The 72,089-nt window shown below is 33.4% G+C and overlaps 3 protein-coding genes, 1 long non-coding RNA gene and 1 pseudogene across 4 annotated transcripts in view; 3 read left to right on the forward strand and 2 right to left on the reverse strand.

Annotated features, from left to right (window-relative positions):
• LOC124455405 (PE-PGRS family protein PE_PGRS16-like) overlaps window positions 1-1,064 on the reverse strand; it is a 15,103-nt gene extending 14,039 nt beyond the window's left edge. Inside the window, 1 exon segment of the mRNA XM_047006052.1 lies at window positions 1,002-1,064. The gene's annotated coding sequence lies outside the window, so the exon portion shown is untranslated.
• An 11,448-nt stretch (window positions 1,065-12,512) lies between these two features.
• On the forward strand, window positions 12,513-19,578 carry LOC124455805 (myotubularin-related protein 5-like). Its single transcript, XM_047006424.1, has 10 exons — window positions 12,513-12,692; window positions 13,351-13,616; window positions 14,397-14,560; window positions 14,871-15,033; window positions 15,419-15,499; window positions 16,739-16,868; window positions 17,409-17,545; window positions 17,764-17,877; window positions 18,908-18,933; window positions 19,337-19,578. Exons 2-8 carry the CDS (start codon window positions 13,425-13,427, stop codon window positions 17,809-17,811), a joined length of 915 nt encoding a protein of 304 aa, XP_046862380.1. The 5' UTR covers window positions 12,513-12,692; window positions 13,351-13,424; the 3' UTR covers window positions 17,812-17,877; window positions 18,908-18,933; window positions 19,337-19,578.
• A 1,635-nt stretch (window positions 19,579-21,213) lies between these two features.
• On the forward strand, window positions 21,214-40,371 carry LOC124455806 (tetratricopeptide repeat protein 28-like). Its single transcript, XM_047006425.1, has 7 exons — window positions 21,214-21,327; window positions 31,686-34,874; window positions 35,124-35,423; window positions 36,631-36,702; window positions 39,252-39,472; window positions 39,566-39,697; window positions 39,838-40,371. The coding sequence occupies exons 2-7, from the start codon at window positions 31,694-31,696 to the stop codon at window positions 40,369-40,371; spliced, it is 4,440 nt and encodes a 1,479-aa protein (XP_046862381.1). The 5' UTR covers window positions 21,214-21,327; window positions 31,686-31,693.
• Window positions 25,584-26,460, reverse strand: LOC124455407 (annotated as a pseudogene).
• Window positions 40,372-47,142: 6,771 nt separating the features above from the next.
• LOC124455749 lies at window positions 47,143-48,076 on the forward strand. The gene is made up of 2 exons (XR_006952014.1): window positions 47,143-47,285; window positions 47,895-48,076. It is a non-coding gene; the product is annotated as an uncharacterized LOC124455749 (long non-coding RNA).
• The last annotated feature ends 24,013 nt before the right edge of the window (window positions 48,077-72,089 follow it).

Here is a 72,089-nt window from a genome sequence, read left to right on the forward strand (position 1 = left end):
TTAAAGAATCGTAGAAAGAAATTAATTTTATGTTATTATATGAGAAAATGACAGCGTTTATAAAATTACCAGGATATAAGTGAATAGAGATTAAAATCACTTAACTATATTAAAGTACAATTTTAAAATTCTTCTTATAAAACCTGCTATACTGATCTCTTAGATTTTCTCCTGATTGTTTCAATAGTCAATGCGTAATAAAAAATGTAAAAGGACAAAAACAAAAAAGAGTAATTTTGTGTCTTTGTTTTACGAATAGGTACCGATGACATTTACGTTCTGCTCTCCATTTATACTTGGATACGTAATGCCACATTATATACATATCAATGGTTTTCTTGACTATATTATGATAAGATGTAGTCGTCATTCGAAGGTAATCATTTAGCCTAATTGTTTTCTTAGTTTGAGAAAATGGACAGATGAGAGCAGTTGCATGGGCAGCAAAAGCTTATAAATTTTCTTCTTTATGTTTTTTCTTCGTTTTCTGTTTGCTTTACGTTTGTTTATACTTGAGTGTAAAGTTATGCATTTCGGATCGTGGTCGATTGCGGGAGAATAATGGACCGGATTCAATCAAAGCGCGCCATTTGAAGTTTTGCAAAAAATGCGCATAAATAAAGAAATAATCTGCATCTTTCTTTCATATCATGAATCTTAAGTTTTCTCTTTTATAGTTGATGTAATTGTGTCAAAACTACTGTCGTAAATATTTTGTGTAAATATTTTGTAGCGATACTATGATGGATCAGTACGATCCACTTCCGTATTTTGTCTTTTACGCTTTACATCATCTCATGCTTTTAAAAGTAATGTGTATCTGTAATATATTGCATATAAGCACCTGCATTGCATAAGAGTTCATACTGCAACAAAGAACAAGCTTACCAAACTAAAGCGCCAATTTTAAATAGCAAAATATTTACATACGAGCACATTTCAATAAAAAATGTAATATAAATTTACTACAAATATACAAAACAATTGATAATTACACATACTTTTTTAATTTATCCGCAGTTTTCTGAAGGAAATTTTTCCAGGGAGCTCTGTTCTTATTCGAGTTCTGCAAGAAGTGCAAGCGTCTCAAACAAGAAATGAATTTATAAATTTAAAATGCAGGAAATTGTAAGCTTCAATATTTGTGTTTTAAGCCTATTGCTTAAACGGCTTCCTGTATATTTGTATAGGGTTTGTTAATTCAATTGCACGAGTTCCTTTTTTATTTCTTGAAGTGCGAAAATTTGTTCCACAGTGACTTAGCTACTTTATCTTGGCAAAATACAGAGTTTGTGACTCTCTAAGAATTGTTAAAAAATCATGAATCAGTCTTTAAATGCATGTACATGCTAATTAATATTGAAATATTCAGAAAATATTTGATGAAACAGTTAAAAATAGTTAATTGTCATTGTTTCAGGAGCTTCACATTTTATTAGCTATACACGATGAATTAATTATGTCAAAAAGAAATTATTGTTTTAAGTATCGCATTGTTTTTTGTAAGAATTATTAACTTTTTAAAATTTGAAGTTGGTAATTGTTGACATATTGATATATTATAATATATTCAAGAATAAACATTGTTATTGTTAATCATAAAAGAACATTGGTTAAATATCACGTGATCGAAAACGTATATCGAACGATTATATCATCATAGTTATTTTTGAATCTTTTACCTCCAAGTTATATACATTGTCACTTATCTAAACGAACTTTCTTTCTTCAATAAACGCAACTATTCCATTAAAAGTTAACAGTAATAAGAAATCATCAAAGCCAAACATAGACATCAGTTTTTTATCTTTTGCGAGTATTTGTTTTTCTCGTTGTATGAAAGTCGGCACGAATTACTTTTGGTTGATTAGAATTACTTGACGTGGCAGTTAAGTTCAAATAAAGATCAACATTTTAAATCTTTAGGTGTTTCCTACAAACGCTGACATATTTACTAATACATCGATAAAGAATAGATGTTATTTCGACATTCATACACATTAACACATTTCCAAAAGAAACTCATTTTAAAATGCATAAATTTTTGTGACATGCATGCAAACCAAACTTCATACATTCGTTAGCTTTAATGAAGAGATTCGTCGGTATTAGAATTTATTTAGCTTGAAATTTGACAAATTTTTTTCTCTTACTATCTTTTATTTGATTATCTGCTATAAAGCTTTCGTTTACAGTCGTGCAATAGTTTACAGACAACTGCTTGGTTTGCACAACATTATATATATTGTTGTGGAGTCATAGCCATGTTGTCATCGCATGTTGTCATAGTCATTTTGTGGTGTCAAAGACATACATTGTTGTGGTGTCATAGACATACATTACTGTCAAAGCCATATATTTTGCATACCGTGAGTTTGATTGGGATCAAAGTAAGCTTCTTTTCTTCAGTATCGCCTTCCAGTGAGTTCTATTTCTATTGAAACTTTACAATAAGTGCGTGCGTGTCACACAAGACATGCATTCGAAATTTAGAATTACCTGAAAATGTAATCTCTTCTGTTTATTTTCTTGGGCATAATGCTTAGAGGGAACCTTCGTATTTATAAAAAAGTTTTTAAAATTAAGTAGGGTCATACACACAATGTTTATTTTAGCCACTTTAGACATTCTAGTCTTTACCAATGCAAAATATGTGACTTTTTAAGAACAATTAATGTCCAACTGTATGTATCCATGCAATTTAATTTTCATATAAGTGTGAAAATTATACACGAAAATTTAACAATAATTGTAAAACTGAGAAATATAACCTTGTTCAAGCAGCTGCACGTTTCATATATGATGAATTAATTAACTAAAAAAAGAATATTTTTGTTCTTAAGTATCTCATTGTAGTTAGTAAGATTTGTCAACTTTTGATCAAGAGAAAACATCAAAATCATTCACAAACATTAATCTCCCTTTCGTATGACTTTTTTCCTTTTTTGTGTCGAGGTCAGTAGCTACAGATTGCTTTAGGTCGAATAAAATTTGCTTGACGTGGCATTTAATTTTCAACGTTAAAAATAAATATGCATTAACATTTTACATCTTTAAGTGTGCCTAACAAACCTTGAAATATTTACTATTACAACGATGAAGAATCGATAATATTACTTAAAATCTTTGCACATTTCAGAACGAGAGGCAACTTATGGCGTGTACAAGTATATTACACAGATTTAACGACCTCCAACGACTATCTTGAAGAAAATTAATAATTTATTTTCATTTGATCAACGTAACTAGCTGCCTTGAATTAGGGCCTGTTCATATGAGCCCGGTTAGCGAGACATCTCATCTATATATGATCTTGCTTTGCAATACATTTACTATTGATATTCACGTCGTGTTCATATCGAAGAAGTGGCTGCCACAAGCGAGGTCTCGCTTGTGAGACGAAATCATAGGTAGGCGGGATGAAAATCGATATCAGGAATGGCCGTCAAGCGTTCACTCTTAACTGACGCAATACGTAAACCGAGCTAGTTACCTTTGACAACAAGTGTAATATTTATATTATTGTAATCTCCAATAAATTCCTTTACACATTATATATCGCAACCATTTTCAATATTACATCTGAATACCACAAAAAGATGCAAATGTTTGAAAGGAGAAAATATTTTTGATACCAGAAAGCAGCGAAGTAAAAGAAAAGACGGCCAGTTTATTTTTAGTTTATTACGCTCAGGAAATAAATTAATGATGAAAGACGTTTTTGTGGATGCAAGAAGGCACTATTTGTTCTGGAGAAAAACTATTGATATGTGGAAAGATGATGGGTTGTGGCTAGAAAATTTTCTTGTATGTCTAAGGGAACATTCGTTTTAATTTGCGACAAGATCAATGACTCTCTTTAGAAGATACAAATTTCAGAAAGGCTATACCTTTCCAAAAAGAGTAGGAATTTGTCTTGCATTTGGCTACCAATGAAGATTTGCGTTCTTAGCTTGGCGTTTTGTATAGGAAAAAGTAAGTCTGTGGAATCGTGTACGAGGTTCTGCATTAAGTTGGGATCGTTACCCAGGCTGGAAAGTATGCTTTTCGTTTTTCGACGAGATCTCCGGCGCGCACTTGGAAATTACTTCTGTGCTGGTAAAAATAAATTTTATGGTGCACTGTGCGCGGCGACGATCAATCATAGCAATATTAAATTATACGAAGTATCGCTAATCGCGGTGTAAACAGGCTGTTTCAGTGTTTTATTGTGTCAAACATGTTGTACGTCGCAACTTTGGAAGGAAAAATAGTAATTTGGGAATATTGATGATAATGATATTGCAATAGACTGAATCTTGCTTTGTAAGCCTTTGTTATTATTAAAATATCGGAAGTTACTGTTTATAAAAATGTCATTTCTCAACGCATAACTCTGTTTGAATTGATGTGAATATCTCATTTCGCTAACGGCTGCACAGAACGTCAATTAAATTATCAGTCTGCGGATCGTGGTTGGCGCCACTTTGAAAAAATCCTCTTTCAAAATATAAGTAAAGCAAATGCATCAGGCGTCAAGAGCTGCCTCCCATGCTGATGCCCTGTGTTATTCGTCAAGAATAATATGAATGAACTTTAAATGAACAAACTGATTTAACAGATTTCAATATTCTACAGAGCAGTATTTATATATGATCACTCATCCAGCGCCATGAAATGAAAGAATGCGTTGTTAGAATGTAGGTTAGGTCTGTTTCAAACGAAACTTTATAAGTGCCGAATGCATTAAAAAACAAAAGATAATGAGGAATTTGTCCATTTTTCTTGCCTGAAATGCGTAAGTTTAACATGACTGTGAAATAGGTTTTTGAATTAGACATTTCATGTGTTTCAACTAGTTGAGTAAGAAGTGCATAACAAAGTGAATCAAATTACTCACACTTAAAATAAAAATATTAATTTTAAAAATTTTGAAGATTCACTGACATTTGCATAAAGGTGGTTGGTCGAGTCTTAAGATGCAGAGCGAATCAAACTCTGGAGGTTTGCAAGCTGAAGCTTAGGAAAACTTTTCCCAGATGTAAATTCTGTTCTTATAATGCTTATCTTAGGTCAGATAGGAATATTTACTGCATTTTGATAATACCAAAAATCTAATCTTGATATAATTCTAGAGGAAAAAGAGATATGTGGCTGCAATGTACCATCTGCTTATTGGTGATCCAGCATATCCACTGTTACCATGGTTGATGAGGGAGGCATCCTAATGATGGCAATCTCAGTCCTGCTCTAAAGAATTTGATTGCTACTAAAGCAGGATAATTTGTGGATGTACTACGTTTAAAACAGATTTATTTCATCAACAAGAACTGTACAAATTTAGATCATTTGCTCATGAAATTGCATATGTGTTGTACAGTTTGTCATATAGAGTAGAGCTGACAACCTTTTTTGCAGATTATGTTGAACTTATCCTGATGATGAAATTTCAGAATTTGTTTACAGAATTATCGCGTACGCAATTAGAAATTTTAACTGAGTTTTTGATAACCACTGTGATATAGCTAAATTACCATGTTCTAAATTAAATCAAAGTTTATAATAGGTTTGTTGACTTACTGTCATGGATGAACATTAGAATGGTTGTTGCCAGGCTGAGACTCATTGTTATTGCACTTGCAAAGTACATAATCTTTATAAACATTGTTTCCTTCTTTTGCAACTCTCGCTCTTTTCTGCTTTTTTCATTTCTGATAAAACATTTCATCGACTCCTTTTTGATATTTGTTAGCTCTTTTCATTGCATTGTCAAATGCCACTTGCATGCTGGAGAGTTTGCCTTCCCCTGTATTCTTTTTTTGGCACTGATTTGTTTTCACTTTGAGATGTTGTTCTTCATTTGCTTCACTAGGTAACTTCTCATCTATGTTACATTGACATCTACATATATCTCATAAATGTTAAGATTTAATAAACAAATAGTACACATGCAATGCCTACTATTTACCTCTTGCTTTAATGTAATCTAATATGGAAAATCTTCATCATCAGCGTATACTGCAGTGTTGTTTCAAACATGGGCTCCGCTGTCGTAATCTCAACAAACTCATCGCACTGTGACATTTTTTTCAATGATCCCTAGTGTCCATTTTTGTAAGCTCTCCCAAGTAAAACCAATATTTTCGTAAAACCACTGGATCTCAACTCATCCACGATAACTAATTACCATCATCATACTAATAAAGCTTTTATTTCATGCACAGCTGATGAACACGTTGAATACGTTCTTCACCCAAGAAACTGTCCATAACGTTAATTTTAGGTTCTTACCTCCTGTCTCTGATCGTGATACGTGTCTTTGAACTTTGTATCTGGGATTCTTATGCTTAAATTTAGTTGTACATTGCGTCCAATCACAATCTGTTCTTATTTTTTTCATTATAATGCTGATTTCTTTTATAAATATCAGCTTTTTAGTGGGTACATTTCAATTTTTGTTAAATTTCTTCTGTGCCGTACGCTGAGAGAAGGGCTAAACAGTCTTTCTGGATAGACCACCTTTCGAAGCGAGCTGACTGAGATCGATCTGAGATCGATCTCAAATTTTAGAGAAGGTTTACACTTAGCTCGCTTTACGTTAGATCTATCTGAGATCGATGTAAACGACCAGTGTGATATCTTTTCCTTTGATTTTCATATGTTAACAAAAATATGTACAAAATTTGTCTTATTTTAACCAACCTCCTTTTAGTGAAGGAAAACTGAGTTTAAAATGCAAAACATGTATTATATACTATTTTTGCAATGTTTTTGCGATTAAAAACAGAATTGTTTGAACGTTTGTATAGCAATCACATGCTGAAAAAACATCCTTTTTACGGGCCATTATAAATAAATTTCTAGCAAATCAGGGCCATAGAAATAGATATCCTTGTAAATGATACCAACATTATTTTATAGATGACGTATTGTTTTACGTTTTGCTAAGAGGCAGGTTTAATTGAGTGCTTTTAGACAACACTGGAAACAATGGTTAACCTCCCTTGGGATAAATCCGTCTGTCAGTAAACTGTAAACAAGCTTAGTCTGAGTATTAAAGTCATCTATAAGCTCAGCTCAGTAAGCTAACTAGTCACCCGGCTCACCACCACACCACCCCGCACCCCAACTGCTTGCTTTTTCTTTGTCTTCTATACAAGAATATCTGCCTTTTCCATGCTTCAATTTTAATAAAGTGTTTTGAAATCATATTGCACTTCAAACTGTAGGACAATTTCTTTTTTGTGTGTGTTTTACCATAGTTTTCTCTGGGAGTATTGTTACATGTTAGTAATTGTAGATCGTCCAGGTTGGTTTAGTCCTGAGAATGACATGTTTGCATTTTTTGACTCTGAAGATGACTATCGCTCAGTCAACAACAACAAAAACAGTCCTTCTCAGTGCTATACCAACCTGGACAATCTACATTTACAAACATAGTTTTCCCTGTTGGATAAGATTTGTTGTGTGAACCACAGCCTTGCCAGATCTAGCTGCTTAGTCCCCACGCCTTGGTTTTTCATTGGCCGTGCAAATTTTTGTCTGAATCGTATCTGAATAGTTTATTGTTCCAGTAATATTGCGCAATTCTATATCTTTGACACCGTGAAAGGGTGTCCAGTTTCAAGACAATCACAGCAAGCATTTGTGAGAGGACACCATGAGACCTGATCGACACCTAGCCATAATTTTGTTATGCAAATGACTGTGACATCGTTGCAGATGGGAAATAGTAGTAAATCAGCTTCCAAAATCCAATGATATTGATAACAGTGATTAATACATATTATATCTACCATGGTCTCATATCAACTGGAAAATGATATTCTGCCCTATACCAAGTCGAAGTTTCAGTTGTTGTTTGAATAATCTATTAGATGTATTTCCATCGAGTTTTTAATCTGAAGAAGCTTGTGAACGCTTTGCAAGATAGAGCTTGAACAAGCAAAATTGGAATAGTTAGACGTAGAGTATGATCTTGTGATTTTCAGAATTGCTCTTTCCGCAGAGTCAGAATGACATATAATGCTTTGTGCATCAGTAAGGTAAGATTCTTGACGTAGTTACTTGCTTTAGATAATAAAATCACCTCAATTTTTTATGGCCCTTAATGATGTATGTATCAAAATGGAATTAATATGGTGGTCATTTAATTAAAGTTCATTAAATGACTCCTGTATTTTCATTTAATATGCATCATCTCCTTAATTATTAAAGCTTCTATAACATTACAGCTGTGTCCTTGAAGCTGTTTGCTTGTACACTATTGATATATATGTATATAAATAATGCTATTTCCTTTTTAATTTTGCCATAACACTGGAACTGCATTCTGAAATTGGGTTGCTGACCATAAAGATATAGAAATAAGCTACCTCTCAGATCCAGCACTTTCTATAACACTGCAACTTTGTTCTCTAAGATACTTTGTACCCTATTGTTATATTAATAATTATCCTTCAATTTTTAAAGTTTGCTGTAAAATTGCAACTAATTCTCCAAGCTGGCTGCTTTGTATTCTATAGATAAATAAATAATGAGCCTCTATACATAACATTGCTTGCAATTTGTTGTAGCTGAAGCTCATTGCTTTGGACATGATCATTTCAACATTAAAAAATAATTTATGTACCTCAACTATATAACTATATATAATATTTTCTACTCAACTTGTTTTAGTACATTGGCTGATGGAAAATGTCTTTACAATGTTTGTTCTATTGTCTTGATTGCAAATGAAAAATCTTTCCACCATATACTGAGGTGCCTCATTTCAACATTGAGTTATATGAAAAATGTTTCATACTATGCTACACCCCTTTTATTTCTCAGTAAAGACCAAAGTTGGTTATTAAAGGACTATTATATGTCATTATTTGACCTGAAACGAAGCTTGTTTTCTTTTCTCGTCTTTGATGTTTTATTGGTTGATTTCACTTTTCTAGATTTCGTCCATAAAAAATAAATCGTTTAAATTGTATTGTCTGCATAGTTTAACTGTTTTCCAAGTGTTTTTCCTTTGAATCACCTTCGTAAATGGTTTTTTGTTTCGTTTATTTTGCGTTTTGCTGTTTGCATTATTGGAAGTTTCGTTACTTCAACTCACAAGGTAATAAGACTTAGGAACATTTAACCTTTTTCATTATTACCATAAAGTGTTTTAAACTCATATTTACTATCGTATAATACATCTTTTTGTTTTATGAAAGGGTAAGCTTTACAAGTCTTTGAAAAATTAACATGTTTCAAAAAAATAGTCATCATATTGTGGATTTTTCTTTCAGTTACCCGGCTGTTTTAGTGGTGCCACAACTTGTGACCGATGACTCTTTGTTGCGCGTGTCTAAAAAATCATTGCCAAATGCGTTTTCCTGTTGAGACGTGGAGACATAAAGTCAATAAATTCGCCGTTTTATTGCGATCTTCTGCTATTGAACGAAGCTCTGTGGCATCCATCATTCGCTGTGGTGAAGCTGCAAGTGGTGGAAGTACTGACGCAATACGTTCATCCAACGTGGAGCAAGATAAATATTTATCTACCGTAGGTTAGTTGTTTATATTTATCGTGTCAACGCTCGTCCCCTACCCTCACATGTTAGTGCCCCCCCAAGAGCAATGCCCCCCTCTCCCACATACACACAGATCTATTGCCACCCTTGGTATCACAGCAACATATTTTACTTTACTATAATTATGGGTGCGGTTTTGTGGATTCTCGTTTTTTTGAAAATCACATTTTGAATTAAAGTATCCTCGAAAAATAAACGAGAACTAATGAAAATGAATTGTATAATTGTTTTTCTAAAACTAAGTGATTTAGAAATAGCTTGATTTTCTAAGCTATTAATTTATGGATACTATTGATTTTTGTAAAATATTTATCTATGAAATAAGTATTTAGGGACTGTTTCCATTCTTTAAATTTTATTAACATTAGCAAATGTACCTCCATTTCAGAGGCGTAGCCAGGGTATTTTGCGCCTGGGGGAAAACTATAGAATTGGCGCCCCCTCCTGCTTGTATAATCGCATTTTCTTTTACAATAACATTGTATACTCCATTGTATACGGAAAAAACAGCTACATTTCAATGGACTATTATTTTAAGGAAGAAGCAATATTATACAATTCTATTGCATATGACTCACCTAAATATTAATAAAGATAATTCACATAGTCTACAATAGATTTATTTTTCGATTTTACTGTCGCAAACTGGTCAATCACGTTATCGAAATCTGTTGTTTCAATGTTTCTTCAACGCTAAGAAGAGCAAGATCACTGAGACAACCTGTCCCATTGATGCACGCAGATACAACAAAATCAGTTTCAATTTGTTGAACGACCGCTTCACAACTTGCAATTGAAACTGCTATTGTTAACAAAATTTGTAGAAATCTTTTGTAAATTCGAAATACATCATCTCCATAAACACAATAAAACCAAGAAGATCCAAAGGAGTTTCTAGTAGAGCTTCAGTTCGGTTACGGAGCAGCATTCTGCATCACCATTTGATGAAAAGTCGTAGCCATTGATGTCCGTGTTGTAGAATTTGCAAATCTGCACAATTTCGACGAGTTGCATCCTCATCTGTGCCAGATAGAAAGTCTTAACGTCCAGCAAACCAAATTTATTGTTCACGTCTTTTAGTCGTAAAACGTGCTATATCTCATGTTGAAGCCGATCAAATACATTCTTCATCAGCGCACAATTTCTTCTTCTTTCTGATTGACGGCAAATATTTTTCGGCTTCAATTTTTGGCTTCTGGTTATCATTCCAGTTACTAATAACTAGCTCATGCGTCTGGCTGCTGTTGCCAAGGCAATCTTGTTTGTGACTGTTTTTACCCTTGTCGTAGAAATTTTCATTTTATGCCCTTTTTATTCCTGGTGCACGGGACATATGTACCCTGGCGCCCTCTAGCTTCATAGCTTTTGCATTTATTTTTCGTATCAATCCTAAAGTTTGGCTTTAAGCATTATTATGCTTATGTAACGGTGATTCTCTATGCTTTAATTTAAGTGTCTTCAACCTGTATCGGAATAAAGTGGAGGCGAAACATCGTTCACTGGCAGCCAACGTAGCATGTCTAGCAATGATGAATTCACGATCAAATGACAATGCATCTAAACGTGTTTCTGTTGTGGACTCCGTTGACAAAGCAATAACTGAGCAAGGATGGGAGCCTGCTGCACTGTACGTTTTTGGAGACAAAAGCAATTTAAAGGTGAGATTTTTTCCTGAACCTCTGCATCTAATTAGGACTTAACATTTTTTTACCGCATCATTTTTTACTCTTTAAAACACATATAAACACTTTGTGTAGAGTTCGGAAATAAATTCTCCCCCCCCCCCGTTACTCATTTTCACAAAGCTTTCACGAGTCAGCGGTTTCCTTCATAATTCGTGTTTTCACTTTATAATGTAATTGGTTGAAGCATGTATCAGCTGGTTTACGCTGTTTTATATAATATATGTATATTGATGGTTTCAATTGTATTATGATAATCTAACTCATATTTAACAACAGGTTCTCTACTGTGACGTTTCTCAACATGCTGTTGTGTGATTTACAATCGCAATTTCTTTTCCTTAATTGTTATGTATAGTTAGTATATGGTAAGGAAATCGGCACCCATCCTGCATTCCATTTGGCCAAGGCTAGAAGGGATGCACAACCCTCGGAACATCTCGATCCTAAATTCGTTCTTGTTCTACTGTGAACCATTGGATTGTTTAAAAAATATATTAAATCTCAACTAGCTACGATCCAAAGTCAACAGTCAATAAAAAAGAACGTTTTTTCCATAAAGATAAAACAGCAACCTTTGGATAACTGTATCCAACGAAGTATATTTTTTTGCCACGAGAACGTTCTTGAAAGATATGCAGAAGAAAGTATTGAAACATTGACTTTTGCGGGGTTTTTGGTGTATCTCATGCCTATTTTCATTTGTAGTTATCGCTTGTACTTCGGATATCCGGTGCTGTCGTGGATCTTTTGGACATTCAGGGAACATCTGTTCTTGTCTCGTTTGAAGATGGATGGGACATTACTACACAAGTAAGCTTCATTTAAGCACCTACCTTATGTTATTTACAAAAGTTACTTGTTACGTATGCTCCTATAAACCATTGAGGTCTGGCAAAACATCTTTTATATTGGGTCATACTTCATGTAAGATCTCCTTTTAGTAGTGTGGAGTTTGGACTTTGATTATACATAAGTGGTAGAAATTGACACATCAGATTATTATAGTGTAATCTTTCTTGGTGTGTTTGTTATCTGTATTATTATTTTTACGATAGTCAATGGCGATAGTTGTGTAAGCCCTCAATACTCAAGGCAATATCTTACGTTTTGTCATATCCAGTTCCTTTGAAATCGAATGTGTTTTTTTCAGTTCCATTTTAATATGCATATATAAATATTCTCCACTCCCCCCTCCTCCAAATGATCGAACTGACAATGTCTCTGCTTCACGTAAGAACAACTACAGTTAATACTTCATGTTGTTTTTTTGTAGGTGACGTAATTTGCTCAAGTAATGTTAGATCCATACTACCGAATGATTAATGGTTTTAAAGTTTTAGTTGAAAAAGAATGGTTGTCCTTTGAACATCGTTTCTCACATGGCTGTAATCATACACATTCAACGCAATCAAGTGGATTCACGCCTGTTTTCTTGCGATTTCTTGATGGCGTCCATCAGGTTATCATTATTTCTTAAAGTTATCTTAAAAAATTGGAGTTGAGATGGTCCTGTGTCAGTCGTCTGAGTATTGTGCGAAATGTTTTTTTTTATATTACTAAAAAAAACGTTTGACAAAAGCTTTGAGTTAAGCATTAAATTTTTTTTGAAAACTTTATTCGATCAAAAATTTTAGTCATGAAGTTAAGGCGCTTTTCTCGCGATAAATTTGAAATATACATTTAACTCTTAGAAGCAACTCTTTCGTGGTCATTATCTTTAAAGTTTTCTTGCATTATAAGACTCAATAAACCCCTCAATGACTATTTCAATATCTTGTTAAATATCAAACTTTTTAAAGTGCATAGATCAGGTTCAAAAAATAACTTCTCTAGATAGTTGAATTCATTTTAAGAACATGTGCACAATATTTTTTAATGCTCTTTTCGGGCCTAGAAATAAGTTACTCATCGCCATCAGTGACGCACTTAGGAGAACACGCTCGTTTCGTAAAGTAAAAACACCGTATATTATTAAAGAATTTTGGTGGGAAATGTTTAGATATCAATTGTCTCCCATCTTTTTTATTTGCTATAATTCAAAATTAAAGATAAAGTGACTTAGTTATTTGTTCATATTGTTTGTGTTCTTAATTACTTTTTTTATTTTTGCATTTAAGTTTAGAAAAATTACTCACTATCCTTCGAATTCAACGAGTATTATTTACATTTCCTCGCCTATCATCATGTCTCCATGCGTTTTCGTACGTTTTTACTGGATTCAGAGCACGAACGTGTGCAAATGGGTTGGCTATCAGATGCTGAAAAGAAAGATGCAAAGACTTCTAAATCTCACATAAAAAGTCCTTGGGATTACATCGACATGCTACACAAAAAATCATCATTATTTTATAATTTCAAGTTTTCGAAAGAACATTCTGAAAAGGTGAGTTGTTGATTTGCAGCCATATTTTAGCAAATCTTTGCTGCAACAATTCGCATGCAATACAATGAAATTACCTGCATGCTTTTCGGTCATGTAGTTGTGTAATCACTGTCAAATTGATTTAAAACAAGATCAAAGAAGAACAGGCATTTAACTCAGTTTATTTTTCAACAGACGCTTTGTATATCTTTTATCTAACACGTTTATTGGTTAAACTTGTAAACTTCATTTAGTAAATCCTAGAATATCCTTGATTTGTTGTGTTGCTCTTAACGTGACTTTATTAGATTGTAAAACCCATTGAACTAAATAGAACTGTAATGTTACTTTCCGCCAAAAATTTAAAGCCAGCAATTCAACTAGTCCCAATCCTTCCACGCACGGTCCATTTACAGTGATAAGCTATCTGGATTTCACCAACAGAAACGCCTGTCCGAGAGTAAAATTTGGTAGTGTCAATGGTTAAACCTGAATATTTTTCTTTTCTAGACAAATACGAGGACAAATACGTATGTCTGTGTATAATTATATTGTGCGATGTTTTTAATGAGATAGAACAAAATTTGAACAAAATTTGTTAGTGTAAATAGAAAGGTTTGATTATAAATTGGAACGAAAAAAATATTTTTGTTGTTAGAATTTCGCTCACAAACACAAAAATTATAATTTATTGAGCACCTAAAATATGTTTACTAATTCACAAGGACTCGTTTACTTTATTTTTTCTAGAAGATTTTCTTCTCGTAAACCAGATTTAATTCATTATTTCTAAATTCCCAGGTGCTTCGTCCTCATTGCAACGTTTGCAATCTAAAATTATGGAGTTACTTTGTTTCGGAGAATGTCTCCACTTGTCCAGAGTTTGATCAAGAAGTCATAAATGAGACAGAAACTGCTGCCGAGGAAGGACAACAGAAGTTAGAAGACAAGTACGATGCCAACAGGTATAAATAAGATATTGCGTTAAGAAGTAAGCGCGTTTCCGTTTATAATTTAGCAAAGTACCTCTACGATTTGCGTGTTTCCATTTGAAAATTATTGAGTACTTTAGTAGTCAGGATGTTTCCATTTAAACATTATGTAGTGCTTCCATTGTTAGCATGTTTCTATTAAAAAATAAGTTTAATGCCATTCGTAGCTTGCATGCTTAATTTTTTGTTGCAAACTTTACTATAAGTTTGAAAAAGTGATTACAATATTCAACCATGCAAAAATTTTAGAATAAAATAACTAATGCTTCATATTGTTTACTAGACGCTGTCGAAGTGGTATGTTTGCTGGATCGGTTCATTGTGACAGTAGTAGCTGTGCATATCATTTGTACGAATATAATCGCATCGAAGAAGATACTGGCAAACACGCAACTCGTTGGAAAAAAATATGGGAGCGTTTGGAACAGCCTAAAATAACGAAAACGGTATTTATAGCAAATATACTTTCATTGTGACGTGTTGTTTTACTTTTTACTTTGTAGACATTAAGTAAACGTCATTCACTGGATTTTTTGTAAATGGCTTTTGAATATCATATTTTAGGTCTCATTTAGGAAGCATAACTAATTTTTGCTTACTGACGTGTGTGCATTGTGCGTATAAATACCATCACAGACTGGAGTGTATGCATTGTTTGAATACCAGGCTGAAGTGTGTGCATGGTATGAATACCATTGCAGACTGAAGTATGCGAATGGTATGAATACCATCACAGACTGGAGTATGTGCATGGTATGAATACCATCACAGACTGTGGTGTTTGTCTGGTACAAATGAACACCATAACTGACTGGCATTTTTTCTTTACAGTTTTTAACATACAATGAAGAACTTTCCAGAGTCCGTAGTGGTGTACTACACAAACGAGATACGATGGACATAATACTTGAGGTAGTATTTTTGATTCTTTTTCTTTATGATTAATTTATATTGATTGTAGATAATTTATAACTTCAATGACCATTTTATGATTACGTGATCTTGAATCAATATTCTCGTTCATGCAATATACTCGTTCTATTTTGTGATTTTTGATAAAATAATTTCTATATACAAAAAGACTTATGTATTAGTTTGGTAACTTATAAAAATGCACTTTTTTAACATTTAGTTTTGCATTGCTGGTAGCACTTATGCATGAAATTCATTGTATTCATGTTTTTTGGAGTATGTTGTACTCTTTAAGAACTAGAAAACACTTTCTGAGTTTCTAGAGAGTTTTAGAAACACGTGATTGGGAGAAACAATAAATTACATGGCAAAGAGGAACACGAAGTGCGTGTGTAAAAATTTCACGAGTGTTTGTATATAAATCGATAGGAATAGGCAAATATTTTTTTGTATTTTCTTTATGAAATAACGTTTTAAGAAGAATATAAAGTCAATGAATTCTTGAATTTTAATAACATGTTGTTTATATTTTTGCCTTGAAACTTTCCACCCTAACCACGCAGGTTTTTCAATAATTTTGAGAAACTGAAGCTCTCGTGCAATAAAGGGTTTTAGAGACACGGTTTTTTCGAGCATTGCACTTATCAGCACCCGAGTTTTTAAAAGTTTTTTTTTACACAATATGAGATTGGTGTCATGCCGCCATTTTGAAAGATTCTCGAACACAGTTTGTATAAACTTTTAATGTCTCTGAATTCTGATTTTTTGATAAAATCTTGAAAAGTAGTCAGTTAATGCATTACTTTAATCTTCATTTAATTTCTTTTTACTGAAATGGAGGTAAAATTAAGATCTTAATGCTGGAACTTTTGTAAGTGACTTACCTTGTGGCGGCTCACTTCACATGACAACACACCATTTGTACTGGTTTCAGTAAATAATTTGTTTTGTTTAAATTTTCATAATACGTTGATTCCTTTTTTGCGTTAGTTAGGCTTTCCATGCGTGTTAAGATCTTAGCTTTAAAAAAATGTCAACATTGTTGTGTGTTGCGAAGAACAGACAGTAATTGCTAAAATTTGTAATTCAAAATTATTTTTACAACTTTTGCTGCGTATTTATACCTTTGAAGTAGAGATTAACTTTGATACTTTTATAAGATGACATTGTAGAAACTGATTTCACTTAGTTTCTTTTAAAGCTACATACTATGTGACAGATGTTACTTTTATATTTCAGGGGAAACTTCAAATCGAAGATTACAGTAACCAAGGTTTTTCACGACCTCATTCATTTGAACCTCACAGTTTCTTTACGCCAACCAACTGCGATTTCTGTCTACAAGTGATATGGAATATTGGAAAAGGAGGTATGGTTTGCTGTGTATCTATCTATCTATGATGGCCTTGCAGTTGACTTTCCGTTGCATCTATAAACACGCTTCTTTATCTTGTCTACTGTGCAAAGTTTCTATGGAAATTCTGCTAATAAAATTTTACAACTAGCAAAGCTTTATAGCAGAATGCACGTGCGTTCATGTTAGTTAAATATACCCCTAGTATAAATTTAATTTTGAAATGAAAGTGAAACAATCGCAGCCAGACAATATTTTTGTGCTAGATTTATGATAATTATTATGTCATAGGACTGATAATTTATTTCATGATGATTGTGACGCCGCTTTTGTCTATCATGAATTCCAATGAGTGTGTACCGTTGATAATTTAATAATTTAAGAAATTTATTCAAGAAGTCCATCCAAAATAGATTAAAATGGCTTGGCTCGGTTCTGGCATCTTGATACCCAAAAACTGTTCACCACGCGTCGTAGTTATGCTAACGTTTTGTGGAGAGATTTTGGCTCCTGCCACCAAAAATTTTTTTGTATTTTAAAATGTGTTTTTTGTAGGATTCAGATGCACAGAATGTGGATACAACTGCCACGAGAAATGCTTATCACGTGTTCCTAAAACGTGTCCTAATTACAAGAATCTAAAAGACCAGAATGATAGCATGCCATCTACTAGTAACAAAAGCTTACACGAGGTACAATATAGTACACTTGTGAACTTCTATTATTGATGTTTGTTAATTGCAAGCATTTTCCTTCCCTTTTAAAGTTATAATTATATATTATGTAAAGAAAGAAGATATTGATAAGTTTCGCTTTATATTACTCAGTTATACCGCATTAAGCTTTAGTTACACTAGCCAAAGTGATTTATCATGAATTAGTCATTTGAATAATCTTTATCATTCCATAGTCTCCAAGTATGAACAAATCTTCGAAATTTGTTTGTGGTTATCTATGAAAACGAGGTGCTTTATTCAAACAATGGAAGCAACGGTATTTTGTATTGGATACGGAAAGACATCAGGTAATGTTCTTTATTGGCTATTTTAGCGAACGATATTTTGATGGAATGTGATAATGAAAGGTGGAAAACGGTGTAAAATAAAGCTTCAGATTGTCAATGTGTACTGGTTTGTGTTAAAAATTACTATAGAAAGGTTAACTTTGTTGTTTCTTACCATAAATTTGTGCCTATTTGATTTAGTCCAAATAATACTTTGCGATACCTTATTTTTGTGATTTAACGTTAAATTTTTATTGTTCTATTTGTGACATCACGTTAAAAGCAAGAGTAACAAAAAGTGCATTTTAAAAATCGTTACATTACTGACAGAGCATGGAATTGTTAACAAGAAGTTCTAAGAACGGGAGGTCCATGATTTAAAGCTTTCGACTTTTTTGATGGTGAAAATCGCAAAGTTTAAGCTGTGCAAATTATTCGATGCACTTATTTCTAGTTCATTGCAATTTGCTGTCCTTAGCTGTAACATTTTACGATGTCTATGTTTTCACAAATTAATTGGTTTTGTAGCTTCCTTACTATGATGAAGTAAGCGATGTTCATTGTCAAGGTGTTGTCAACTTATCTGAAATTATTTCATGTGAAATGTCACCTTGAATTGTAAGTTTTATTTCCATATTTTGCTCTATAGTCTTATTTCTTCCATGGTTTTGACGAGCTTTTAAAACAATGCTCTATTGACTTTGGTTGCATGACTGAGAAAAACGACTTTTCTGTTAACTTTGGGTTTTTTGGAGTGGGTGTTGTGTGTTCCAAATTAAAACTTCTACTGGGATATTACCTTAAGAGCAAATGTCTTTGTGCACCAGCTTGAATGAATTGAAATGTTTTAAGCTTTTTTGGTATCTGTAGAAAGGATATTTATTTCAGTATATAAAAATTAATAATATAAATTAAGTATGGAACACGTTGCAATTACGTATTTAATTCTACGATAAAACTGTAAACATGATTACATGATTGTAAAAGTGCTGTTATTGTATCGTCGTGTTGTTTTTTTTGTAAAAATTGTGAATTACATTGATATTTTTAGCAAACGAGAAGCAAGTTTTATTCGACGTAAGTAAATATATTTGTGTATCTTTCATCGCTGTGTTGTTTGTTTCAAGCTTCAAGGTGCACTAAATCATCACGAATTTTGATTGGTTTAAATTATTGTATGAAAAACCATTTGGTTAATCGTGCTTGTTATTTTCTGTGAACTATGTAAGCGTGGCTAGCATTAAATAATGGTAATAAGCTATTATATGGACTTTTAAATTTTCCCTGAAGCTTAAAGATGATCCTTTCTTTCCACTTTTAGTTGATTTAGCTTGACATTGAAAAAGCAATCTAACATTTTACGCTGATAACATTGAACCCTGTTTCTAAAACTTTGAAATAAAACCGATGTAAACAATCATGCATGTAAAATACTTATTCTTCTTAAAGACTACTCTCACTGTCTTATATGCTTCTATAGCTTCGTACAGAGAAACGATTGTATAATTTGTATGATGCGACGAAGGAAGAAGCCAAGAAATGGATATCTAAATTACAAAGCTTGGATACGTAGAGCTTCCACGTTCCAATCAGGGATTTCATTATAATCAAAAGAAATGTTGTGCATATGTGAAATATTTTAACATTTTAGAACGCATATTTAAGGTAATTTATGTATGTATTTTAATTTTTTTAAATAATAGTATCATTTTAAGACACGCACACGTTTCAAATTATCATGACTGAAATAACCAATACGAATTTTCGTAGTATTTCCACATGTTACAAAAATAGTGTGACACCAGTTATAATCACTGAAGCAATTTATTTCTCATCGATCGCGTAATATAACAATAAGAGTCTCAATACTATCAAATGGTAGGCTAACAAGCTTAACTTATCTGCTCTGTCTGAACACTACCCCAGTCTAGAGTACGTGATTCCAACAATGATTCACAATAGTTTTTCCAAACAGATTAAAGGTACAGAAGCCAAAAAGGCTTAGTTGATGTCTCCAAGACTTGTAGGGTGTTGTTTTGGCAAAGTACACCACCGTATAAGTCATCTTCAATTTGCTGTGCCTCGTAAATTGTCCTCAATATCTTGTACCCTGTAAGTTGTTCTCATGCAATATAGTTAAACTACTTATATATATATAATAAAGATGCCACAATAAAAACCAGAATAAAACCTTCAGTGCAGTTCTATAAAATATGCTCACGCATGCAAGAAAGCTTCTAGATTATCTTCTAATAATGACTATAGATTTCTATTGAATTACCTGGATGAGGAAAATGTCTTGGATGCAGCTGGTCAAAATATAATGGAGGACGTGAAGACTCTCGTTTGCATTGTGGTTGTAGAACATACTTCGTATTAGGGAAGCTAAATAATATGAAAAGTCGCTGGGGGAGGTAGCGTTCTGTCCTTTTAGCAAAATTTTAGGAAAATTGCATATTGCTCATACATAGTCGGTATATCCAATGTTTGCCACTAAGGGGGTGTTTACATGAATCCGGAATGAGTTTCGATCCGGAATGAACTCATTCCACTTTAAAAGAAATCCTATTGCATGTTTACATGAATCCGGAATGAGTCACAACTCGATCCGGATCGAGTTCATTCCTAGTTTCATTCCGGATCGAAATTTCATTCCGGATCGAAATTTACTTGTTATCTCATGTAAACGCGAATTGAGTTTCATTCTGGAATGATATTGTGATTAATGACGAAGCACGCATGTGGCATGGGTATTGTCTTCCGGCAAATTGAAGCTCGTAAGCAAATAAAGAGGCTAAATGGGTTAAAATGAGTGCGAAGAAAAACAACAATTAGTTTCATGTAAACACGGATTGACATCACGTTTCGATCGGGATTGAAAGTCATTCCGGATTCATGTAAACACCCCCTAATTGAAGAACATTTGTATTTTAGGTTGTTTAATTAAAACCGTCAGTGAGTGTTTTGCTTGCTATTTTCATGTTCATATATAATAAAATGAAGACATATTATTTTTGTTTTGTTTATGTTTCTTTCAAATTTCTTGAATAATTAAACAAGTTTGTGTGTTGCAATTTTCAGCCGGTAATTCAATATTATGCTAAAAATATATCAGCATTTACACTCTTTCTGTGCAATTTAATTTTTAAAGAACATTTAATTATAAGTACCAGAGAAATGATCAAAGTATTAAAGCGAGCATATGCACTACGATAAAAACATCGCAAAGTTATAATTCAAATATACATCTAATGTTTTGCTCAATCAATGTTCACTATATTATATAAATAATAATATGATTAACAACAATAAAAATCATAAGGCGTAATACCCTTGTTTTACATAACAATATATTCCTACGATGGTTCAAATTCCTTTGCATAAAAACATTTATTATACACGGAAGTAACGGATGCGTATAATGTTTTTATGAGATTATTTCAAGAAAGTTGAAGTCGTTATCAGTTCAAGGTATGATACACAAAAAATAAATAAAGTTGTAATTACTATACGTCATAGATGATCAGTTATTTTATCTGTAATATTAATGATTTCGTACTTTAAATATATTCTTGGCTTGCTTTAATTCTCAAGTGTTAAAATTTTTACAAAACCAATCGTACTCAATAAACATTTAACAATTATTTGTCGTGCGTTCCTTTAAAGCAGTGAGTTATGATTAAATTGAAACATGATTGGACGATTTTAAGTTTAAATGCAGACCGGTAGTCGGACAATTCGACGATTTAAAAATCAATAAAAATTATTGGCCCGATTTATACTAGAGACGAATCATCCGTCTGGACGAACTTGGGCAAGAAAAACATAGTTCGTCTTTAAGTTCGTCTGTGTTTAAATACGGGCAAACAGACGGATCATCCGTCAAGACGAATTATCAGAATAGTTCGTCTGTGTAGTGAATTTGCATGGGTAGTTCGTCTTGACGCATCATCCGTCTGTGAGTATAAATGCGTATGGACGAACTACCAAACAAATGATACTTCGTTACTCGCTGTTAGCGGATTTCACCCATAATAGTCAATATGGCGGATAGAAGCAATGATCGTGTTCATGAAATGGTTCATGATTCGAACAAGAAAAATAGGGCTAAGAAGGAGCGAGTTTGGACCGAAACTGAATTAAAATACTTTGCAATTGTACTAGCAGATGAAAAGAAACAGTATGCTGTTCAATTAGAAACGCTAGCATTAAAGAAGTCTGCAACTTGTGTGTTTATGAAGAAATTGCAAAAGATCTTGAAACATACCTAAAATCTGACGAATTCAAAGAAGAAAGCAAACGAAAGAGAAAATTCGAAAATTGAAAGATACCCCCTGGAAATTACCCAGCTAGGCCTGAGTTAAGTATAAGTTTCTAGAAGTCAGTGGCGAAAATTTACAGATCGTGTTAAAAGGGAAGCGGAAAGGCAACGATTGTTGAGCCAGAGTGGTTCACCATCATTAATCCAATATTTTCTGATACCATGGGAGATGGTATGCCTGTAGTGGTGATGTACTATCTTACGAATCAGACAGACAATTCATTGTCAGATTCAGACAAGGAGGATGAGACAGTTGATAGACCAGATACACTTTTAGTAATACCAGCGGCCTTAGCATCAAGAAGCAACTGATAATAGTGGCGATGATGATGTACTAGAAGCCAGTACAAACAGTAGCTCCACACCAAAGGAAACATAAAGCTAAACTTGAAATCAGACCTTTTTCTCAAAAAGAGTAAAAAAAGCAAGCACAAGCAATTCAGAATATGGCCAAGTCTTTTTCTGATATTGGAGAGATGCAACGAAAGCGTTCAGAGTTATTTTCTGAAGCTGAAAAGAAAAGGCAACATGAATATATAGTAATAATAAAATGAGGCCAAATTAAGCCTTGTATTTATTAGTCTTCTAATATAAATTTGAATCCTTCACAGAATGACTAGTATATAGCGTAGGCACACTATAGATGAATTTTGAGTGAATTTTATGTATTTTAAAAATAAAATATTTTGTTTGAGCTTTTACACTAGCCTTTTCAATGTTTTATTTGCGTCTAAGCCATCTATGCGACGACATGTGAATTATATATAATTTAAATAAACTACTTCATGGTAGGTGAGTGCGTACGATTTAAAACTCAACGTGGACAATTCCTTTCTTACGAAGGAACTTAATTGTTTTGTATTTTCCCTTGTTCCTTTTCTTTCGGACTGAAATGTAATGTTTTCCTGAGATATTCACGAAGTTGCTTGACGGAAATGTCGTCGATGCTGTGGGATTTATATTTATTTCGGCAATAAAAATTTATAAAGAAGTCTATGCCCGTATTCTAAAACGTGAATGAAAAAATTGAATGTTTGATCGTTTCATAGTAATTTTCTAAATCATGATAGAAACTAAACTACAATCAAATGGAATTTATGGAAATCTTTCACAAATTGATTTATTGACATGAATGCTGCTGTCCAAACTGTGAATATTTTCAAGAGGGTGAAAAATTTATGGATGAATACACCACTTTGGCGGTTTTCAAAAATGTGGAAACACGTCTTTGCTAAAAAGAAAAACTCGGACAAACATGGCGGAGTAATTTTATAACAATGGTTACGACGAAGAGGTGCGCTTGGGAAACCTGCAAAAGCGATTCGCGGTATCCTGATCGTTTAAAACGAGACGGAAGTAGAAGCAAAGTATTTTTTTTACATTTTCCTGGGAGAAATACCATAGCGACAAAGAGAGCGTTGATTCGCAATAGATTTAGATAGCGTATCTTCATTTTGTGGGAGAAAATGGTCCTACTGTAGATAACCCAGACCCTATTTCAGCGATACAAAGTATTGAGAATGTAAGTGTTGACTGCTCATAAATGTGTGAATTATACGAAAGCTTGCTGAACGTTTTATAAGCTTATACATCATTTTAAATTCATAGAGAAGAAAACTAACGGAAAACGAAAAATCCAATGACGAGGGTATATAATCCGCCACCAAAACGAGCGTCAATCTCCAAAAAGTTGCAGCAGAGGCTTTTTGCTTGAGCGAAAGGGAACACGATAAAAGAGACGCAGCTGACGGCCTCCTATCCTTATGTGAAAATAGTACAACATCCCGTGATATCCAAAGGATCAAGACGAACTTCTTGTTTTAAAGAAAAAAGATGCTGCTGCTCAAACCAACCTAACTCATGAACATCTTAAAACTTATGCGACTGAGTCATTTGTTAACACCAGCAGTATACAGAAATGCATGTTTTTAGAAAATGTGGTTAACGATTCAGCCCATTATACAGGTATAAAATTTCATTTTTTACTATGTTGATTATAACTTGATATAATTGCTTATGTTGGAAGCTATTGGAAATAATAAAGGACTTTGTGAGCTACTCTGAATTAATTTATCTGTAGGCCTACCAGGTGAAATGTTGAAAATACTTTTTGAGTTCGTGAAAGCAAAGGCTTCCAGGCTTATCAAATGGAAAGTGAAGAAAACAGCAAAATATAAACAAGAAAAAAAGAGCAGTGCTAGGGTACAGTAATATATAATCTTACATATTGCTCAAGTAAATACTCAAGTTAATAGATGTGTAATGCAGTTAATAGCTCCCTATGTATAATGAATGATAAGCACTTAATCATTTTTATAGATCCACAAAACTTCTACATGGGCTAAACTTTCAGTTTATGAGCAATATATATTCACATTGGTCAGGATCAAAAGATTCCCTAGTCTCAAGATGTTATGTGATTTATTTGGAGTGTCAGAAACTGTTGGTAGCAGCATATTCTTGACATGGGTGAAGTTTCTTGAGAAGGAATTAAAGTTATTTATTCCATTTACCACTTTAAAAGACATGGAAGGAATAACCCGGCCTAAAGTTTACGAATCTAATCCATGTCTTCGTGCAATAATTGATTGCACAGAAATCTATAAACAAAAACCTTCTCTTTCTTCAAGTCAACGTCGGACACATAGTAACTACATAGGCAGAAACACCTTCAAACTATTTATTTCCATGTCACCGCTTCTACATATCAACTATATCTCTACATTGTTCAGTGGTTGCATAAGCGACAAGGAAATCATCAAGAGATGTGGATTGTTGGAAGAGTTAGCTGCAGGGGATGGCTGACAAAGGATTTAATATCCAGGATTTACTTGCCCTTCGACATGTCCGTTTAATTTCACCTCCAATTAAGCATAAAGGTAATGTTGGCACTGGTGCAACAACAATGACAAGGAGAGTAGCTACAAAGAGGATTCACATTGAAAGAATTATACAACTGAAGTCATTTAGTATATTACAAGGTGTAATCCCATTAAGAATGAAACCATATATTGATTCTGTTGCGTCTATCTGTGCAGCATTGGTTAATTTGCAACCACAGATTATTGCATCACCTTAAAAACATTGTATATAGAAGTTTTAAAAATATATACAATAAAATATTCCTTTGTGTTGATAAACTTAGATCAATGCAGAGTAAACAATGTGTGCAAAGTTCTGTGCCATTTATTTCCTTCCATTGTGGCATCCTTGTTACTGAACCATTTATGCTCCATGACAATGAAATCATTGGGACATTTCTCATATTTTTCAATATTCTAAAAAATGTTGCGAGATTGAAAAAGTAAGCACTCTTCCCTATGTAATTGCATTGAGTATATCTTTCCTATTATTAAGCTCTAACTTGAAGAAACATGTAGTTTCCATAAATACCTTCAAGAAGTATTTAATAAAAATTGATACAAAAACAGCACAGAGGTTTGAAGAGATTTCCTGCTGTGGGACCTACCAAATAATGCATATAGCAAGATTTATTTGCACAATATATTTTATTGGTGGCATGATAAGAACTCACTTTTAACAGATGAATGAGAATCTTGATCTTCGAGCCATTTACACTCCTTACTTGTAACACTATCCTCTCCTCTAGAATTAAGCAGATCATCAAGAGAATACAAAGCAGATGATACATGCTTACATCCACCATCTCTACCACCAAGACAACAGCAATACGTATCAAGCACACTGCCGCGATTAGACCCGTTTCCTTCCAATATAAACCATAAATCGTAAACGTCTTTACCATCTTTAGTCATTTCTTTCATTGTAGGCTTAACCTTGCCTATATAAACATGGACCCCAGCATCTTGCCTGTATGCTGTTAGCAAAGACTCAACATATCCATCGTAAAACAAACGATAGTTCTCGAACGACTTATAGGCTGCAAGACCCTGCTTGTCGTATTCTGATGAATGATATATAAGATGATTAAATATATCAAACAAGCCGAACGGGGGTGAATTTTTAAAATCATTTCAAACATTAATCGTAGATGGATCCGGCAGCTCAACGTCATGGATGGTCAAACGACAACTTAAATTTACTTGCTGCTCGGCTATACTGACTTGCGGGATCAATGGAATGTTCATTTTTTCCACTGCACATGCAATGGCTACTAGTCCCGGCTTCAGATAACTACTTACGGTTATACCTCTACTCTGCAGTTAACTTTTTAATTCTGGCAGTTTCATAGCTTTGAATTTCTCTTCACGTAACCTTTCTTCCATTTAAGCGCTTATATTTTGAAATAAAGAAATGTTAAAATTTATTTTGCAAGAGAGCGAAACATATTTCTATTTCATATTAGCAAATTAGTCATTGTTATGACTTCCGCCATGTTTGTCCGAGTTTTCACTTAGCGAGCACGTGTTTTTATTCAAATAAAACCGCCAAAGTGGTGTATTGTAAATGCTTGGCAAAGACGATCTCGCGAGCGACATTTCAGTCAGGGGCGGATCTAGAGTATGTCAAACCCGTCGCGCGACTGATGTTTGAAATTCAAAAATTATCTATTCATAATAATTAAAAAATCATTAATTGTTCTTATTTTATTATCGCATTTACTTCGTGATAAAAATCCAGCTTTATTTATTATTAAAAACTAATGACTAATGCAATGAATATCTCGTTGGTAACCAGATCAGTTGAATTTTAATTGACCTGGAATAACCGACTGATAAGCGGGGTGGCTTGACTGGTTCGACAGATAAAGGAGTCTATGAACGTCAAAAACGCTTATTTCATTGGTCAATAGTCAGATCAGTGGACGATCTGGAATAATCTCGACCGATAAGCGGGTTGGCCAGACCTATAAGGGAGTCCACTTGCTATCTTACAATTGGTTCATTTGAATTTTTGTCTTACTGTGATTGGTTTGACCAATTTCGACTGATAGCCAACTGAACTAACATAGTCAAGCTCACTGTCTGAATTGAATGTTTGATCGTTTCATAGTAATTTTTATAAGCATGATAGAAACTAAACTACAATCTGATGGAATTTATGGAAATCTTTTACAAATTCATATATTGACATCAATGCTGCTGTCCAAACTGTGAATTTTTTCAAGAGGGCGAAAAATTTATGGATGAATTGTAAATGCTTGGCAAAGACGATCTTGCGAGCGACATTTCAGTCGTTGATGTTCAAAAGCAAGCCAACGTTGTTTTGAGTTTTATCAGCAGAAATTTACATCCAAAATCGTAAGTAAAGGACAACTGAATTGTATGCATGAATGTAATATATCAAAGTCAATTTATGCGAGTGTGTGATGCGATTTATGTTAATATGGCGTATGGTAAGCAGATTGATGCTTCTAAAATTGTTGTTGACGAAGGACTTTTAGCTATGATTTCTTTAGTGCTTTGGGAATCGTGACCGTTATATGGCAGCAAAATCCTACATTCCTGCAAATATATTTCAATGGACAAAAAATCTGTAGCCATAAGGCGCCATACTATTATTTACTTTATCATAAAAAAATGTTTGGGGCTTTTCAGTTTATGATCATTAATCATTCAATCATTAGACAGTTATACTACATATTGTTTAAGATTTGAGAAAACTAACATTGATTACATGCGAAGCTGTTTACTATAACCTGTGATTTTGAGTCTTCTGATCCATGAAGCTTTTTCTTTTGACAATTTGACTGGAATGGTATTGAACCTTAGTATTTTACATACATGAAATGTTGTCCCATGTCACACATTGTCCCCTTTTCTAACTGAATACCTCATGTAGAGATGTAAAGGTGTGTTAATCTACGGCTCATACCAGATTGTTTGCCATAAATTCCAAAGGGCTATTGATGGATAAAAAGCATTTTCTATAAAGTAAAAATGTCTTCTTATGTATGCAGATAAACCTTGAAATTTGGCAAAACAGCAAAGTACTTTTCATGATCACTAGGTAATTTTTCTGATGATCATTATAATTTCTAAACTAAATTATTTCAGATTTTTATTTAAGCGAGCTTTGATCATATGAAAAGATATTTATCATAACCAGTAAGCATGACACATGAACCAATTTTAACATTCATGTAATTATATAATTAAAAACATGTTGGTTACATTCTGTTTGTATTTGCAAATACAATGCTACTAGTGATTGCTATATAGCACACCTTGCATATACTTACAGGAGATAATAGTCTAGTGAAATGCCTGATAAACATTTATGGCATTAAGCTGTCATTAACTGCAAATTGTCACTCTGATAATTTTTGCTTAATCTTTGGCAGAAAAAAATTTTAATTTTTTTGTCAAAAAGTGAATTTGCTGGCACTGATGTGGAGATGGGTAAAGGGTTACAATAAACTTGCATGGTTTGAAGTCTGAGCTTTTCTATATCTATGAACTGTCACTTGTAATACCAAATTTCTAACTTAACTCATTACATAGAGGTTTGAATGGGGGTCTCTAGGGGGATCTATGCCTGACAACTTGGTAGAAACTTGTAAAGACTATATCTGTTTTTGAATAGCATTATTGTAAAATAAATTTTACGTTCCTAGACATGCTAATGAGCCATATATTTGGCATGATAATGAGCCTAAATATTTGGCAAAACATTCAAGTATTGTTACTTTTTTTTGAAAAAAACGTAAGCAAAATGTGTTGTTTTTACGCAAAAACGATGCCCACAAAATACATTTTGTATTGCTCTAAAACGCTGAAAATGGCATTTTTAAGGCTCTGAAATTCAAAATTTGTCAGGGGAGAATGCCTCAGACCCCCACAGGTGCGGAGCGCCTCCGACGTTTTATGACTGATGTTTGAAAAATCCTAGATCCGCCCCTGATTTTGAGTCTTTTCTGATCCATGAAGCTTTTTATTTTCACAATTTGACTGGAATGGTATTTTACCTGAGTATTTCACATACATGAAATGTTGTCCCACGTCACATATTATCCCCTTTTCTAACTGAACACCTCAGGCAGAGATGTCAAGGTGTGTTGATCTACGGCTCATACTAGATTGCTTGCCATAAATTCGAATGGGCTATTGATGTATGTAAAGCATTTTCTATAAAGTAAAAATGTGTTCCTATGTATGGAGATAAACATTAAAATTTGACAAAACAGCAAAGTATTTTTCATGATCACTAGGTAATTTTTTAGATGATCACTATGATTTCTAAACTAAATTATTTCAGATTTGCATTTAAACAAGCTTTGATCATATGAAAAGATATTTGTCATGACCAGTAAGCATGATATATGAGCCAATTTTAACATTCGTGTAATTATATGATTAAAGGCATGTTGGTTACATTCTGTTTGTATTGGCAAATACAATGCTACTGGTGATTGCTATATAGCAAACCTTGCATATACTTAAAGAAGATAATACTCTAGTGAAATGCCTAATAAACATTAATGGCGTTAAGCTGTCCTTAATTGCAAATTTTCACTGTGATAACTTTTGCTTAATCTTTGGCAGAAAAAAAATGTTGAGTTTTTTCTCAAAACGTGAATTTGCTGGCACTGTATGTGGAGATTGGTAAAGGGGTACAATAAACTTGCATGGTTTGTAGTCTGAGCTTTTCTATATCTATGAACTGTCCATTGTAGTACCAAATTTTTAAATCAACTCATTACATAGAGGTGTGAATGGGGGTCTCTAGGGGGGTCTATGCCTGACAACCTGGTAGAAATTTTTAAAGACTATATCTGTTTTGAAATAGCACTATTGTAAAGTAAATTTTATGTTCCTGGACATGCTAATGAGCCATATATTTGGCATGATATTGAGTCTAAATATTTGGCAAGACATTCAAGTATTGTTTACTTAAGTTTTTTTTTATTGAAAAAAACGAAAGAAAAATGTGTTTTTACGCAAAAACGATGCGCAAAAAATACATTTTGTATTGCTCTAAAACGCTGAAAATGGCATTCCCAAGGCTGTGAAATTCAAAATTTCATAGGGGAGAATGCTTCGAAGTCCGTAGCTCGGACCCCCCCAGGTGTGGAGCGCCTCCGACGTTTTATGACTGATGTTTGAATAATCCTGATCCGCCCCTGGTTTGAACTAGATATTCCTTATGAATTTAAAGTGTGCTTTGTTTCCACATTTAATTTTCATTGCCTGAAGAAATTGCGTCAGCTTGAATCGTTACTTTTCCAAGGCTGAATCATTTTTCATTCTCGTGAATGGAAAATGTTTATATTAATATGTGTTTACCAGGTTTAAAAGTCCTCTTGTTCCAATGTCACATTGTCAATACTTGATACACAATCACCAAACTCGTTTTTCAAACCTGTTCTACTTTTACCACTTCGTTAATAAATTTATTATATCTTTATTTGCAAAGCAAATTGATACACAGGTTCACTGAACCAGTTCAATTATAGAATTCACAATTAAAATAGTTTTTATCAATTTCTTAATCCCCTTGTTGACCATGAACAATATCGAGCACCATCAATATTTGTCAACGTTTAAATCAGTAAAGTCGAACTTTGTCCATGTAGCTAGTGTAAATATTTATTTAGCAATATAAAAACTTTACTTTGTGGATAATTTTGCAACTCACAAATGCCTTAAGAGAACAACTTCAAAATGTGATTCAATTACGAAAAAACTTTTTATATCTTTTATAGTTCCATGCATCTCAAATGCAAATGGAATGTTAGTAAACTGTAAAATACTACACATATATAAAACATAAAATGTAAATTAGTAAAGATTTTTTTGTCCATAAAGAGTCCTATATTCTTATTATTACCAATTCGTTGATATTATTATTAACAAATAAAGCCGTAGCTAAAGCTATAATACTAAAATAAAGTTTTTACAGAGCAACAGCGACAACAAAGTTCCTCGTGCCAATCCAGTACACGGTCAAACTTCGAACTCGTACTTAAATTAAGTCGCAATATAATTAGTACACACTTACTAATGCTCACTATTGACGCTAGAACATCACATTAAACACTACTGAAAAGTGTATTATTAACACATATAATATGCTGCGCTAACTGCGTCAAAATAGCAGAGTGGGACTAAACAAAGTTGTACCAGATTATTATTTTCTTTTCCTTCAGTACAACGTTTACGTTTAACGGATAACGTTTACCAAGGTAGATTTTCGAATATTTTGTTTCGCGACTTTCTTAATAATAAAAAATATACGTCATGGGTAGAACAAATTATTTAATTCAATTTGACATCAAAATGTTCCTATGGCCATGAAATGTTGGCGTTTGTGTCCTATTGAAAACTGTCCGTGCAAGAATCTAATTTGTCGCATCATCGCACATATCATCAGGCTTCACTTTTTATGATACCTGCAGAAGCTATATAACCAGTCCATTATCAGATCATAGGGTTAACTATTATTTGGTTTTATAATTGTTTGAGAATTGTGAAGGCTGGCAAAAGACGGTAAACATTGAAAATTTAAATAACAATAAAAACGAAGTAAACCTATGTTGCCTATTTGTTTATAATAAAAAGTACACGAAATTTGATATTTTTTCTAGCTTTAGAAATGTCAGAAATTCGACAAAAATCACTTGGTCCTGAACATGTTGATGTAGCTACTACTTTAAACTATCTTGGTAATTTGTACCATCGTAATAAAGAATATGACAAAGCAAGAGAATTTGAAGAAAGAGCGCTGGAAATTCGACTAAAATCACTTGGTCCTGAACATGTTGATGTGGCTACGACTTTAAACAATCTTGGCAATTTGTATCATCGTAATAAAGAATATGACAAAGCAAGAGAATTTGAAGAAAGAGCGCTGGAAATTCGACAAAAATTACTAGGTCCTGAACATGTTGACGTTGCTACGACTTTAAACATTCTTGGCAATGTGCATTATGAGAACAACAAATATGACAAAGCCAAAGAGTGTTATGAAAAAGCGTTGGAAATTCGAGAAAAATCACTAGGACCTGGGCATGTCGATATAGCTACGACTTTAAACAATCTTGGCAATTTATATCATCGTATTAAAGAATACGACAAAGCAAGAGAATTTGATGAAAAAGCGCTGAAAATTCAACAAAAATCACTAGGTCCTGAACATGTTGATGTAGCTACGACTTTAAACAATCTTGGCATTGTTCATTATGATACCTTCAAATATGCCAAAGCCAAAGAGTGTTATGAAAAAGCGCTGGAAATTCGACAAAAATCACTAGGTCCAGAACATGTTGATGTAGCTACAACTTTAAACAATCTCGGCCATGTGTACTATGACACCAACAAATATGCCATAGCCAAAATATGTTATGGAAAAGTTTTGGAAATTCGACAAAAATCATTAGGACCTGGCCATGTCGATGTGGCAAATACTTTAAACAATCTTGGCAATGCGTACCATCGTACTAAAGAATATGACAAAGCAAGAGAATTTCATGAAAAAGCGCTGGAAATTCGACAAAAATCACTAGGTCCTCAACATTTTGACTTGGCTACGACTTTAAATATTCTTGGTAATTTGCATCATTGTACTAAAGAATATGACAAAGCCAAAGAGTGTTATGAAAAAGCGTTGGAAATTCGAAAAAAATCACTTGGTCCTGAACATATTGATGTAGCTACGACTTTAAACAAACTTGGTAATTTGTATCATCGTAGTGGAGAATATGACAAAGCAAGAGAATTTTGTGAAAAAGCATTGGAAATTCGACAAAAATCACTAGGTCCTGAACATGTTGACGTGGCTACGACCTTGAACATTCTTGGTATGGTGTATTATGAGACCAACAAACATGCCAAAGCCAAAGAGTGTTATGAAAAAGCGTTGGAAATTCGAAAAAAATCACTTGGTACAGAACATATTGATGTAGCTACGACTTTAAACAATCTTGGTAACGTGTATTATGAGACCAACAAATATGCCATAGCCAAAGAGTGTTATGAAAAAGCGTTAGAAATTAGACAAAAATCACTTGGTCCTGAACATGTTGATGTAGCTACGACTTTACACAATCTTGGTAATTTGTATTATCGTAGTAAAGAATATGACAAAGCAAGGGAATTTTGTGAAAAAGCGTTGGAAATTCGACAAAAATCATTAGGTCCTGAACATGTTGACGTTGCTACGACTTTAAACATTCTTGGTAATGTGTATTATGAGAAAATCAAATATGCCAAAGCTAAAGAGTGTTATGAAAAAGCGTTGGAAATTCGACAAAAATCACTTGGTCCAGAAAATGATGATGTAGCAACGACATTAAACAATCTTGGTCATGTTTATTATGAGACCAAGAAATATGCCATAGCCAAAGATTGTTATGAAAAAGCGTTGGAAATTCGACAAAAATCACTAGGACCTGGCCATGTCGATGTGGCAAATACTTTAAACAATCTTGGTAATGTGTACCAGCGTACTAAAGAATATGACAAAGCAAGAGAAATTCATGAAAAAGCGCTGGAAATTCGACAAAAATCACTAGGTCATAAACATATTGACGTGTCTACGACTTTAAACATTCTTGGTAATTTGTATCATTGTATTAAAGAATATGACAAAGCCAAAGAGTGTTATGAAAAAGCGCTGGAAATTCGACAAAAATCACTTAATCCTGAACATGTTGATGTAGCTACAACTTTAAACAATTTTGGTAATTTGTATCATCGTAAAAAAGAATATGAAAAAGCAAAAGAATTTTGTGAAAAAGCGTTGGAAATTCGACAAAAATCACTAGGTCCTGAACATGTTGACGTGGCTACGACTTTAAACATTCTTGGTAATGTGTATCATGAGACCAACAAATATGCCAAAGCCAAAGAGTGTTATGAAAGAGCGTTAGAAATTCGACAAAAATCACTTGGTCCAGAACATAATGATGTGGCTACGACTTTAAACAATCTTGGTCATGTGTATTATGAGACCAACAAATATGCCATAGCCAAAGAGTGTTATGAAAAAGCGTTGGAAATTCGAAAAAAATCACTTGGTCCTGAACATGTTGATGTAGCTACGACTTTAAGCAATCTCGGTAATTTGTACCATCGTACTAAACAATATGACAAAGCAAGAGAATTTTATGAAAAAGCGTTGGAAACTCGTCAAAAATTACTTGGTCCTGAACATGTTGACGTGGCTACGACTTTAAACATTCTTGGCAATGTGTATCATTGTACTAAAGAATATGTCAACGCCAAAGAGTGTTATGAAAAAGCGTTGGAAATTCGAAAAAAATTACTTGGTCCTGAACATGTTGATGTAGCTACGACTTTAAACAATCTTTGTAATTTGTATCATCGTAGTAAAGAATATGACAAAGCAAGAGAATTTTGTGAAAAAGCGTTGGAGTTTCGACAAAAATTACTAGGTCCTGAACATATTGACGTGGCTACGACTTTAAACAATCTTGGTAATGTGTATTATGAGACCAACAAATATGCCAAAGCCAAAGAGTGTTATGAAAAAGCGTCGGAAATTCGAAAAAAATCACTTGGTCCAAAACATGTTGACGTGGCTACAACTTTAAACAATCTTGGTAATGTGTATTATGAGACCAATAAATATGCCCTAGCCAAAGAGTGTTATGAAAAAGCTTTGGAAATTCGACAAATATCGCTTGGTCCTGAACATGTTGATGTAGCTACTACTTTGAACTATATTGGTAATTTGTATCATTGTACTAAAGAATATGACAAAGCAAAAAAACTTCACGAAAAAGCGTTGAAAATTCGAAAAAAAACACTAGGTGGTGAACATGTTGATGTTGCTACTACTTTAAACATTCTTGGTAATTTGTATCATTGTACTAAAGAATATGCCAAAGCCAAAGAGTGTTATGAAAGTGCGTTGGAAATTCGAAAAAAATCACTTGGTCCTGAACATGTTGATGTGGCTACGACTTTAAACAATCTTGGTAAAGTGTATTATGAGACCAACAAATATGCTTTAGCCGAACTATATTATGAAAAAGTGTTTGAAATTCAACAAAAATCACTAGGTGTTGGAATTGTTAATGTTGCTACGACTTCAAACAATCTTGGCAATAAATACCATCGTAGTAAAGTATTTGACAAAGCGAAGGAATTTCACGAAAAAGCACTGGAATCACCAAAAAAATTAATTGGTCCTGAACATGCTGATGTGGCTACGACTTTAAACAATCTTGGTAATGTGTATCATTCTACTAAAGAAAATGACAAAGCAAAAGATATTTATGAAAAAGAGCAGGCAAGTCGAAAAAAATCAGTTGCTTTGGATCATGTTGCTGTTACAATTACTGAATCTTCGAACAGTATTGGTATGTTATTCTTTATTTTTGTATATTATATTATATATAAGCGTTTTAAAGTGTAAATTTTGTGGTTTTTGAAATTTCAGACAGAATTTTTGAAGTCTTTTGTGTTTACAAGTCATGAATTCATCTTGTATTATGTTTGGCTAGATCTGAACAGAAAAAACAATTTTAGGAATGTTTATAAAATCAGTTAAAGCTGTTTCTGGTGAAATCGGTATTCATTTGATATAATGATCTTATTTTAGGCCGTTTAACCATCCTGAGCATTTATCTAGCTATGTTCTCTTATTCATGCCCATTTGTAGAGCTATCTTAAAATAGATAAAAAAAAGATTTGTTTTTTAAAGTTCGATGCAAGTTGTGAACAATGTAATGCTCTTTAATATATATTTAGGAGCAAAAATACTTTAAATCTCTTTTAACATATACATAAAACCAAACTAAATTAAGCTACTAAAAAACATCGACACATGCAATTAAAATTTGTTTTTGTTTAATTTATCCTTGTTTTCTTTCCATCTTATACTTTATTATGTGGTTTGCAATTTAGGGTTAGAAAGTACTGAGAGCCTTTTCATCCTAAATACTTCTAAACTGATATGCCTAAGTACAATTTGTTTGACTTTGCCCTGTGTCAACTATTTTTACTGTATTGAAGTATCTGCTTTTTACTTCATATAAACATATCCTTTAAAAAAAGTCTCAAGTACTCTATTTAAAACTTTTTTTGCATTTTGTCATAGCTACAAGTCAGGGGCAAGTTATTTTTGTTAAAAATATATTTTGTTTGTCCTATATATGATAAGTTAAAAAAATTCTACTAATTGCTTTTAACTTTTGTTCTAAAAATTAGAAAAAGTAAAAAAACTTTACTAAAAATTAGGACATAAATAAAGTTTTACATTTTTTCATTTTTTTTTTGAATATTTTAAGAAAAATACCAGATTTACAAAACTTGCACTTTAAGAAATTCTTTATTACTTTAAAAACCTAGATTGATATACATCTTTGTTCTTGGGAAAAACATGTTGCTAGGTTCTAATAATTTACTTGAAGAATTGATTCTTGGTTTTTTCTTTTTTATTTAATCCAGTAAACATTTATAAACTTCACTTAACTTGGTTTTTTTCTAGAAACGTATTTATTATAAAAATCAGCCTTCCATTTTACGCTATGATTCACTTGCTCTACTTTCATATCTTTTTCAAAGAAAAAAAGTCTGATGATACTGCTGATGCTAAATCGCCTTCAAATTTACACGTTCATACGGAGAAAATAGAAGGTATGCTTATTATATTAGAAGGTAAATATACAAAATTTAGAGCTTTATTAGATGAACTCTTTAATAGTCAAAAAGAGTTGAAATCGTAAAAATACTTGTATTCAAGATCAAGTTGATTCCATTGATTCTTCAAAAATTCTTTGACTTTTGTATATAAATATTGTTCATTGTTATAGAACTAAGCGGTTAGAACATTTTGAATCACAGATAACGCGAAACGTTGCAAATTTTTGGGTTATTTTCGGTTGTATTATTTGCAATAACCCATGCTACTTTTGTGACATTAAGATACTTTAAAAAACCAGCATTGATTATAAGAAATTTTATACACAAAACCTCAATTGTAAAGCACATCCAGGTGTCTCACTTTCCCTTATTCATTCCCAAAAAAAGATACAGTTCTAAAGGGAAAAATATCGAAGAAAAAAACGAAAAATAATTAAATTGTATTCTTTATTGACGTTTTTAATATCACAACTCTTTTAAATCAATTTTGAAAATAATTATTTTTTGACTACATAGATAACCATTTAAAAAAAAGCGTTTTAAAATGTAATTTTTGAAGTTATTGAAATTTTAGAACAAATTTTTTAAGTCTTGTGTGTTTATAGATTATGAATTATTATTCTTGCATTATGTTTTGCTATATCTGAACAGAAAAAATCAACAATTTTAAAAATTTTTATAAAAAATTAGTTTTTCGTGAAACAGTTTTTTTGTGAAATTTGGATTCATTTTAAATATAATAATCTTACATTAGACCTGTTTAATGATACTGAGCATTTATCTTGTTAATTTTTCTTATTTTGTCCATTTCTATAGCTATCTTGAAATTGATTTAAAATATTAATTTCTTAAAGTTTGAAGCAAATTGAGAACAATATAGCTAATTCACTTCAAGAAAAACCAAAAAAATAAAACATGTAGCTTTATTTATGTTAAGTGTAAAAATATTTTAAATATGTTGTTGAAATAAAACAAAACTAATATGAAACAACAACATGTACATCTAAAGTAAGTTTTTCGTCAATTTTCCTTATTTTTTTCTATCTTACACAGTAAAAACAGATTTGTCAAATTAGCTATTAATTTTTTGGCCACGATAAATTCTTAAATTGATGAAACCTTTGCAACCATTTAAAATACTAGAGAGTTTAATTAAAAAAAATGGTAACATTGTAAGTATAACTGCACACGTTACCAATGCATTTTCACTGCTAATGCATTTTTACAAATTTTTTTATTGTGTATGCTTTCATGATTTGATTTGAAATTTAGGTTAGAAACTACATAGAGACTGTTCATCTTCAATATTATATATGATATGGCTGAAATAGAATTTTATACTTATAGAAACGTCGAGATTAACTCGTTGACAATTTTTATACATTTTTTAAAGAAATAAACATTGATAGCAATGATGCTGCTAGACTTATGTTTAAATGCCTTTAAATTTACGTTGTAATACGGAGGAAATAAAAGATATGCTTATTATATTAGAAAGTAAAAATACGAAATTTAGAGTTTTATTGAATGAACTCCTTAAAATTCAATGTGAGAAAAAGACAAATATTTTGCTGAGTAATTGTAAGTCTAGATCAAGTTGAGGTGAATATAGTGGATTCTTCAATTAGTCTTAGCAATAGGTTTACAAATATTGTTTATTTTTTATAAAGCCAAGCGGTTAGAGCATTTTTTAATTCTAGATATCGTGAAACGTCGCAATCAAATTTTTTATAATGCTTACCTTACTTTCTTTATTCTAAAATATTTTTTATTGACACATTTAATATATTCTTAAATAAAAATGAAGCCAGATTGTCAATTTATTGGTTCAAATACACACACCGACCTATCGCGAGTTTTAGTTTGTTTCCATTGGTGACTACGTTTTTCTTGGTCTTTGTACCAGTTGAAATAGAAGCTTATAAATTGTCTTATACCTTTATCTGTAAGTGACAGCAGCATAACCAGTTTATGTATTTGTTGCTTAAGTTAGAGTTTGGGTGTCAGTTTCAATAAATTCGGGCATGTCAATACCTTTCTAACATCCTATATTATTTTAAGTTTAGGTAAGGCTGGTTTGATTTTAAATCATCTTTTCCCATTTGTCACACCAGTCCGTTTTCTTCAAATGATCACACATGCTGCAATTATTACAGTTAATGATGATCTGGCTGCTAAAAGGAAATGACATCACAGTGTATAACTCTCAACTTAATTGTTAATCATGTGACCTACGTACTTGTTGTTCTGCCTTATAGAAGAGAGCACATGTTATGTTAAAATATATTGTCAATCGTTATGTTGTTAAACTCTTTTATGATTCTATCTGATGTTCGGTAAAACCTCTAAATCTAACAGGTTATGGGCCCAGAATGCTATGGTCTACATGTGAATCGAACAAGTCGACGATTTTATAAAATATTTCTATAAGTATTTTGCGGTCGAATATAAAATGAATATGGCTGAATTGGATTCGTTCAAATTTGCGAAGTTAAATGGGTCGAATTATCGGACCTGGTCTTTTAACATGCGTTTATACTTAGAAAGCCTTGATCTGTTTGAACATGCTGAGGGTACTGCTCAACTTACGTGGGAAAGTGCCAAAGTTCGTCAGAGCTTTGTGCGTAATGCGAAGAAGGCATGGACTCACATCTGTCTGGCTATTGAACCAGAATATCAAATTCATGTACGCCATACCACAACTGCAAAAGAAGCATGGGACGCTCTAAAGAAGCAATTTGCTAGAGAATCTCTGTTACAGAAAGTGAGATTGAGACAATAATACTACGCTTGCCGTTATCGTTCAGGAGAAAGCATGTTGGAGCATATTAGTCACTTAAGAACATTGCATGACCAGCTAAAAGAAATGGGGGTAGAAGTAGATGACAAAGAACTGGCAATGACACTCTTAGCGAGTTTGCCTGAAGAGTTCAAACCCTTGATTACAGCCCTGGATGCAATAGGTGATGACTCCTTATCGTACGACAAAGTGAAAAACATGTTGTTAAATGATGTTGATCGATGACAAGACGGAAAGGATCCTGAAGGAGCATTTGCTGCTGGAAGAAATATGAGAAAAAGAAAGCAACAATATGTATTTAAAGGGAAGTGTCACAACTGTCATGAAAGAGGGCATTTTGCTCGTCACTGTCCAAGAAAAAGGTCCTCGACGACAAGAACAAGAAAAGTAATGAAAGAAAGAAAGGTGAATCTGTTAGCTGTGTAGAGAAAGAGGATGATGATAATATGGTGGAAGACGAAGCATTGTATACCTCAAGTTCATGGAATAATAACAGCTGGATTATCGACTCAAGTGCCACACAGCACATGACCTATAATAAGAGCAATTTGATTGAATATGTTCAATTTTCAAATCCATCAATTGTTAATCTTGGAGATAATAGAAGTATTCTTGCATATGGTAAAGGGGTTTGCCGCATTATTGCTGATGCAAATGAAAGACCTCAGAAGATAAGTTTGCGAGATGTGTTGTATGTACCAGATCTTGGTAGGAATTTGCTTTCTGTAAGAGCCATGACAAAGCTTGCAGCATGTGTTACTTTCAGAGATGATCAATGTGAAATCTTTAGAGGTACAAAGTTGTTGGCAAGTGATATATTGCTGGAAAAACTGTATGTATTGAAAATCAAGGTAACTATGTGAATGTTGCAATAGATGATAAATAAATGTTATGGCATTATCGTTTTGGTCACCTTGGAATGAACAATGTTTCAAAACTGCTGAATGATAATATGGTTATTGCCATGGATACTACGCCTAAGGAAGGATCTCCATGTGAGGGATGCATTATGGGTAAGCATCATAAATCCAAGTATCCCAAAAAGGAAGCAAAGCGTGCAATTAAGCCGTTTGAATTGGTGCACAGTGACGTTTGTGGACCGATGTCAACAAATTCACTTGGTGGTTCAAAGTATTTTATTCTTTTTATTGATGATTTTTCAAGGTACACTTATGTTTATTTCATTAAGAACAAACATGAAGTATTGGAGAAGATTAAAATATTTAATGCAATGGTTTTGAACAGCACTGGTTGTTCAGTTAAAGTTTTACGGACAGACAATAGTGGGGAATATTGTTCCAAAGAATTTAAAGAATTTCTTAAACAGAAAGGAATTACACATCAACTTACTGGGCCGTATAATCCCGCACAGAATGGTGTATCGGAACGAATGAATCGCACACTTGTAGAATCAGCCAGATCAATGTTATCACACAGTAATATGCCGTTACAATTTTGGGCAGAAGCAGTGAATACAGCTGTCTATCTGAGAAATCGAAGTCCGACAGTATCACGTAATAAAGTTACACCGTTTGAATGCTTGTTCAATAAAAAACCAGATGTTTCTAATCTGACAGAATTTGGATGCCTAGTTTACGCTCACGTGCCTGCAAGTCAACGAAAGAAATTTTCAGAGAAATCAAAGAAGTGTATCTTCATCGGATATCCTGAAGGGACGAAAGGCTACAAATTGTTTGATGTGCTCAGTCAAAAGTTTTTTCGAAGTAGGGATGCTGTCTTTCTTGAGAAAAGATTTTACGACTTGAAAGGTAATGAAAACAAACAGTTCTGTAACTTTTACACTCCACTAGAAGAAAAGATTGATGAACCACATGAAATACCAATGGAAGAATTTGCTCAAGAAGAAATAACGAAATTGAAAACCCAGTTGAAGCAGATCAGCACCTTCAACCAGTGGGAGCGACATATGAAGAAAATTTTCTTAGAGAAACTCAAAGCCTTCCCAGAAAAAGAATATCTAGACCTCCCAACAGATTTGATGAAGAGAATTACTTCTCACAAAGCTTGACTGCTGACATCAACGAACCATGTAACATCCAAGAAGCTTGGAATGGTGAAGACAGCAACAATTGGCGAACAGCAACTGATTCAGAGTATCAATCATTATTAGATAACCAGACATGGGAACTTGTTACTCCTCCTGAAGGGAAGAATATAGTAGGATGTCGTTGGGTATTCAAGGTAAAGCGAAAGGAGAAGGATCTGTGGAAATATGCAAAGCAAGATTAGTGGCGCAAGGTTACTCTCAATCTGAAGGTACCGACTATGAAGAAGTTTTTTCACCAGTAGTTCGTTATGCATCAATTAGATTATTGCTGAGTGTGGCGAAAATACACAACTGGGAAATTCACCAAACTGACGTAAAGACTGCCTTTTTGCAAGGTAAGCTAGAAGATGAAATTTACATGAAACAACCGGAAGGTTATGTCGATCAAGAGAAGAAGAATTATGTATATCGATTGAAGAAAAGCATATATGGTTTGAAACAGGCTGCACGATGTTGGAATTCTGAAATCGACAAGTTTCTGTTGTCAAATGAATATCGAAAAAGTAATGCAGATTCGTGTGTCTATATAAAGTCCATTAAACGAAAGAGTGGTAAAATCGACTTTGTCATATTGGCCTTGTATGTGGATGACATACTGTGGTTTTCTAATTGTACAGATATGTTGACTAAAGAAAAGAGATCTCTCGCTAAGAGATTCAAAGTCGAATATGTTGGTGAAGTAGGTTACATTTTGGGAATGTCAATAAAGCGCAACCGTCAAGCTAAAACACTTAGTATCAGTCAGTCACAATATTTGCTTGGAGTACTAAAGAAGTTTGGAATGGATGAATCAAAACCAGTATCAACACCACTAGATACGTCAAAGAAGTTTGTATCATTATCTGATAATGAGAAGCCAGTAGATGTTCAGAAATATCAAATGGCAATAGGTTGCTTAACATATGCAACTGTTGCAACTCGTCCAGACTTAGCTGCCGCCGTCGCAACTTTATCTAAATATATGTCCAGACCAGGTAAAGATCATTGGCAAGCAGTGAAAAGAGTGTTTCGTTATATCAAAGGAACGATGGACTATGGTCTTCTGTTTACTGCAAATGGAAAAGATTCTGATTTGTATGGTTTTTCAGACGCCGATTGGGGTGGTGATGTGGAGACAAGACGTTCTACATCAGGGTATGTTTTTCAGATTCAAAACAGTACGATAAGCTGGTGCAGTAAACGACAGGCATCTGTATCAAGATCTACAACTGAAGCCGAATATATTGCTTTGAGTTCAGCTTCACAAGAGTGTATCTGGCTAAGAAGATTACTGAATGATATTGAATTGTTGAGACCTGTTCCTACAACAATTTACGAAGATAATCAAGGAGCCATTCAATTGTGCAAGAATCCGAAATTTCATAATCGCACAAAGCACATTGACATATCCTATCACTTCATTAGAGAGCAAGTTAATAAGAACGCAATATGTGTAAAGTATTGTCCTACCGAATCAATGATTGCTGACATTATGACTAAACCATTAAGCAAGCCTACGTATGAACGTTTTAGAGATCTTCTTGGTGTAAAACAAATTTAACTTAATAAGTAATTTAGTTGATGGTTAAGTGGGAGTGTTAAAAGGAAATGACATCACAGTGCATAACTCTCAACTTAATTGTTAATCATGTGACCTATGTACTTGTTGTTCTGCCTTATAGAAGAGAGCACATGTTATGTTAAAATATATTGTCAATCGTTATGTTGTTAAACTCTTTTATGATTCTATCTGATGTTCGGTAAAACCTCTAAATCTAACACTGGCAGAATAAACTGTACTTTAGCCGAGATCCACTTTGAACAGATTAGTAAAGAAATCGATTGCCTGTTCTATCATAGCATAAAACCAATTAATCCTTCTTTTTACTCAGATTCTTTTTCCCTTAGCGAAATAAGCATAGCATTATTTTTGCTACTTTCTATCTAAGATTCAAAAATGACGTCTTTTGCTGTGGCTTGGATGTTGTAACATTCTATCCTTGCCATACTAGCTGCTTTAATATTTTTCAAGGGTTATGTTGCTTTTTGCGAGGTTGGCAGAAGGAAACATTCCTTTCTTAAATAAGTGGTATTGGACTTACTATGCATATTTTCATGGCTTTAGCGTACCAGGCGCGTATGGGCCATCGCCCATGGCTTTAGAATCATGAACATGCATTTTTATGTAAACATAAAATTTCCAAGCCATTTCTTAATTAATTCTGTTGTTTTTCCATTTTTTTCAATCATTCTATAGTAAAATAGACAATACATGACCCCTGGGAGGCTTGATATTATTTTCTTATATTCGTGCTATCTCGCGTTTTCTGAACTTATTTATTGCTGTTAGGTTTTTGTAATGCTTTGCAAAGAGAAATGGCTTTGTCATAAGTTATGTTGATTGACATGAATAATCAGTTTTTGACTGGGTTAAATGCAAGTACAGGTTTCTGATAAATTAGGTTTCTGCATGATAAACCATATGTATAGTCAAATTGTTCTGCAAAAGTGTAAACTGAAACGGCAAGATGTTTTCTTGATATGTCAGTATATTAGCAGCACTATTATACAATTTTATCATTTGTCTTTGTCTTTTATGATAAATAGCCTACTACATATATATATATATATATATATATATATATATACAGCCGTTGTTATTTACTTTTTTTACATCTACGGTAGCTATTATGCAGTATTAAACATTACAAGTGAATGACGATTTTTAAAAATGCAGATGTTTATGAATGTTTCTTTTACATGTAGATGTAGTATATGACATGAGTTATATAAATGATATAGATATAGGTATTTTGTTCAATTAAAATATTTAGCGCCTTTTGTGTTATTAAATGGATGTATAAATATACATGCTATGTAGCACAGCATTATAGGCAGCAAAAAGTTTAGTACACTTGCTTGAGTTAACAAAGCTTTACTATGTGGTAAGTGTAGTCGCCTACAGATGTGCTTTTGTTATAAAGGATATACCAAATTTTTAATATGCTAAGAGCATGTGCAAACGCTGCACAATAGTACATAATTTTTCAAAGAACGATTTCTAATCATGCAATAACTTTTTAAGTTATTAGTAAAACCGTTTGAATCAAGCATAAATCAACACTGTATCACTCATGCACTCGTTATGTAACACTCTCACACTGATTCTTGATGCTTTATATCATTTTACTATTTTTATAAAATAGAACATTTTTATGTGCATTACATTTACACATCTACAATGGCAATAAGTATATTTTGTGCTCGTTTCAGGGGCATGTATTGCTCAGTATATTATGATTATAATATGATTACTTGTGGGGTAAAATTATCAATACGAAGAGTAAAGATACTCTAAATAGGACTGAGAGGAGTAATGGCCTATTCTTGAATAAGCTAAGAAATTTTTCGAGGTGTAAAATGCATAATGACACCTTTTCACATGAAGAAATTATTGTTAATATCATCAGTGTTGAATATTAATTAATAATTTAATAGCTATGTACCGTGTGCATTTTAACTGGTATTACGAATTTTGAAAAACCTCCACATGCAATAGATCACTCAAGTTTGGTGATATAATTTTAACACGCTGTCTTACCCAAAAAACATTACTACTGAAAGCATGTTATCAATAGTTTTATTAAAATTAACATGACACACCCTTGATGCATTCTTACAAGTCTCATGGCTGTGTATATTATATCTAGTTCATGTAGGAAATGATAATGTTAATGACTTGGTGTATACAGTTATCTAACATTTTGTACCAACGTAAAAAATGCTATTACCTTGTTTTGATTGTACGTTTTTTTGCAGCAATTAACAAAATTCTGTTACAAATGGCGAAAGCAATTCCTGATAAATGGAAGGATTTGGCAATATCTCTGGAAATTGCGCATGAGAAAATAATAGAAATTGAATTAAAGCATCGTGACTTGTCCTGGCAAGGGTTTACAATGCTTAAATTTTGGTTTGAATCTCGGAAATGTAAGCAGTTGTGGTACGAAGAACTTGCTGCTTCTTTTCGGTGGATAGAGAAGAATAATTTGGCAATAAAAATTGTTCATGAAGGTGCAAATGTTGCTAAACAATTTTAAATTTTAATTAAAAGCTTACCTGTCCATTTTTTATAATCGCCATTTTCATGTAAAACTCAGAAGTAGACATTGGATGAGTTATATTTACGCTTAGCTATATAAGCTTGGTCAAAAGGTTCTAAAATGCTGTTGTTAAAGCATTGCTTTCATACCTAAGGACGAGTTCAATTTGAAGTCTTTGAAAAACGCACTAGTGCTCTTTTTCCAAAATGCACGAGAACTATATGCTATTACTTATTAATGATATACTTGAAAAAGCTTCCCAATTTTTTTGATTTTGGTTGCAGCGTACGTGCATTTCAGCCCGCAAGTTTTTAATATCAACTAGCCATAGGCGGCGCAAAAAATCACTTAAACAGTTTAAAAAAACGATAACTCTCTCCCAATTCCATCGTAACACACAGTGCAGTCAAACTTTGTATTGATTGATTGTATTTATATTATATATTTACCTGCAGCAGTGGATCTATGATTTTTTATACGTTAGTCACTAAAGCCGTCTACCCACTAGGGGGGTCCGAAAGCATGCTCCTCAGAAAAGTTTGATTTTGGGGTTCGAAAACGCTTTTTTTACAGCGTATTGGAGCAATTTACACTGTATATATTAAGAATTTGAGATTGCTTAGTTTTGTAATTTCTTATATGAATTTATTATTCCTCTCCCTTTCCAATCGATTTGATGTAAGATCGAGTTATAGCAGAAATTTGCCTACATTATTGTAAACAAATGTACTAAAATTATAGTTGTCTTTGGCATCTTTTGTAGTACTTTCCGCATTTGAATTCACAAAAAATTAGCAATACTGCATTTTTGGCAACATGCAAGTTAGCAATATCGACAGTTTTAATGACAACGATAGTTCTCAAAGAAACAGCTCGCATGGCACTCTAGCAATGTTTTGTTGTAATATAGAAAACCATTATGCTTTAACTTCTGCACATGTTGCTTATGTTACAGACCAAATTTCTGCCTCACAAACATGTAATCAGGAAAATGAGGTTTTAATGATAATTGATAACGTAAATGCCAGAAACTAAAATGATGGTAACAAGTATTTCTACCAGCTACCTAACTATGGCAAGGTAAAACAACTAGATAGTTTTCCCTGCAACACAGGTAGTAAGTTCAACAATGAAGCGGATATAATGTTTATTCCAGTTGGAAACGAAAACGATTTTTATAGTCTTGGTGGAGACGACTTGGAGAATTTTCCTTAGAGATTAAAAGAAGCAAATAAGGAGCTTTACCAGAGAGTAGACAAGAGCTACGGTTTTGTTAAAGTTCGTACAAATTCTCGTATCGAGGGCTTTATTAATCATCGAAATTACTCGTATTTGTGTGAAAAGTCAAGAAAAACCATTTTCAAGAATGCAGTTAAAGTCAAATGCAATTACCAGTTTCTTAAAGATGGTGATTCGGGAGGTCTTATTTATTTTAAGGATAATGAAAATAAATGGCAACCATTTGCGAATTTGTGTGTGCGAAAACGACGAAGAATATGACATTTCTTTTGGTCCAGAGAAAACTTTTATATGCTCAAAACTGGATAAGGCATTGAAGTTGCTCGATTTCAAAGATTGTAAATTCTTCAGAGAAACGGATAGTAATAATGACGAAGTTTCATCTGATGTAGGTAAATCACTGTTAATAGTTGTTGTAGAAATTCAAAACGGTCTTTCTCGTCGTTTTTGGTATTGATTTTTGTCTACGAAGCACACTCATTTCAAATCTTTAAGGGAAGAATTTTCGCTCAAACGTTGAGAAATATGGCTTTAGTGAATCAGTTGTTTATTTTGTATATACCATGGTGCATCTCACATTACTAAGATTTTAATAATATAGCTACCTTGAGATATTTCTCGAATGTGGTTAGTTGGTTGAAGTGCAGATTATCTGCATGTAATTGCACTGTAAAAATGTGTAATTGCATTGTAAAAATGTGTAATTGCACTGTAAAAATGTGTAGTTGCACTGTCAAAAAGCTGTAAATGCATTGTAGGTATTGTAACTTGATTTGTTGAAAAGCACTCAAAACCAATTCTAATTTTTAATTTATAAAAAACCTGGCGAGAGTAGTAAATAAATAAAGATTTCCACAATTGCACTCGTTTAGAGACTGAAATATAATATATTTCATTGCTGTCTTTAAAAAAGTCAGTGGTGCATGTTAATCCGTAATTGCACTCAAACTTATACTATTCGTTATACTCATTCTTTTTCTTCGACTTTACCATATAGGTGAGAATGAAGTCTAGTCAAGTTCACGAAGGCACTTTTAAATAAATGAAGACATTGACAAAACTTTGTAAATATGATTGTAAACGTGATTTTAGTAGATTTGTAATTTTAAGGGATTTTCAAAGCAAAATCCTTTACGTTTGTTTACTTCTGAAAAATATGAAATAAAATATAGAATGATATTCCTGCCTTTATTATTGGTTTAAGTTTGGCAAAAAATCCATTTCCCCATGTGGCTGATATTTTGATAAACATTCTGAGCTGAAAAAAGAAACGCATGACAGTTTGTTGCTTGGAACATATTTTTGATTTCTCACAAGAACAAAAACCTAAAAAGCAGGAGACACAATGACTGAAACAACTTTGCACTGTCATTTTATATGGTTTCTAAATTGTAATTCCTTTTTTAGATGGTGAAATAGAATTCAAAAGCACTTACAATGTGTGATTATATAGAATAAAAATTTGATCTTCGTGGGTTTTGTGGCAGACAAATATATTCTCGACCCCTCCTGATGTTTATAGTTTATCAAATAGTATTTTTAAAAAACAACACGATATCTATTTTGGCATTTCTTTTATCGTATTTCAAAACTTCAATCATTAAATTTTGGATATCTTAGAATCCACAAAAAGGAATATAACGCTTTTACAGATAAGATATTTGTTTTGCTTGTTATCAAAAAACTGAAAAGGGATTGAAAATTGAAAATCCATAAAATCCGACTGATGATTTCCTGTTTTTGCTTTTAAAACTCAACATACATATATTTCTACTTATTTACTTGATTTTTTCCCACATTGTACGTTCCACCTTTACCACCACAAGATCCATTCACATTATGCCTGGATGCTCTACCTGAGTAACCACCTCTACCACCTAGTCCTCCACCATTACCATATACTCCACCACCACCTCTAAATCCACCAACGGCATTGTAATTTCTGGCACGTCCTCCTGCTCTTCCATTTATAAAAGCAACACCTCCTTCTCCTCCATCTCCATACTCACCTTCAGACTGCTTACTTTTTCTTCCATTGCTGTGAAATCCACCTCCTCCACCTACTACAAAACATGAAAGTAACAGTATGAGTTTCACGTTGTTTTGCCGTCAATTTATCGTCAAGATTTCATAAAATAAAAGCACTTCTCGTGTTTGTCATTGATTGATACAAAAATTAGTATACAAACCATTGAACTAAAATACGTGGAACGCTTCCTGAAATACAAAACCTTAATAATTTTTTAAAGCCGTGATTTTACCCCAGACACGCGAGATTTTACCAATGACATGCGTGTTTAGTCAATTATTATTCCGCGAGAGAATCTCGAAACACTACACACGCGTGTCTGGGGGTAAAATCTCGCATGTCTGGTATAAGATTTAGCTTCAATTAATTGCTTCAGATGGCGTTCCATGTATTTTAATTCAATGATACAAATAGATATTGTAAAATCTGATATTATACCTGAATTTCCTGAATCTGCTTGCTTTGCTCCCTGTCCGTTTACTCCTCAAGCCCAGTTTCCACAAGGTGTGACACATTTATTATTTTTTCTCAATGTCTTATTGCTGGCACCACAGTTATCTAAACGTTTGTTCAGGTTTTCTAAAGCACCACCTTCTCCAGCAACCAGCAGTGGAACATTGTTGTCCTAGCAACAAAAGAACCTCCACCTCCTGCACTTTGGCTATAAGTATTGACAGGTGCTTTTTGCCCAACCAGATTTTTCAGAACCTCTCTCTTCCTTAAATCAAAGTCACCTTTTATGTAAGCTCCAAAATCTAAAAAAATGGTCTTTACATTTTTGTGTTCAAAATCAATCACAGAAAAAAGAAATTTATTGTTTAGAAATGTTATATTTACAAAGAACGCTAAAGCAATTAAACTCCAACTATGAAAATTAACATTGAGTTTTTCATGATATAAAACTAACATTTTTTAAACATGTTGCTTTTATATGCTTATTTGGTAGAATTTTTCTTTATAGAATGCTCACATATTTCTAACACATGGTTGTTTAATAAAAGTAAAGTGCGTATGACAAGAATGTTGTTTGCTTTCTCAAACGGCTAAACGATCTCCTCCGTTTTATTCGTTCGAAGGAAAGTTTAAGGTTTAGCATTAGAACAAAAGTGAAACCCACAATGATGAATCAAGTATTTACCAATTTTAAGAGTTTTGTTGGTGTGTGGGTCTTCCTGCTAATGAAAATTTAATTGTAATTTTTTGTAACATTTTTGGGGATGAAGATTGTCCGAGTTAGTATAGAGTCCCAAAAAGGACTGTTGGTATTGATGTAGACTGACGTTTCGAACGCTTAGCGGTAGTCATCTTTAGAGTCAAGTGAGGAGTAAAAATCAGGTAAGCCGTATTTGTTATCTGGTTCTTACGTCATCGTATTGTGTGTACAGGAAATGTGTATGTGTGTGTGGGTATCAATTGTGTATTGTTATCGTGGATTAGTCCAAAGTAATGTGTTGTCTATTCTAAGGTTGTCTCTTCTGAAGATGACTACCGCTAAGGTTGTCTCTTCTAAAGATGACTACCGCTAAGGGTGTCGAAAGACTCTGAAGATGACTACCGCCAAGGTTGTCTCTTCTGAAGATGACTACCGCTAAGGTTGTCTTTTCTAAAGAGGACTACCGCTAAGGTTGTCGAAAGACTCTGAAGATGACTACCGCCTAGGTTATCTCTTCTGAAGATGACTACCACCAAGGTTGTCGAAAGACTCTGAAGATGACTACCGCCTAGGTTGTCTCTTCTGAAGATGAATACCGCCAAGGTTGTATCTTCTGAAGATGACTACCACTAAGTTTGTGGAAACGTCAGTGTACATCAATACCAACAGTCCTTCTAAGGACTATACTAACCTGGACGATCTTCATCTACAAACATGTTACGATACTCCCGGGTTCAAACGATTCACTTTATTAAGGTAAATAGGTGGTAGAGCTTTTGAAGCTTTCAATGACTTATATTGTTGCAGGAATCGCCATGTATAAGATATATTACTTTATTAAACTAGCCGATCCAAACATTGTAGCCCAGTAAAGTTATTGTATACAATGTTCAATAATTTATCATATACTTACTAGGAATGATGCTTTTTAAAACATCTCGGCTAACTCGTATGCAATTTTAAAGCATGGCTTACACTATTACTTTAACGCGACAATCGCGACAGCGATTAACTTTAATCGCTATAATCCCCCATATGGGAACGTGGTAATAATCGCAATAAGCGGAGACTAACAATGGCGACAAACGCGATAAAATAACAAAAAAATTTGTATTTATTCGCGTTAATTGCCAAAATGACGTCATCTTGAAAGAAAAATTAGGAATTTAAAAGGGTAGATTCAATATGTGTTCAATCGCTTAATCCAGAAAGTATAAAATTTGATGAAAAGTTGGCCGAGGAGGTGCGTACGTTTCCATGCTTATCTAACCAAACATGTAAGGATTATAAAGACAAGCTTATCGTGACAAATGTGGCAGAAAAGTTGCAGAAAATCTGAATTTATTGGAAGGTAAAACAATGTAAACAAAATATAGTTGTGCTTGAGTGGCAGATTTCAAAGGTGTAGAGACTGCAGTCTGCTATAAAATATACAGCTTTCAACATATCAAAATTTTTTTCTATTTACGTCTACTCTGAAACTGTCACTAATTAGATTTAACTTTTTTTATGTCAAAATATGTTAAAACTGTATACCAGTGTGCGAATTAGCGGTGTGCAATGTGCAATTTGCACATCGTTTTAGCTAAAATGAGAACAATTGCACATCACTTTTTTAAACGATGTGCATAAATCAGCAGTTTTAACGAAAAACACTGTCGTAAATCATATGATATTGTTCACGTTTAAAAATATTAATTTAGCAATTAGCGTTATTTAATAATTAACGTAATATCGATTTGATTATGCTTGTGAAGAAACACTTTTGTCAAAAAAATTGCACATCGTTTTTTCTGAACTAATTCGCACACTGGTATTTCCTCATGCTTGTTGTTGAACCCCTAGTCTCTTGTCTTATAACCTATAGTAGTATTTCCTCATACTTGTTCTTGAACCCCTAGTTTCTTGTCTTACAACCTATAGTAGTATTTCCTCATGCTTGTTGTTGAACCCCTAGTCTCTTGTCTTACAACCTATAGTAGTATTTCCTCATGCTTGTTGTTGAACCCCTAGTCTCTTGTCTTACAACCTATAGTAGTATTTCCTCATGCTTGTTGTTGAACCCCTAGTCTCTTGTCTTATAACCTATAGTAGTATTTCCTCATGCTTGTTCTTGAACCCCTAGTCTCTTGTCTTACAACCTATAGTAGTATTTCCTCATGCTTGTTCTTGAACCCCTAGTCTCTTGTCTTAAAACCTCTAGTAGTATTTCCTCATGCTTGTTGTTGAACCCCTAGTCTCTTGTCTTATAACTTATAGTAGTATTTCCTCATACTTGTTCTTGAACCCCTAGTCTCTTGTCCTATAACCTAAAGTAGTATTTCCTCATACTTGTTCTTGAACCCCTAGTCTCTTGTCCTATAACACATAGCAATGTTTCCTGAAGGCTTTTCTTTAGATCAGTGGTGGATCCAGCGAGGTTTGTTTAGTGCTTTTGGAAGGGGAGTGCTTGCTTAGTGAACAGCTAAAGTACAGTGGTTAGAGACCAATTATTAATTAATGTACTCATTATTAAAAATGTATACTAGTTCCCATTTTGGTCAACAAAATAAATATCATTGACGCATTTTGATAAAAATAAATAACATTGACAGTCAAAAAACTTTATATCGGTATCTGACTCTGACAAAATCCTATAATTATGAGAGAGGCAAATTCCCTTTATGAAAGGTGTAAAAACTGACGATGTTTACGACTAAAATCTGATTCTGCAATGACGTTTAGTAGCAAAGTTGATTGTTTAGGTTTGGGTTTTAAAATGTTTGAAAAAGTTGGTTTTTTGAACTTTCTTATAGCTTACTTCTTATTAAGAGTTTTTGTTTTTGCCACCTTTCAAGATGGCATCCTTGCCTTAAATTGACACGGTATGAAAACATCCATGGGATTGGGTTCTAAATCATCGATTTCATCAACAACCAGATGTATAATGTATTTATGCCATAGGCATAGTAAAAAAAACTCTCAAAAAATGTTTTGATAGTCAACATGTGTGTACGCATAGCGTTACCATTTTTACCTTTCACTTGTACTTAAAGTGTCCATAAAACTGAAGTAATATTTTATATCCTATTTCTGTAGTCATGACGCGAGACAATTTTCAAATGGATTGCTATTTGTGTGATTTGTCAACGCAGTACTTTGGAAAAGCGGTCAGCGGTTGCTCTTACCCATTTTGATAAGACAAAAAGTAAGAGCTTTGCTTTATGCCTTGAAGGTTTGTATTGTATTCTCGCGTTTATTTCACTTGGGAATTTATGGACTAAATGAATCTGAAATGTTCTTTACGTGATTATGTATACAAATTTTATTAATTGAAACATTACTGAAGCTATCGTGAATTTGCGGTCACTGAAATATCACGAGATTATCTATTCAATTGCTTTAATTCGTCTGTCAAGACAAATCGAACGTTAAAGTCGTCTAGACGGTTAGTTCGTTTTATGATCGTCTTTATTCTTCAGGGGCCGGTTGTATAAAGCTCTTAACTCCTTTTTAACAACACTTTTTGCAGTTAAAAGTAGTTAAATTTAACCACGTGGTTAAGTCGGTTGTATAAAAAAGTAGTTAGCGCTAACTGCAGTTAAATGGTAGTTAAAGTTAACTATGGTATGTAACATAGTTAACTTTTCAAAAAACAGTTAAATTTGGCGGCTTTGCTTCTCAAGACAATTATGAGCGAGATGTTGTTGATCAACAAGGTTTTACCTTGAGTTTTTATTACATATGTATCTTCCATGGCAAAATAAAAGTTTCATACCTAAGGCTCATTAACAAATAAACCCAATAGTTTCAATAGTTAGGGTTAGATTCAGTTTTTGCAAGGCAGAATTAACAAAAAAAAGTATTTTGTGTATAGCTGTGAATATAACATGTCAGTATCCAGTATTGGACAGTGCCTTACACTGGAACTTATGAAATTACTGCTGTCGGTGCACAAGGAGGTTACGACAAATATGGCTCTACATACAGAGGTAAGGTTTTTAAAGTTTGTTTTTATTGTAGTTTCCTATCACTTAATTGGAAACTCAATTTTTTAAGACCATATTATTACACTAGAAGTTGCTATCGCGAGGGAAAGTGCTGCTCGGGCTCCCCTTTTCACCCATGCACGAATGCTTAGAAGCAATGAAGTCAAGCGAACAGTGCTCCTTACATGACGTCACGAGATTAACTAAATACCAGTTCCCTTAGTGAAAAATGTATATTGTAAATTTGGAGTTTTGACAGCAATTTCCCAAGATAGGTTTAATGTAAATCAATTTATTTTTTTGAATTTGTTAATTTGACTAGCTGTTCTTTTAAACAATACTAAAATCCTGTGAGGTTTATATGCACTTTAATGAATACAACTGTATTTTATGTGATACGCAAGCTAGCTTGAGACAAGACATAATCAACCAAATGTTAAATATTAAAGCACAATCTATTTTATAATTAATTACAAGCAGAAATCAGTAGAAATATTTTTCTGTCTACGTACCGTCAGTTCTGTTTAAGCATAATGATGCATACGCCCTTTCATATGATTCAACTTTTGTTTTGATGTCATCACAGCAATTAGGAGGAAGTGACGTATTTTTCTTACACAGTACTTGATAAGCATCCATTTTTGAATCATCCAATCTTTTGATTTTATCACAGCACAAAGAATGACTCCTGATGATAAAAATATCATTTTTCAAACTGCTAATTAAACTTGAATACCTGGAATACCTTAGATGATACATGTAAAAGATACTTAAGGGGGAAAGGATTGTGATGTAAGCTGATTTGAAAAGACATGTTGGAAAATTAACAGAAGAAATGTGATCTTGGGGAGTAATAAAACTGGGAGGAGAAATGTTAAAAGACCGTTTATTGTGAAATTTTTTGAGAGAATGGACCTATAGCTGTGTGAGGCTCTTCTAAGTGTGTGCTGTGAAATAAGAAACTATCTGCTAAATCAAAGGAAGAGATTTATAAGAGTGTTGTCAGAACGGCGATAATGTATGGTGTGGAAACTATAACAGTAGCAGCTGAAAAAGGGTCGACTGGAAGTAGCCGAGCTGAGAATGGTCAAGTGAGCACTTGGAGTCACTAGAAAGACAGAAACAGTAATTAGAATGTTCAAATCAAAACAAAATTCATAAGGACTGGTCAAAAATTGAAAAAGGATGCGCAGCAATGTTTGCACATGTAATCAATAACGTATTCAGCCTGCAAATTCGGTCCTGCTATGTTAATTTTCTGTAATCACTCACTGTAAAAACAATACATTTCTAAAGAAATCAATAGTGTAGATGATCTAAAATTTATATAGCAGGACCAAAAGCTGCGGGCTGGTTACGCCAATCTATGTAATGATAAGAAAAGAGGATTTTAGTGGAGACAGTTACCAAAGATGATAGTGTCTTTCTAGAAAAAAAGAAAATGCCGTGTAAAAAATGCAAAAATTTTTCGAGGAATATAATATATATGAGAAAGGTGGGTGTCAAGTGTCAAGATTTGAATAAATGAACAGCTGAAAAGAGATAAAAATACAAGCAAAAACTTATTATATTCAATCAACATAAAATCTGACGAAAGACATGAATAAAACAAACACCAGCACACGAAACTTACATTTGCATAGATCCATTGATAACTACAAGTAGGAGGGAAAAGCCAAAAGTAAAATTTGTCATCTTTGTTACAGTTCGTGGTGTCGAATGATAAAAATGAGGCAAAAATCTATATAATTGTAAATATGTGGTTATTTGGTTTAATGATTTACACATATGCATAAGAGAGAAAGAATAAAGAGTATGTGCAAATATACATATATTGTAGCAATTGCACTAGTAACTTTTTTATTAATTATCTTAATGTGAACGCTTTTGTTTTGTTTTCTTAGAATCATTGCTCATTGCTGAAGATTTTATAGAACTTAAATAAGAAAACAGGTTTAAAACGGCATGCCAATATGTGTAACTCAATTATGTTGTTGTTTAGTGAGATAGCTATAAGTAATAATACATTTCTTGCCAAATTTTTGTCTAGTCCAGCAGTCCGTTTTCAGCAGGGGCGGATCTAGAGTATGTCAAATCCGTCGCGCGACTGATGTTTGAAACTCAAAAATTACCTATTCATATTAGTTAAAAATTCATTTATTATTCTTACTTTATTATCGCATTTACTTCGTGATAAAAATCCAGCTTTATTTATTATTGAAAACTAATGACTAATCAATGAATATCTCCTTGGTAACCAGATCAGTTGAATTTTAATTGACCTGGAATAACCGACTGATAAACGGGGTGGCTTGACTGGTTCGACGGATAAAGGAGTCTATGAACGTCAAAAACGCTTATTTTATTGGTCAATAGCCAGATCAGTGGACAGTCTGGAATGGTCTCGACTGATAATAAGGGTGGTCGGACGTATAAGGGAGTCCAATTGCTATCTTACAATTGGTTCATTTGAATTTTTGCTTTATTGTGATTGGTTTGACGGATTTCGACTGATAGCCAACTGAACTAACATAGTCAAGCTCACTGTCTGAATTGAATGTTTGATCGTTTCATAATAATTTTCTAAAGCATGATAGAAACTAAACTACAATCAGATGGAATTTATGGAAACCTTTTACAAATTCATATATTGACATGAATGCTGCTTTCCAAAATGGGAATTTTTTCAAGAGGGCGAAAAATTTATGGATGAATTGTAAATGCTTGGCAAAGACGATCTCGCGAGCGACATTTCAGTCATTGATGTTCAAAAGAAAGCCAACATTGTTTTGAGTTTTATCAGCAGAAATTTACATCCAAAATCGTAAGTAAAGGACAAGTGAAGTGTATGCATGAATGTAATATATCAAAGTCAATTTATGCGAATGTGATGCGATTTATGTTAATATGGCGTATGGTAAGCAGATTGATGCTTCTAAAATTGTTGTTGACGAAGGACTTTTAGCTATGATTTCTTTAGTGCTTGGGGAATCGTGACCGTTATATGGCAGCGAAATCCTACATTCCTGCAAATATATTTCAATGGACAAAAAATCTGTAGCCATAAGGCGCCATACTATTATTTACTTTATCATAAACAAATGTTTGGGGCTTTTCAGTTTATGATCATTGATCATTCAATCATTAGACAGTTATACTACATATTGTTTAAGATTTGAGAAAACTAACATTGATTACATGAGAAGCTGTTTGCTATAACCTGTGATTTTGAGTCTTCTTATCCATGAAGCTATTTATTTTGACAATTTGACTGGAATGGTATTAAATCTTAGTATTTCACATACATGAAATGTTGTCCCATGTCACATATTGTCCCCTTTTCTAACTGAACACCTCATGTAGAGATGTAAAGGTGTGTTAATCTACGGCTCATACCAGACTGTTTGCCATAAATTCCAAAGGGCTATTGATGTATGAAAAGCAATTTCTATAAAGTAAAAATGTCCTCCTATGTATGCAGATAAACCTTGAAATTTGGCAAAACAGCAAAGTATTTTTCATGATCACTAGGTAATTTTTCTGATGATCATTATAATTTCTAACTAAATTATTTCAGATTTACATTTAAACGAGCTTTGATCATATGAAAAGATATTTATCATAACCAGTAAGCATGACACATGAACCAATTTTAACATTCATGTAATTATATAATTAAAGACATGTTGGTTACATTCTGTTTGTATTTGATAATACAATGCTACTAGTGATTGCTATATAGCACACCTTGAAGAAGATAATAGTCAAGTGAAATGCCTAATAAACATTTATGGCATTAAGCTGTCCTTAACTGTAAATTTTTACTCTCATAATTTTTGCTTAATCTTTGGCAGAAAAAAATTTTGATTTTTTTCTCAAAAGGTGAATTTGCTAATACTGATGTGGAGATGGGTAAAGGGTTACAATAAACTTGCATGGTTTGAAGTCTGAGCTTTTCTATATCTATGAACTGTCACTTGTAGTACCAAATTTCTAACTTAACTCATTACATAGAGGTTTGAATGGGGGTCTCTAAGGGGGTCTATGCCTGACAACTTGGTAGAAAATTTTAAAGGCTATATCTGTTTTTGAATATAGCATTATTGTAAAATAAATTTTACGTTCCTAGACATGTTAATGAGCCATATATTTGGCATGATAATGAGCCTAAATATTTGGCAAAACATTCAAGTATTGTTCACTTTATATTTTTTTTTGAAAAAAATGTAAGCAAAATGTGTTGTATTTACGCAAAAACGATGCCCACAAAATACATTTTGTAATGTTCTAAAACGCTTAAAATGGCACTTTTAAGGCTCTGAAATTCAAAATTTCTCATGAGAGATAGCCCCAGACCCCCCCAGGTGCGGAGCGACTCCGACGTTTTATGACTGATGTTTGAAAAATCCTAGATCCGCCCCTGGTTTTCAGTAAGGACTTAAATAAATCGTTCAATCTTCAATTTTATACGCCAAAAAAATACAAAAGGCTGCTTTGAAGAGTTTATTTGTTATTAATATCAGGAGAAAATCTAAAAAATTTAATAAAAAACTTTATTGTCTTGAAGGCCCAAAAAATTTATAATTTAAATGTACAGCTTGATATCAAAATGACAATAAAAATTAAAATAATCTTCAAATAGAAAATGAAGTGCTTTTTGCTTTACACGGTTGATTCTAATTAAAAAAAAAACTATAAGTTTGCTTCTTTTTTATATATCAAAAGTTTTCATAGTTATATTTATGAATAAATTATACATATAAATATATGCAATATTCGACTTTTATACGACATCCAAAAAACCTTTACATGCGAGGAAAATTTTGTGGGTCGTATGAGACAGTTTAAGTATGATACAACTATTTATTATAATTAGCTTTTAAAGTAAAATCTTATGGGACACAATAGATTACATACAGAAAAATATTATGAATAATTAAATTTAAAAGAGAGTATAAATATCTGTAGATTTTGCAATTTTAGACTTATAGCTAGTTGTTATATAGAGCTGTGTAGAGCGAGGAATGACAATGAATATTTTAAAAAGATCACAACACTTGTGATTTAGCTTTTAACTGTTAAATTGCAATCTCATATCTAAATTAAAATGTTCATGTGTTCGCATGGCCAACAAGATTCATACAATTTGCTACAACAAAATTTTTATGTGATCATTTGTTAAAGGATCGTAGAAAGAAATTAATTTTCTGTTATTATATGAGAAAATGACTGAAAACGTTCATAAAATTATCAGGATATAAATGAGTAAATAGAAGATTAAAATCACTTAACTATATTAAAGTACAATTTTAAAATTCTTCTTATAAAACCTGCTATACTGAAGGCTTAGTCTGTCTCCTGATTGTTTCAATAGTCAATGCGTAATGAAAAATGTAAAAGAATAAAAACAAAAAAGAGTAATTTTGTGTCTTTGTTTTACGAAGAGGTACCGATAACATTTACGTTTTTCTCTCAATTTATGCTTGAATACGTAATGCCACATTATAATGGTTTTCTTGACTATATTATGAAAAGATGTAGTAGTCATTCAAAGGTAATCATTTAGCATAATTGTTTTCTTAGTTTGAGAAAATGAACAGATGAGAGCATTTGCATGGGAAGCAAAAGCTTATAAATTTTTTTTCTTCATGTTTATGCATTCATGTTTTTATGGTCTTATAATGATTTACAGATAACTGCATGAATTATACATACATTATCAAGATAAACTTTATTATGTTTAAATGATCTTTTATATTAGGTGTTGAAGATTATTCTTGTTTATGACATAATAAACTGATTTAATCACGACGCATAAAGTAGCTAGTAATAAGTCCTTAATAACCGAGCTCGAGTGCTGTACGGAGAAATATCGGACCGAAGTCTTTTTGTACGTAATTAAAAGTTTTATTATATGGCATTATATGACATGAAACGAAGTTTGCTTTCTTTCTCGTCTTTGCTGTTGTGTACGAGTTGCCTTTCACTATTCCAGTTTTTGTCAGTAAAAAAGAAAACGTTTCAAATTGTAGCTGTCTTCTAGATAGTTAAACTGTTTTCGAGAGTTTTTCTTTCGAATCACATTAGCAAATGGTTTTTTGTTTTGTTTTTTTCTTGCATCTTGCTGTTTGCTTTACGAAGTTTGTTTATACTTGAGAGTAAAGTTATGCATTTTGGATCGTAGTCGATTACGGGAAAATAATGAACCAGAGGTAACCAAAGCGCGCCATTTGGAAGAAGTGGCGCTTGACATTTAATAAAAAAAATAATAATCTGCATCTTTTCTTTGCATATCATGAATCTTAAAATTACTGTCGTAAATATTTTGTATAGCGATAGTTTGAGGGGTGATCAATACGTTCCACTCCCGTTTTTTGTCTTTTTACGCCTTACACTTACATCTCTCATGCTTTTAAAAGAAATTTGTATCTGTAATATATTGCATATAAGCACCTGCATTGCATAAGAGTTCATACTGCAACAAAGAAGAGGCTTACCAAACTTTAAAGAGAGTTACTTCTTAAAGCGCCAATTTAAAATAGCAAAATATTTACATACGAACATATTTCAATAAAAATGTAATATAAATTGACTACATATATACAAAACAATTGATAAATACAAGTACTTGTTTTAATTTATGCGCAGTTTTCTTAAGGAACTTTTTCCAGGGAGCTCTGTTCTTATTCGAGTTCTGCAAGAAGTGAAGGCGTCTCAAACAAGAAATAAATTTATAAATTTAAAGTGCAGGAAATTGCAAGTGCTTCCATATTTGTGTCCTTAAGCCCATTGCTTAAACGGAAGCCTTCGTATAATTGTATAGGGTATAATTGTATAATTGTTATTGTTAATCATAAGAGAACATCAGTTAAATATCACGTGATCGAAAACGTATATCGAACGATTATATCATCATAGTTATTATTGTATCTTCTACCTCCAAGTTATATATATCGTCACTTAATCTAAGCGAACTTTCTTTCTTCAATAAACGCAACTATTCCATTAAAAGTTAACAGTAATAAGAAATCATCAAAGCCAAACATAGACATCTGTTTCTTATTATTTACGAGTATTTGTTTTTCTCATTGTATGAAAGTGGTCACGAATTGCATTTGGTTGATTAAAATTGCTTGACGTGGCAGTTAAATTAAAATAAGAATCGACATTTTAAATCTTTAGGTGTGACCAACAAACGCTGACATATTTAGTAATTCATCGATAAAGAATAGATATTGCTTTGACATTCATACACATTAACACATTTCCAAAAGAAACGCATTTTTACAATGTATAAATTTTTGTGACATGCATGCAAACCAAGCTTTAAACATTCGGTAGCTTTAATGAAGAGATTTGTCGTTATTAGATTTTATTTAGTTTCAAATTTGACAAATTTTTTTAACTTACTATTTGTTATTTGATTATCTGCTATAAAGCTTTCTTTTACTGTCGTGGAATAGTTTACAGACAACTGCTTAGCTAGCACAAATATATATTGCTGGCAGGTGTCATTGCGGTTGGTGTAATATGGCTATTTTGGCCGGTGTCATAGACATACATTTTGAATGTTTTGACATTTGATATGAGTCTGATGGTGAGCAAGTCAATATTGTTGGGCTGATGTTTTCTCGTGAAATAAATGTCGCTGGATGTTTTGTGCGATTGCGGTGTTTTTGAATTAAATGAGATATGATCTTCGCACAGCTGGACAATTTAAACAATCGTCTCAGGACCTGAAAATCCAGGTGACTCAGCAGGATTCGAACCATGACCTCTGCGGTGCCGGTGCAGTGCTCTGACCACTGAGCTATGAAGTCACACAGTGGTGAGCAGGTCAATATTGTTGGGCTCATGTTCTCTCGTGAAATGAGACGATTGCTTAAATTGTCCAGCTAAGTGCGAAGATCATATCTCATTTAATTTCAAAACACCGCACTGCATAAAACATTCGCGCTGACATTTGTTTCACGAGAAACATGAGCCAACAGTGACCTGCTCACCACTGTGTTAACGCAATAACTCAATCAGCACCTACACCTCCCTCTGGTCAGGTTCCCAGTAATCTGTTCCCTAAGATCCTGGTGTGTAAATGTCAACTAAGCTGCAATCTATCTCATTAATATCTCGTTTAATGAACGTACATTACTAATTCAAAGCCATATTATGCATACCGTGAGTTTGATGGGGATCAAAATAAGCTTCTTTCCTTCTGTATTGCCTTCCAGTGAGTTCTATTCCTATTGAAACCCTTACAGTAAGTGCGTGCGTGTCACACAAGACATGCATTCGAAATTTAGAATTACCTGAAAATGTAATCTCTTCTGTTTATTTTCTTGGGCATAATGCTTAGAGGCCTTCATTATTTATATAAAAGTTTTAAAATTAAATGAGGGTCCTTTTACAATGTTTATTTTAGCCACTTAGTCTTTACCAATTGCAAAATAGTGACTTTTAAAGAACAATTATTGTCAACTGTATGTATCCATGCAATTTTAATTTTCCTTACGTGATAAAATTATTCACGAGAAAATTTAACAATAATGGAAAACTGAAATATAACTTCTTGTTCAAGCAGCTGCGTTCATATATGATAGAATTAATTAACTAATAAAGAATATTTTTGTTCTTAAGTATCTCGTGTAGTTAGCAAGATTCGTCAACTTATGATCAAGAGAAAACATCAAAATCACTCACAAACATTAATTTCCCTTTCGTATGACTTTTTTCCCTTTTTGTGTCGAGGTCAGTAGCTACAGATTGCTTTAGGTTGAATAAAATTTGCTTGACGTGGCGTTTAAATTTTCAACGTTAAAAATAAATATGCATTTACATTTTACATCTTTAGGTGTGCCTAAAAAACCTTGAGATATTTACTATTACATTGATGAAATAATCGATAATATTACTTAAAATTTTTGCACATTTCAGAAGGAGAGACAACTTTAAAATTCAATAATTTTCATGACATGCAAACAAAGCTTATGACGTGTACAAGTATATTACACAGATTTAACGGACGTCCAACGACTATTTTGAGGAAAATTCATGATTTATTTTCACTTGATCAACGTAACTAGCTGCCTTGGATTAGGGCCTGTTCATATGAGCCCGTTTAGGGAGACATCTCATCTATCTATGATCTTGCTTTGCAATACATTTTCTATTGATATTCACATCGTGTTCATACGAAAGTGCTTGACGTGTTAGTTAAATTAAAATAAGGATCAACATTTTGAATCCTTAGGTGTGTCCAACAAACGCTGACATATTTACTAATGCATCGATAAAGAATAGATATTATTTCGACATTCATACAATCGTATATGACATTCATATATGCACTGTCGTGCAATAGTTTACAGACAACTGCTTGGCTTGCACAACATTATATTTATTGTTGTGGAGTCATATCCATGTGTATTGTGGTCATAGCCATGTTGTCATAGCCATTTTGTGGTGTCATAGACATATGTTACTGTCAAAGCCATATATTTTGCATACCGTGACTTTGATGGGGATCAAAATAAGTTTCTTTTCTTCTGTATCGTCTTCCAGTGAGTTCTATTGCTATTGAAACTTTACAGTAAGTGCGTGCGTGTCACACATGACATGCATTCGAAATTTATAATTACCTGGAAATGTAATGTCTTCTGTTTATTTCCTTGGGCATATTGCTTAAAGGGGACCTTTCGTATTTATATAAAAGTTTTTTGAATTAAGTAGGTTCATACACAATGTTTATTTTAGCCACTTAGTCTTTTCCAATGCAAAATATGTGACTCTTTAAGAGCAATTAATGTCCAACTGTATGTATCCATGCAATTTAATTTTCATACATGTGAGAAAATTATCCACGAAAATTTAACAATAATGGGAAAACTGAGAAATATAACCTTGTTCAAGCAGCTGCACGTTTCATATATGATGAATTAATTAACTAAAAAAAGAATATTTTTGTTCTTAAGTATCTCATTGTAGTTAGTAAGATTTGTCAACTTATGATCAAGAGAAAACATCAAAATCACTCACAAACATTAGTGCCAGCAAATTCACTTTTTGACAAAAAAATTAAAATTTTTTTCTGCCAAAGATTAAGCAAAAATTTTCAGAGTGACAATTTGCAGTTAATGACAGCTTAATGCCATAAATGTTTATCAGGCATTTCACTAGACTATTATCTCCTGTAAGTATATGCAAGGTGTGCTATATAGCAATCACTAGTAGCATTGTATTTGCAAATACAAACAGAATGTAACCAACATGTCTTTAATTATATAATTACATGAATGTTAAAATTGGTTCATGTGTCATGCTTACTGGTTATGATAAATATCTTTTCATATGATCAAAGCTCGTTTAAATGTAAATCTGAAATAATTTAGTTTCGAAATTATACTGATCATCAGAAAAATTACCTAGTGATCATGAAAAATACTTTGCTGTTTCGCCAAATTTCAAGGTTTATCTGCATACATTGGAAGACATTTTTACTTTATAGAAAATGCTATTCATACATCAATAGCCCTTTGGAATTTATGGCAAACAATCTGGTATGAGCCGTAGATTAACACACCTTTACAACTCTACATGAGGTGTTCAGTTAGAAAAGGGGACAATATGTGACATGGGACAACATTTCATGTATGTAAAATACTAAGGTTCAATAACATTCCAGTCAAATTGTCAAAATAAAAAGCTTCATGGATCATAAGACTCAAAATCACAGGTTATAGTAAACAGCTTCTCATGTAATCAATGTTAGTTTTCTCAAATCTTAAACTATATGTAGTATAACTGTCCAATGATTGAATGATCAATGATCATAAACTGAAAAGCCCTAAACATTTGTTTATGATAAAGTAAATAATAGTATGGCACCTTATGGCTACAGATTTTTTGTCCATTGAAATATACTTGCAGAAATGTAGGATTTCGCTGCCATATAACGGCCACGATTCCCCAAGCATTATAGAAATCATAGCTAAAAGTCCTTTGGCAACAACAATTTTAGAAGCATCAATCTGCTTACCATACGCCATATTAACATAAATCGCATCACACACTCGCATAAATTGACTTTGATATATTGCATTCATGCATACACTTCACTTGTCCTTTACTTACGATTTTCGATGTAAATTTCTGCTGATAAAACTCAAAACAATGTTGGCTTGCTTTTGAACATCAATGACTGAAATGTCGCTCGCGAGATCGTCTTTGCCAAGCATTTACAATTTATCCATAAATTTTTCACCCTCTTGAAAAAATTCCCAGTTTGGAAAGCAGCATTCATGTCAACATATGAATTTGTAAAAGATTTCCATAAATTCCATCTGATTGTAGTTTAGTTTCTATGATGCTTCCGAAAATTACTATGAACGATCAAACATTCAATTCAGACAGTGAGCTTGACTATGTTAGTTCAGTTGGCTATCAGTCGAAATCGGTCAAACCAATCACAATAAGACAAAAATTCAAATGAACCAATTGTAAGATAGCAATTGGACTCCCTTATAGGTCCGGCCACCCCTATTATCGGTCGAGATTATTCCAGACTGTCCACTGATCTGGCCATTGACCAATAAAATAGCGTTTCTGGCTTTCATAGACTCCTTTATAAGTCGAACCAGTCAAGCCACCCCGCTTATCAGTCGGTTATTTCATGTCAATTAAAATTCAACTGATCTGGTTACCAAGGAGATATTCGTTGCATTAGTCATTAGTTTTCAATAATAAATAAAGCTGGATTTTTATCACGAAGTAAATGCAATAATAAAGTAAGAATAATTAGTGATTTTTTAATTAATATGAATAGGTAATTTTTGAATTTCAAACATCAGTCGCGCGACGGATTTGACATACTCTAGATCCGCCCCTGTCCATGCAATTTAATTTTCATATGCGTGTGAAAATTATACACGAAAATTTAACAATAATGGGAAAACTGAGAAATATAACCTTGTTCAAGCAGCTGCACGTTTCATATATGATGAATTAATTAACTAATAAAAGAATATTTTTGTTCTTAAGTATCTCATTGTAGTTAGCAAGATTCGTCAACTTATGATCAAGAGAAAACATCAAAATCACTCACAAACATTAATTTCCCTTTCGTATGACTTTTTTCCCTTTTTGTGTCGAGGTCAGTAGCTGCAGATTGCTTTTGGTTGAATAAAATTTGCTTGACGTGGCATTTAAATTTTCAACGTTAAAATTAAATATGCATTAACATATTACATCTTTAGGTGTGCCTAACAAACCTTGAGATATTTACTATTACATCGATGAAGAATCGATGATATTACTTAACATCTTTGCACATTTCAGAAGGAGAGACAACTTTAAAATTTAATAATTTTCATGACATGCAAACGAAGCTTATGGCGTGTACAAGTATATTACACAGATTTAACGGAACTCCAAGGACTATCTTGAGGACAATTAATAATTTATTTTCATTTGATCAACGTAACTAGCAGCCTTGAATTAAGGCCTGTTCATATGAGCCCAGTTAGCGAGACATCTCATCTATCTATGATCTTGCTTTGCAATACATTTATTATTGATATTCACGTCGTGTTCATACGAAAGAGCGGGCTGGCCCGGTTGCCGAGGTCTCACCTTTAGGAGACGAGATCATAGGTAGGCGGGTGAAAATCGATCCTGTGAATGGCCAAGGTCAAGCGTTCACACTTAGCTGACGCAACCAGAGCCCTCTATTAGTAAGAGTTGGGACATCTATTGTTATCCGTTTAGCTTACGTTGATTGGGCAATATTGATCACCTGATCAATTTCCGCCATTTTGGTTCCTAGTTTTGAAATTTGAGCTAGTGTTTATATAGCAATTGCTGTTAATAATACAGTATATTGATATAATATTGCGTTTTTTTATGGATAAGTCTGTAATAACTGATTGTTTACGGCTACTAAATGTCATTACATAACGCAAGAATCGAGGATTACGAAAGAAATGAAAGAAATGCCTTTACGTCGAACTTACGAAATTTGATTGCGTATGGTGATTGTTGTGCTGAACTGCTTTTGATATAAGATTCAATTAACTGACTCAAGTAAGAGAAACATTTTTGGGACAAACAACATTGCAAAGTTCGTGCTGATGCAGTTTCAACAGTTTTCTTACTCCAAAGCTTGTTTTTTAATCGAAGATGATTTCTCATTATGTTCTGAAATTAATCAATCTACAAACCTCTCAATTCTCAGCCCCTTCCACACTAAAACAAACAACTACATCAAATCACAGAAACTCTTATGATTTTCCATGTTGTATTTTGTATTTTTAGTTCATCATTTAAAAATGAAGTAATTATAATTAGGATATTCACTGAAACAGCTGAGTGCAATATATTTTTGGTAATGAATTGTACAAATGCACCCTACTTCTGTAGTTCAAAGTAGAACATTACTTCTCTTCTAGACTTGTCGATGATATTTTAATTGTAGGTTTTGGTTTATATGATCACAGAGGCATATCTCCATAATTTCAGCTATTTGGGCTTTTTAATGTATATTACAATTGTTGCTGCCTTTCACATATATATTAAAATATTGCTGGCTTTCTGATATATATTTAGGTGTTGCTAGCTTTTTAATATATATATTTCACTGGCAATACAAGGCATAGAATTGAACAAATGAGGCTGAGCCCCCTCCAACACACCCCTGTTTGATCATTAAACACATACAAAAGTTGTGTCCTTTCTCAACCCATAAATTTAACTCTTTGCTAAATTAAAGGTCGGATCAGACTCATATGCTGTACAAAAGACTACAAACAGTAGCATTTATAGTAACAGACTGTTCTTCAACAACAGAAATGTTTCATGTTATATTTCTTGAACCCCTAGTCTCTGGTCTTATAATCTATAGTAGTATTTCCTCATACTTGTTCATGAACACCTAGTCTCTTGTCTTATAACCTATTGTAGTATTTCCTCATACTTGTTCTTGAACCCCTAGTCTCTTGTCTTATAACCTATAATAGTATTTCCTCATGCTTTTTCTTGAACCCCTAGTCTCTTGTCGTGTTACACATAGTAATGTTTCCTGAAGGCTGTAGTTTAGATCAGGGGTAGATCCAGCAAGGTTTGTTTAGTGTGTGTGTGTTGGGGGTGCTTTGCTTAGTGAACAGCTAAAGTACAGTGTTTAGGGACCAATTATTAATTAATTTACTCATTATTAAAAATGGATACTAGTTCCCATTTTGGTCAACAAAATAAATATCATTGACGCCTTTTGATAAAAATAAATAAAATTGACAGTAAAAAAACTTTAATGATATAAATGCTTTTCCATTAAAAGTAAGATGGATTTTTACTTTATTTTTTGCAATGTGCATCCCTCCATGCTCTCCTGTTAACCATTGCCTACAAGGATGTGCATCCACTCCCCCACCCCTCCCATATGAATTCACCACTGATTTGGTGGCTGGTACAACCATAGCTAATGTTCATGTGCTTTCCGTATTCAATTTATGTAGTCGAGGACTTTTGATACCTAACTTATAATTTTCAGAAACAAATGCATTGTATGTAATGACCTAGAACCCAATTTACTAGGTATCTGACTCAGGTATCAAAATCCTATAATCATGAGAGAGGCAAGTTTCTTTTATGAAAGGTGTCAAAACTGACGATATTTACGACTAAAATCTGCTTCTGCAATGACATGTAGTAGCAAAAATGATTGTTTAGGTTTAGGTTTTAAAATGTTTGAAAAAGTTAGTTTTTTTAACTTTCTTATACCTGAAAAATTTCGCCAATTTTTCATTCACTTTCTTGAAGCTTTTATAGCAAAGCAATTTTTGCATGGAATTTTTTTTCAAAAGGATTCCAAACTGATTCCGTGTTTTAATAACGTGAGGTATATCCAGTAACACATGGCTATTGAATTACAATAATTCAAAACGAAAGCGTTTCTTCCTGTTTGCAAACAATGAAATTTGTTTGGAGGGATTAACGAACATTCCTTAGGAATAATGATGTCAACATTGAAATGTGTTGTAAAATTAATGAAAAACTTTGTCTTCATTAATGGTCCAAATGTTTTCTTGTTTTTTGTTATATTGCGAGAGGATTTTATCTTTCCTTGGATTCGGCTGGACTTTTTTCGGTAAATTTATACGATTGTGATGCCTTTGCATCGAGGTGACATTTTCGAACGACGAAATCTGAGACATTTGGAAAAACCTGCTTCCTGCTTATTTGATAACTGTGATGTTTCTAAACTTGTGTTGCTTCAGGAAAACTTTGCTTTAAATTCTCATGTTATTCCACTCTATTTCTATTAAGAATACTTTCACTATGTGTTAATTGCCTTTCCCATTACCATATAGAAAGATAGAATTTTCATATTCTACCTTTCATTCGTCTCGTATCCTAGGAAACAAGTGAAGCGAAGCGAAACTTCATTCATATAGAATAGTGCGCATTTAACAAAAACGACAAGTTTTTTAAAATAAACATGTTTCAACATCGCATGATGCCATCCTCAACTTAGAATTCGATAGATGTTTCCGAAATCTTTCGACTCGATTTTGCCGTCTGCAGGGGCCGCGGAAGTATCTCAAAAGTGGGGTGGGCACTGACCGAAAAGGGCATGTGAGGTTGCAGCTTACTGTTTTAGTATGTTACAGATATGCATTGTTTCATGAATCATGATTAAGTTTCAAAGTCTGCAAAATATTGGTAGACATTCTTAGAATGCTATGCGTATTCTCTACTGCTCGGCGTGCGTGCTAACAAATTGAACTAAGATGACTACATGAACAATTTATTAAGTAATGCGATCTCATTAAAATTTCCCAAAACATCTAACCCTACGTTCGTTTTTGAGAACAAAGTCCTTAGCTATTAAACGAAAGTCCAGTTCGTCAGTTCTGGCCTTGTTTACATGCATAACAATAAGATTATTTTAGCGTGCTGCCGTCATTGTGCTCCTGAGATGTGTCTTGACAAGCCACTGGCATGAAAAAGATCGTCCTCCAGAGGCTGCGCTCATTGGAGCAAGAAGGTAAATCTGCAAGAGTCGGACAACATTAGACATTGCCATGACAATCTGCGATGAGTTATTTTCTTCGGTTGGGAATATTGATGTTATGGTGTCAATTGATGTCACCTTCTTCTGGAAGTCACTGCGAGATAATTCCTTCAAGAAGCTTTAACTCCGCCTTCAGCTGGTCAAAGTCGAGGTCATTTTCGTAAAGGTTTTTTAACTTCATCATTCAACTCAAACATACGCCCGTTTGCTGCATTAATGAGCACGGTTTCGATGTTCATTAATACAGAATATGTTTTTTGATCGAAGCGCTCCTGTAGTGAAGCCAAGCACGCATCAATTGCTTCAACATACTGGGCACGGTGGGCGTCTTTCGCAGTTTGTAAATGATGTTGCTCGCCATCTCCGTGTTGAAGTCGCCACGGAACTTTCTTCGGTCTTGGTTGTGTTGGATCGCCTACAAAGTTGATAGCCTTGCTTGAAGCAACTACTTGGTCCTAAAACAAAGAGAAGTTGTCTCGTTGACGCTGCAAGTTTGTCTTCAAGGCATTTATGCAAGTAACATTTGTTTGTGCCGTTATTGAAGGCTTCTGCAAGGTAGTTGCTACTTGTTCACACACGCTGAAGATATTCTGCGCAAAACTTAAACCAAAGTACAAGAAAATCTTCTTAAATCGACTAGCAATACATGATGCTGTGTCACGAACGGTGGACTTGCAAGATTCTTCGGCAATGCTAAGTAATGCAGAGTAGAGGGCCTCGTAATTGTGCAAGACAGCCGAGATGGCTTTGGTTCTTACTGTCCATCAAGTTGGACACAGCAAATGCGGATTCTCAACTTGCGTGCCACTGTCTTCAATCTCTTTGGCAATATGCTGGTATTGCGCCATTCGTATTGGTGAAGATCGAATAAACACGACCAACTCTTGGACCTCCTTCAACGTATCGCTGATAATCCAGCTCTCCTTTACACAACCACGCAAAGCCAAGTCAAGACTGTGGCTACCGCAACGAATGTACAGGGCGTGAGGATTCTCAGAAGATATTCGGGCATAAACCCCACTTCTGCCTCCAGCCATATTTGCTGCTCCATTATATGTTTGCCATCGACAGTCGTCTATCGTCAAACTGCATCGCAACAAAATGTCCTTCAGCGAATTGGTGATTGTTTCAGCATCGGTTTTCTCTAGTTTGTACATTCCGAGGAAATCTTCGTGGACGGGCAAGTCGGTTCTAGATATCTAGCGCAAAACACATGTTAGTTCTTCATTGTTGCTTATGTCTCTAGACTCGTCTGCAATTAGGCTAAGTAATTGTGATTCCTTACGGATATCTGCCACTATAAATCTCAGGACTGCATTGCCCATCATATTAATCAACTCGTTTACGATGTCGTGACTGAGATATCTTCCGTTATCAATCCACTCCAACAAATCAGGTACATCCTCTGCTCTTAATTTCAGCAACTGTTGCAAGTTACTCTCAAGTTCAGTTTTACCTTGCAAACTTTGAGCTTGCGTGCCAAATACCTTATACTACTTAGTTGTTTTAGCAAAATTCTTCTTCGAGTTTCCTGGGTTTTCTTCAATTCACTGATCAATATCGCTTCAATATCTCTTCTCGAATCATCAGATAATAAAACTTTCTCAGTCGCCTCTGCGTGAAATTTAGACTGAGAGTGTTTTTTTAGTTTTTCTCGGCACTTCTTCCAGTCGCTGAATTCTCCTAGGAGAAAAGCCTTTTCACCATTATGACTGAAAGTAATAAGGTCTTGACGCATCACTCTTTTACAGAAGTAACAGGCAATGGTGCCTTTTGTCATGCAGTATGTGACCCATATATATTTCAAAATTAAAGAAGACGGACAAGTTCGTACATTCGACGATCCTCCTGTACTGGTTTGCTTTCTAGACGTGTGCTTTATTTCTTTTAGGGTAGGATGGTAAGGCTGTCGGCATGTACAGCACAAACGCTTACAATCGAGTCCTAGCAAACATTCCGTTGACTCAATTGGCATAGGTCCT

Source organism: Xenia sp. Carnegie-2017, unplaced genomic scaffold (genome assembly GCF_021976095.1).
Source record: "Xenia sp. Carnegie-2017 unplaced genomic scaffold, XeniaSp_v1 HiC_scaffold_4, whole genome shotgun sequence".
Taxonomy (NCBI): domain Eukaryota; kingdom Metazoa; phylum Cnidaria; class Anthozoa; order Malacalcyonacea; family Xeniidae; genus Xenia; species Xenia sp. Carnegie-2017.

Excerpts from the sequence above, each read along its gene's own strand:
- LOC124455805 (XM_047006424.1), top strand. The coding sequence starts at position 13,425 with ATGCGTTTTCGTACGTTTTTACTGGATTCAGAGCACGAACGTGTGCAA. Across the intron at positions 13,617-14,396 it reads CGAAAGAACATTCTGAAAAG|GTGCTTCGTCCTCATTGCAA; the intron begins GTGAGTTGTTGA and ends CTAAATTCCCAG. Across the intron at positions 14,561-14,870 it reads GACAAGTACGATGCCAACAG|ACGCTGTCGAAGTGGTATGT; the intron begins GTATAAATAAGA and ends ATTGTTTACTAG.
- LOC124455806 (XM_047006425.1), top strand. The coding sequence starts at position 31,694 with ATGTCAGAAATTCGACAAAAATCACTTGGTCCTGAACATGTTGATGTA. Across the intron at positions 34,875-35,123 it reads TCGAAAAAAAACACTAGGTG|GTGTTGGAATTGTTAATGTT; the intron begins GTGAACATGTTG and ends AAAAATCACTAG. Across the intron at positions 39,473-39,565 it reads GAGAATCTCTGTTACAGAAA|CTAAAAGAAATGGGGGTAGA; the intron begins GTGAGATTGAGA and ends TTGCATGACCAG.